General features: G+C 38.9%; 2 protein-coding genes and 1 pseudogene across 2 annotated transcripts; 2 read left to right on the top strand and 1 right to left on the bottom strand.

The window, feature by feature from the left end:
• The first annotated feature begins 23,458 nt into the window (after nucleotides 1-23,458).
• On the top strand, nucleotides 23,459-34,295 carry LOC133785076 (protein DJ-1 homolog D-like). Its single transcript, XM_062224336.1, has 4 exons — nucleotides 23,459-23,567; nucleotides 23,795-23,997; nucleotides 33,838-34,200; nucleotides 34,263-34,295. The coding sequence occupies exons 1-4, from the start codon at nucleotides 23,459-23,461 to the stop codon at nucleotides 34,293-34,295; spliced, it is 708 nt and encodes a 235-aa protein (XP_062080320.1).
• A 167-nt stretch (nucleotides 34,296-34,462) lies between these two features.
• Nucleotides 34,463-36,558, top strand: LOC133785075 (hevein-like preproprotein; annotated as a pseudogene).
• A 3,300-nt stretch (nucleotides 36,559-39,858) lies between these two features.
• On the bottom strand, nucleotides 39,859-41,287 carry LOC133784017 (spermidine hydroxycinnamoyl transferase-like). Its single transcript, XM_062223566.1, has one exon. The coding sequence runs from the start codon at nucleotides 41,285-41,287 to the stop codon at nucleotides 39,911-39,913; it is 1,377 nt and encodes a 458-aa protein (XP_062079550.1). The 3' UTR covers nucleotides 39,859-39,910.
• Nucleotides 41,288-72,089: the final 30,802 nt, after the last annotated feature.

The raw sequence follows: 72,089 nt of genomic DNA, 5'->3' as shown, positions 1-72,089 counted from the left end.
TGCTCGCGCGTGTTCTTCTTGGTTTCGCAAGTATAAAAGTATATCGTCTATAAACACGATAACGAATTGGTCCAGATACTCACCCAGTACCCTATGCATAAGATCCATGAATTTCACGGGCACATTGGTGAGTCCAAAAGACATAACCATGAACTTGTAGTGGCCATTTTGAGTTCAGAATGCGGTCTTGGGAATATCTGATTCCTTGACCTTCAACTGGTTGTATCCGGATCTCAGGTCGATCATCGAGAATATCGATGCTCCCTGCAGTTGATAGAATAGATCTTCAATTATGTGCAATGGGTATCGATTCCCGATTGTCACTTTGTTGAGTTCACGGTAGTTTATACACATTCTCATGGAGTCATCTATCTTTTCACGAATAATATCGAGGCTCCCCATGGAGACTAACTCGGTCGTATAAATCCTTTATCCATGTAGTTTTGTAACTGCGCTTGCAGTTCTTGCTCCACCAGTTCCATCCGGTACGGTGCCTTTGAAATAGGGGCGGTTCCTGGAATTAACTCAATTTCCAACTCAACTTCCCGATCAGGGGGTATCCTTCCTTGGTAGATCCTCAGGAAACACTTCTGGAACTTTGCACACCACTGCTACCCTAGTTGGTTGTTGCTTAGACACCCTATCCTTGCCTATTACGTTCGCCGGGTAGCCGATACATCCATCATCTAGTAATTTCCTAGCCTTCAAGGTGGAGATCATAGAGAAATTCTTCTCTCGGGTTGTGGCTTGGAACACGAACAGTCCATCCCCCGGTGGGTTAAAAGTCACCTTTCTTCGTTGCAATTCACCACTGCCCCATATTTGGTTAGCCAATCCATACCAAAAATAACATCGCACTCATGTTAATCTAAAATTAGCAAATCCACGGTCAACTCTCAACCTTCTACTTAGACTGGTACGACTCTAGCCCAAGACTATACCATCATATCCTCCCCTGAAGGTAAGGATACACCACATACATTTTCCATAGACTCAAGCTTCCTATCTATCTTATGAACATAAGATGCAGTGATTAAAAAAATGGGATGCACCAGTGTCCATCAATACATATGCTGAGTTATTAGCCACAGGAAGTTGACCTGACACCATGTCGGAAGTCCCAACTCCTTTAACACCCTGGGTGAGTGCATAAACTCGCGGTGCTACTCCAATTGTCTTTGGTTTGTCTTTCCCTTCCTTCTTACCAAGATTCAAGCAGTGCCAAGAGAAATGTCTAGGTTTTCCACAAGTAAAGCAATTACTATTGTTACACTCGCCTGGGTGGTGTCAGTTGTATTTATTGCATTGGGGTCAATAGTTGTTTCTCTTCTTGGCTGCTTGTTGAAGTTCAAACTTTGGCTTGGTCGCTCCATTCTTCATTTATTATTTCAACCATTGGAAAACCGAGACTTTCCTAGAGTATTGGTCATCCCAAGACTTCTATTGCCTCTGTATGCAAACTGTAACGCCCTACTTCCTTAGAGCCGTTACTATGTGAGTTTAAAATGTGCTTTCAACTCGCTAATCGAGGTTTTATGTCAAAAGTGTAGTTAAATCATAAACAGATTAATAAACTTCGAAAATAATTTCAATTACTGAAAAACATAATGTCCATGACACTTGGGATCCCAAAATACTGTTTAGAAATATTTACAACATATAAGTACAAACCAAGTTGACTAGACGACAAAATCTAGGTTTTAATACAATCATCTCTCAAAACCACTGGCTGTGGCAGCCATGCAGGCCAAACATGTACGCTCCGCTTCACGCTCTTCGTACTCATGGTTGGTCGACTTTCCCCTTGCCTTTACCTGCACCACAGAGCACCCGTGAGCCGAATCCCAGCAAGAAAACCCTTACAAGCAGAAAACATATGCATAACAAACACTCAGCATATAAATAGGCCATCAATAGGCTAAGCACATACGGCCATGCCATCCCAGGCGCTTTACCAGGCCCTGGGTTCGCGGCCCACACCATGAGGATATCCCAGGTATCCTTTAGGGTCTTGCCCTGGCAACTTGCACTCCACGTGCTCAACGCTGCTCCCGGCCCCTTGCCGCACTCGGCCTTGCACTCCACGTGCCTAACGCTGTTCCCGGCCTGCGCCGTTCCCTGCTCTTGCCGAACATTCACACATTTGCATTCATAGCATAATAAAGCATATACTGAACATGAACAAATTCAATCAAAGGGCTACGCCTTGCAATACAATCATATAGGGCTCTACCCTGCATACAAGCTCTATGGGAACACTAGTTTCCTTACCTGAGTCCCAAACTCTCCAAGCATCGATATCCCAAGCACAGTCCCCTGAACTGAGCCTCGTCGAGACCCTAGTCACAACACATTAACAATATTCATTCATCAAGTTCTAATCCATTACATAGCTTTGAGTTACAATTCTAATCTCCGGGACCTTGAATCCTATCAATCCGGGTGATAAAATCCATCCCGAGCCTTAGCAAATAGGTTCCCAAATCAAAACCCTAAAGTCACCCTGCACTTTGAACTAGGGCCGTGGCCCAACCCCACAAGTGTCGCAGCTAGCCTCAAAACAGAGGCTAACACCTCCCTAAAACACACAAGGGCCACGGCGTGCCTCGAGCACCATGGCCTCCCAAGGCCTCGCATGCACACGGGCCGTGGCATGCCCCTCCTAGGGCCGCGACCCTCGCCTACAAACCCAAAAAGACACTATTTTTCCCTGCATATCCTCCGAGCCAACACCTCCAAAATCACCTCCAACCTCATAATTAAACCCTGAATTCATATTTATGCAACCTGAACATACCAAAAACCTCAAGAACCAATTCCCACACCCATCAAACAATCAAAACCTGTGCTAGATTCCAAACCTTGCATACTCTATGAAAACCAGCAGAAATTCCAAACTTAATCCTTATAATTGAAAGTTTACCCTTGCTGGATTGAATCTCTGAACCAGCTTCCTAAGCTCTAAGCTTCAAGCTCCCCTAAATCCCAGCTGAATTCCTTAGCTTCAAGTTAGCTTCACCAAGTTTTCCCTTGATATGCCTTAGAGAAAGATGAAGAGAGGACAGCTTCAAGAGAGGGAGAAAGAGTCGATTTCTAAGTTTCTAAAAACTTCCTAGGCTTTGTTTTATTTAACTTAAGCTTTAAGGTTACCTCAAGGCTCGGGGTGCCAAAAACGTCCCCGATGGCAAAATGGTAAATTTCCCCAATATTCCCTCTTAGACATTCTAACCTCAAATATATCTCCAAATATTTATTTCCATAACTCGATAACCCCATAATACATCTAACACCCAAAATACCCCTCGACTCGCCCTGAGTCGGATTCTCAACCCCGTTGTGACTTTCTGGCTAACTGCTCCCTAGGACTGTCTCGGATCGTGCTACACAGATATATATCACAAACATATCACATTTATCACATTTATACCCTCAACGGGCTAAAATCACAAACATACCCCTAATATCCAAAAGGGGCCCACATGCATATTTAATTCAACTAAACATGACTCTCTATCACATATTCACATAAATTCACATATTATATCCATAATTCACCTATTGCCCTCCAGGCACGCTAATCAAGGCCCTAAGCCTTATTAGCAAATTTGGGTCATTACACAAACCTTCCAGAAGGTCTGCTTTGATTGTTAGAATATCTTCCTTGGTCATTTGGAACATATGCTCGTTCTTCAACTTTGTAGGTCTCCTTCATTTCTTGTACTAACCAGGATTCTTGGCGGATTGTTCGCTCTACAGCTTCATCATAAGTATCTGGACTGATCTTCCCGGTATCCACAAACTGAGCTATCTCTCTTTTTTAACCCCTTCATGAATTTGCGTACCCGGTTGGCTTCAGTGTTTACCAGATCCGGAGAAAATCTTAAGAGTCGGTTAAACTTGTGCGTGTACTCCTGTATGCTAGATGAACCTTGGACTAGGTTGGCGAACTCAACCACATTCCGTTTTGTCACCGTCTGGTTGTAGTACTTGGCATTGAACAGGGTCAGGAATTTTTCCCATTCCATCTGTGCAACATCACGCCACTTCCTAGGAATATCCCACCAGATGCAGGCGTCCTTCCTCAACATATACACAACACAGATTACATTTTCCTTCTCGGTAGCTGCCACAAAATCAAAGATTCTCTCCAACACACTAGCTCATTCTTCCACCACCAGGGCATCCGAAGTTCCTTCGAATACAGGGGGATTTTCCTTCTAAACCATTCAGAGATCGGTTTTGGCTGTTCCATTCTTGATGCATCAGCTGGTGGATTTTCTCCCACCAATGGGTCTTCTTGTGCCGGGAATTCCTATTGTTCGGGAACGTCTTCCCAGGGTGTTGGGGGTGTGGGGTTATGTGGTGCTTTTGGAAATCTTTGCATCAATGCCTCGCACCCCTCGACCACATTCTGCCCATGCACACTCCTTCTCAGATCCTCTATCTGAGTTACCAGATTTGGTTTAGGTTGTGCTCTTTGTGTGCGGCCTCTCCCTCGGCCACAACCCCTTCTGTAACGCCCTGGATAATCAGGACCGTTACACCGTGTGTTTGGAATAGTGCAAGACTTGCTAATCAAGTCGTTTAATTCAAAATGTGTTCCTAATGACACAAGTAGATTAGGTTTCAAAGAATTTTGGTTATAAACAATTAAACTTTATTAAAAACAGATGTTTAATACATGGGATCCCAAATCAGGGTTTAAATAACGTAAATACAAAATTCTTAATTACAAGTAAATAACCGAGCCACTCTAATGGCAAAATATACGTTTTAGGTTCCCGTTCCTGTACAAATCCTAGACCGTGGTGGCCGAGCTGCTGACAATGTACACCTCTCCCCCAGAGCTCTCCAACCCATGGTCAACTTGTCTTACTTGCACCATGTAGCACCTGTGAGCCGAAGCCCAGCAAGAAAACATAATATCATAACATAACAGTATTAACAGCTAACAGTTCATAGAGCATAGTCCAATAACCACAAAATACTATTCGGTTCCATCAAGCCATAAAATTCATTCAAAGCATCACACTGAACAATAACCATTAATCCAGCTCCAGATTCTCATTAAGTCACAGACAATAATCCACAATAAACACATATCAAGCAATAACTAGGGTTAATGCCCGCAGGACGCACCCTCTGTTTAACTCACTGCCTTTGGCTCGCTTAGGCCAACTCCAGTGACATGCCCACTGACTCTGGCTAGCTTAACCGAGCTCAGTGAATAATAAGCTGTCCTCGGATACCAGTGTCTGAGCTACGCCATATGCGCAAGTGTGGATTTCGGCACCCTTAGGTCGTTACCACATGTCCCCGTGGCATAATACCACCTCATGACATTCATATAATTATAGGGAACTCTTAGTCCCAACATATTCTCATAGTAATTCATATAATTATAGGGAACTCTTAGTCCCAACATACTCTCACAGCAATACAAAAAAATATAGGGAACACTTAGTCCCAACCTATCCACCTACGTAGGTGCAGTTTTCTTACCTTGATTCCAAGTGCTTTAATTAGAGAGGACGACCCCCGAGCACGATCCATTCCCGAGCCCTAGCTTATCACCTAGTCACAACCAAGATAATGGATTCCAATAATATTCACATATGGGTTTTCATGTACAAAACTAGCTTCCGGGAAGTCGAATCCCACCAAGCACGGTGGTGAGATTGATCCCGAGCACCCTAGGCTCGATCCCCGTACTTTAAAACCTTGAACATTCAAGTATGCGTCTAAGGGCTGCGGCCCCTAAAGCTTAGCCGCGGCCCTACCCTTTAACAGAACCAAGGCCCTCCCTAAAAGAAGACACGCGCTGCGGCCCTTGCCTTGGGCGCCGCGACGCTCCCCCTTGGCCGAGCCCTCCTGGCTTATCTTCAACCTAGGGCTGCAGTGCACTAGAACAGAGTCGTGGCCCTTCCCTTCGAGCTCAGAATTTCCACCATTTCCAACCTCTAAACCTTACCCAAAACCATCCCAAAGCTCTCTATTTCATTATCAATCATTACCAACACTCTTAGCATAATTTAAACAGCATAATTCAACAGAATTATGGCCCAACAACCTACTAGAACCCCATCTCCAACTTCTGAAACTCAAGAACCTCAAACACTCAAACTAACCATTCAAACTCAGATTAAAACCACTAAACCATGAATTGAAACTTACCTCTTCTGCTGAACCACTTCACCAAGCCAAAACCAAGCTAACCCAAGCTTTCCTCCTTAATTCTGTCTTTAAACATCAAAACCATGTTTAGCTCAAAACCAAACCAAAACCCAAAATTTATAATCATAGAAAAGAAGATTCAATGCTTACCTTAGTGTTGATTCTATTCCTTGGATGATTCTTGAACTAAGCCCCAAATATCCAGCCTCAATTTCCAGAAATTCCCAGCTTTTTTCCCTTTAGATTTAAGTGTTCCTTTTGCCTTGTTTTTCCTTAAGAGAGAGTAGAGTATAGAGCTGAAAAAGAGTTGGTTTATTTTCCTCTAGGGGTTTCCTTAAGTTTATCTTATTTGCTAAGTTAATTCCCAAGGCTCGGGGTGCCGGAACCGTCCCCGAGACCAAAACAGTAAAATTCCCCAATATTCCCACCTAGACTTTCTAACCTCAAATATATCTCCATATATTTATTTTCATAACCCGATAGTCTAAATAACTACCCGATACCTATAATATCGCTGACTTATCCAAAGCCAACTATTAAGCCGCGTTGTGACTTTTCCCCGCTACCTGCTCCCTAGGATCGCCTCGTGCCGATAGTTACAAATGCACACACCTGTACACACATAAACAATTATCTATCTATCCACATAATAATGTTGTCCCAACGATTTATCACACACATTCACATTTATGCCCTAACAGGCCAAAATTACAATAACACCCTTCCCATCCAAACAGGGCCCGCATTACTTATCCAATACCCATATTCATGCTTTGTTACCATTAATTCTCTTAACCTCCAATTATGCCCTCCCGGCACACTAACCAAGGCCCTTAAGCCTTATTAGTAATTTTGGGTCGTTACACCTTCCTCTGCCTCGACCATGACCTACATCTTGGTCAATGACCGCTCTCTCGGCTGTGTCTGGTCGATTAACAACTCGTCCTCCCCTAGCTCGAGTGTTAGAAGCTATCACGTGCCTTTATACAAAATTGTTTAAAACATTGGAGTATACTAGTTTCCCATACAGAAGGAAAAGATAAGAAAAAGAAAATCATAACGATTCAACTCAAAATAGATAGTCAAAGAAATCAAGGCTATACTCTAGCAATACAAAATGATCATGACAAATCATGCTATACAGTTTTAGTTAGCACAAAAGTAAATACAAAAGAGAATCCTAACTATGCGCGGGCTTTCTACATACGCTTGCTACAATTATACAAAAGTCCTACAACCTAGTAGGTTTTCCAAGTCTTTACCTAAGTATCAACAAGACTTTCATAGGAAAACCTAATCTATCCTATCCATCAGAATATCCAACTCTAAGTCGATATACTTGTCCGACAGCTCGGGATCCTCCTTTGTCTCTACCGCCCTGCCTCGAGGTATGTTATCAACAATGGAGACAGGCTAATTCGTGCCCAAAACACTAGCTTGATCCCAATACAGAAATCATCCCATGTGTTACAAACCAGCTGCCAACGTCTGCGATGAAACCATATCCGTGCCAAGCCTCTCAGATAAGTGCCGGCATATCGCACTCTCTGTCGCTCGGGTATGTTGGCCATATCAAAGAATTTTGTCATGTAATGCGTCCATTGCAAAATGACACATCGATGTCGTTGATCGTACTCGAAGCGTCAAGGATTCTAGTTGTTAAAGAGTCTATAGTAATCGATATGTGTAAGGGTCATCGGTAGGTTCTCTATCACAGGGTCACCTATCTTAGGTTTATCATCCATAACCTACAATTTATAAAATCAAGGTAAATAAAAGAAAGCAAGGGAAACAGATATGAAAAGACAGTACTTACAGTGAGTGCCGGTCTATCTTACAAAATGTACATGTGGGTTTGTCTACAGAATCGGCTCAACTCGAGCTCTGATACCACTTGTGACAACCCTAAACATACAAGACCAAATCATGCGGAAATTTAAAACTTTTTACTTTTAACTCATTATACCGAAAATCCATATAATAAAAAAATTTAAAAGATTGTGTGCACACACTTTTAGCTTAGCAAACAGAATTACAACTACTCTTTTACAGAGTTAAAGCAAATCAAATGTCATAAAAGAAATGACAAGCTCCCAGCGTTTCTTTTCATAATGGTGTTCCATCAAAAACCTCCCAAGGTCGGGCCACATATACATATCAACAAGCAGAATCTGGCGCTCATTGTTCCACTTTGATTTTGCACTTACCTACAACATGAAACAATTAGGTAAGCGAAAATGCTTAGTCAGAATAGCCGTGCACACAAATATACTAAAACCAGTAACGAGTTGTCCTAAGGTAGTTATCACTACTGATCATTAAGGTATTGGATAAATCTCAACCCTATCATACAATTCTCAAACAATAGCCAAATAAGAATAAAATACTTTGATAGTACCTAGCAAACAACGTTACACGTATCATGATAACCAGGCCTAAACCCAGTTCCAACATTTATGTCCTGGCTCCAACCCAGACTATATTACCATTGTCTTGGCTCCAACCAGGACTATATTTTTACCATGTCCTAGCTCCAACCCGGAAAATATTACCATTGTCCTGGCTCTAACCCGGACTATATTACCATTGTCTTGGCTCCAACCCGGACCATATTAACATCGCCATGGCTCCAACCCGGACTATATTACCATTGTCTTGGCTTCAACCCGGACAAAATACTTACCATGTCTTGGATCCAACCTGGACTATATACTTACCATGTCTTGGCTCTAACCCGGACTATTTTACGTTAGGTTTTTGGCTCCAACCCGAACCTACTTACCATTTAGTCGTAGAATGCCAAAGCATTGCAAGAGTAGGCAATAAGCATACCCTGGTCTTAATGACCCAAACAAAACTAGTGTAATCTATTACTACAAGCACACACTAGTATATTCATGTTGTAGCCTAGGAAGAGAAAGACTAACTTACTTGGACTCCTTAGCTCTCAGCTGGATCTTTAACATCGCTATTCATTTTCCCTTTCCCAATTCTTGTAATTAATACAGTGTACTCAGATTAAACTAAGGCATACTCTTATAGCTAATATTCTATGATAGCTACATGCAATAACACTCTCATAGAGGATTTATACTATAGCCTCTAATACACCTTACAGTGTATAAGGCCAGATTTCGTTTCAATCTTTACATTAACATGAGAAAATCAGCCTCACCGCAACACACTCTCCATACCATGCATCTTAATATTCATTAACTAGAGAACTCTCTTATCGGATAACTCGTATTTTGTTTTTGAAAAAATGAGTTCTACTCAACTCCTATCTTAGAAAAATACAAACTTGTCGTCCTCTCACGAAAGTTTATTGTTTTCTATCATTTACCAAAATACTGCTTTTTTCCCCCTTTACAAATAATATATGACAATGTTATCCCGTTCTCTTAAAGATTATACAAAAACCAAACTCTCATTCTTACCATTTTCATCCATAACCTAGGATCTCTTTTTACGTTATTTTTTAAATGAAGGGAAATTGGACCCTTAACTTAAAAATGGTAAAAATCAACTTTTAAAGTAACTCGAGCGGATTTGGGATTGGTTAAGTCTCAAAATCCTTAGTTATCTTTACAAGAGATTATTTCTTCTCATTTCGAAAACTTTACTTCTACTATTTAAACACTACAAGAAAAATTCCCTTTAGTGGCGACAGTATTAGCAGCGACCAAAAGTAGCCGATAATAATGCCAATATCTGCGGCAACAAAGCATGTTCACTGCTAATATCAAAATGGTTTTTTTCTTTAAATTTACAAAATTATAAGCGGTGACTTTTTTTACATTAGCGGCAACTGTGTCGCCACTAATAAATTCAAAAATAAACAAAAGAAATGGGGGAATTTCCCCACCAGATTTTTTTAGATGATTATTAGCGGTGACATGCGTCCCCACTAATAGTCACCACGTTTTTAAAAAATAAAAACATTAGTAACGACTATTGTAACGCCCTGGTTACTCCAAGACTGTTACTGTGATCTTTGAACCGTGCTTAACTTGCTAATCGAGTTCTTTGGTTATAAACGTGCATCTAGGTGTTATTAATAGGGTAAGGTGAAAAACCAATAAAAAAGGAAAGAATATATGTTATTTAAAATATAAAACTATTCATGGGCCCATAAAAACATTTACACGTTATTTACAATACAAAATGGTCATTACAGTGTAAAATTACAACCCACTGACCAAAGCGACAAAAATAGGGTTAACCCCCTAGTTCCTCCGAGAAACTCCTTGGCCGTGGTGGTCAAGCGGCCACATATGTACACATCACCACCTAAGCTCTCCACTCAAGGCTAGGTGAGTTTTTCTTTCCCTTTACCTGCACCACATAGCACCCATGAGCCAAAGCCCAGCAAGAAAACTCATTACTGCATGTAAATAATATCAAATGATGATCATGATAATCATACAAGCTTATAACCCTCAACAGATGAGTGAATAACACTTTAAGGTTCTGTTTAACAATGATGGGGCTTATAGCCCTAATCAGATGAGTAGTCACTAGCTTAAACGGATGAGTGACTGATGAGTAGTCACTAGCTTAAATAGATGAGTGACTGATGAGTAGTCACTAGCTTAAACCAGATGAGTGACTGATGAGTAGTCACTAGCTTAAACAAATGAGTGACTGATGAGTAGTCACTACGGGGCTCAACACCCATAGCCATGTGACAATGCAGTCACCTGGGCTTTCTGGCCCTGGCTCTAAGTGACTAGCCATAGGCTAGACAAGCACTTTTAGTTTTCATCGAACTTGAGGTCGGTCCAGCATTAATGCTCATGATGAGTCATTCAATGCAGATGTCGATTAGATCTAATCTTTGTTAGCTTGCGTTAAACAAGCTAAGACCATTCTTGACTTATTAGTCAATACCATATGACCAGTGCTTAGTACTACTGCCGAACTTGACTAGTGAGTCACGGCTTCACTGTTAATATTGACACCATTGCCAATTCTGACTAATTAGTCAGTGCCATGCACAAGTGAGCAAGATTTTCTAAGCATTTGATATGCAATCAATGTCCACACTTAAACATTCAACATGCCTCAATAATAACCATGCATGTCACATATGGGGTGCATATTTCTAACCTCTAGTTCGAGCAAGAAATAGTAAAAGAACGACCCTTGAGAACGATCGACTTTTTGATTCCTTAGCGGTCACCTAGCCATAACCAATTATAACTTCCATTAATGAAAATCAACAATAAAAAGGGTCATGACCTAAACCTCACTGCCGGGACCTCAAATTGTACCCAAACGGTGAGTAGATTCGATCCCAAGCCTTAGGAATTGAAACCCCAAGCCAAAAACCCTCAAAAATTCCTAAAACAAGAATTTGGAAAAGCAGGGTAGCGCTACCCCCCTAGCGCCCCAACACTATAGGCAGAATGGGAAACCTTCTGGCTAGCGCTGTAGCGCTACAACCAGGGTTTTCAACCCTGGTTTTCTCATCCTTCAACACCTCCATTCCCAACCTAAAATACCAGCTTCCAATCCTCATTTAAAGTCCCAAATGAACCCAAAAACCATCCACACATGTCCTAGGCATCCTAACCCAAGTAACCCTAGCCAAAAACTCCCATCAATTCCCATTATCAACTCTAGAAAACCAAGCTAAAATCCAAAATGAAAATAGAGCAAATCAGAGTTTTAATGGCTAGAACCTCACCTCAAGCTCAGTTTAGAACCCTCTTCATTGGTGGAACACAATCCTAAGCCCTCATGGTCTACTTCCCTAGCTTGAATCCTCAAAAGAAGCTCAAAAATCCAAGAAGAAAATGAAGAGAAAATGATGTACAGGAGAAAGAGAATGGTGCTCTGTTTTGGCTAAACTTCCACAACCTTCAATGGCTTATGCATATCCTAGGGTGAAAAGACTAAATTTCCCCTAAGATATTTAAAATCCTTTAAAGGCTCCCAAGGGTAAAACCATCATTTCTCGCATATTTCGCTAATGATAATTAACACCCTCTAATTCTCGTTATTCCCAAAATTCTCAAATACAAATAATTCATATCTTGTTACCCTTTAATTCCCGGCAACGTTCTAATCACCAAATTACCCCGAGACTCACCCCGAGCCCCGAACTTAATCCCGTTATGACCAAATCGCTAACTTGCACTCAAAGATCGTCTCATGCCAAATGGCTCGAACAAATCCACATTAATATGTGGCCTCAACAATAGTTCACCAACATGCTTACAAATATACAATTATGCCCTCAACTGGCCAAATTACCAAAATGCCCCTATGATGAAATGTGGATCCACATGCATGCATTTATCATCATATTATAATATAATTCACATAAACATGCATATAATCATTTAATGGCGTAATAAATCAATTATGGCACTCTCGGCCTCCAAATCCAACCATTAAACCTCATTAGGGAATTTGGGGCATTACAACTATTACCGGCGATACGTGTCGCCACTAATAGTCACCCCAATAACTCCCCTCAGAACCCTTCCTCTTCATTTCGCATAACTCTCTTTCTCTCATCAGCTGCCACCCGTAGCGCCTCCCCAACCCTGACCCACCCGCAGCGCCTCCTAGCCCCACCTGTAGTGCCTCCCCAGCCCTCAGCCGATGCCCCTTTCTCCCCCTGTCTCTCCCGCAGTGCCTCCAAGCTCCCCACCCACTCGCTGCCCTGCCCCCCCCCCCCCCTCTCTCTATCTCTCTCACAGTGCCTCCTAACCCTTGGCCACCCACCCGTCGCCCCGTCCCCAACCCCCCACCCACAGCGCCTTCCTGCCCCGTCACCTTGTCGCACGCCACCTCGGAGGTAAATATAATTATATATATGTGTTATTTTTTTAAGTTTTTATATACATAAATATATGTTTTTATAAAAATATATATATATATATGTTTATGTGTTTATATATATGTGTGTATAAATAAATATATATATGTGTGGCCGTATGTTTATATGTGTATATATGTGTGTATAAATATATATATGTATATGTTTATATGTGTGTATTTATGTATATATATATTTATATGATTGTGTATGTTTATAAATATATATATATGTATGTGTGTTTATATATGTGTTTATGTGTATGTGTATATATATAAGTATATAAATATGTATGTGCTTGTTTATATAAGTATATAAATATGTATGTGTATATGTTATATGTGTTATAATATTTTTTTTTATTTTACTAACTTTGTTTTCTATTTTGGAGAAAATAAATAGGAGTAAATTTTGGAGCCTTCTCATTTGGAATGTTTTCTTTTGGATGTTTTATTATTTGGTATGTGTCTCTTATTTAATTATTTATTATTATTATTATTATTATTATTATTATTATTATTATTATTATAATTTACTACTTTTAGAGGCGTTTAAATATCCTAAAAATTCATCCATAGTGAAGTAGGTTCTGTGAAATTTTTGTGTGGTGTGGAGATATAAGAAATTATTGTGTGTTGTTTGAATTGTGTTTTTTTAAATATTTACAAATGGCTAGGTCATTAGTATAAAGGAGATGTTGCCCAATTTTTTTTGTAGATTTATAGGGTCAGGATAGGGTCGGGTTCAGGATAAGGTCTTTTATATGGTCGGGGGTCAAGATAGAGTCTTTATAGGGTCAGGAGTCGGGATAGAGTCTTTATATGGTCGGGGTCAGGTCGGGATAGGGTCTTAATAGGGTCGGGGGTCGGGATGATGTCGGGGTCGGGATAGGGTCTTTATAGTGTCGGGATAGTGTCGGGGTCAGCATAGGGTCTTTATAGGGTTGGGATAGGGTCTTTACAGGGTAGGAGGTCGGGATAGGGTCATTATAGGGTCGGGATAGGATCTTTATAGGGTCGGGGGTCGGGATAAGGTGTTTATAGGGTTGGGATAAGGTCTTTGGTTGGTCGGGGGTCGGGATAAGGTCTTTTTAGGGTCTAGGGTCGGGGGTCAGGATAGTGTCTTTACAGGGTTGGGATAGGGTCTTTATAGGGTCGGGGGTCTGGGTAGTGACTTTATAAAAAAAAAGTTGTTATTATTTCTAAGAATAAAGAAAATTGCTTTTATTTCTTATAACAAAAAAAATATTTTTATTTCTAATAACAAAAAAATTGTTATTATTTCTTATAACAATTTTTTTTTTTATTATTTACTGTAGATGGTGATTGATAATAGTTGGACAAAATTGAGAAATCGTGCATGTGATGCTTTTTGGATTGGTCTCCAAACTCTCATGAATAAGGTGTCACAACACAAAGATTGTGATGGGAGAATAAGATGTCCATGCGTTAGATGAATGAATCTTAGACTGCATACTTTGGATGTCGTTCAACCACATATATTCGATCGGGGTTTCCAACAGAGTTATGTATAGTGGATTTACCATGGGGAAGTAGAAGAAGATATTGATGAAGAAGGGGTGGATGAGAATGAGCCCGTAGATAAGATGCAAGACATCATTGACGATTTTTTTATCGAACAATTCTGAAGAAGCTAACAGTGGAATGGGTCATTACTATGATGAGTTATTCGAAGAGATTTAGGTTGAGTTGTATCCGGATTGTGATTGGATATCATCGCTGAACTTTTTAAGCTAAGTTGATGCAATTGAAAGTGAGGGGGAAGATACCGAACAACACATTTGATGAATTTTTAAGTTATTAATGTTTGCATTTCTGAAGGAAAACAAAATTCCAGCATCAAACTACGAGGCGAAAAAAATTGAGTAAATTAGGGTTGGGATACCAATCAATACATGTGTGTAGATATGATTGCTGCTTATTTTATAATGAGCATGCAACTAAAGATTCATATCCAGTGTACGGGAGTAGCAGGTGGATAAATGAGAAGAATAAAGGGAAAAGGTTCTGCATAAGGTGATGCGTTATTTTCTGTTAATTCCCCGATTAAACAAATTGTGCAGTTCAAGGAAAACAGTGGAAGAGATGCTAGCATCATACTGGGAGATCGAAAGAAGAGCGGATGAGGTCATCCGATTGATGGGTTAGCATGGAAGGATTTTGACACCAAACATCCTGATTTTGCAAGAGATCCTAGAAATGATTGTCTGGGCTTGGCTGCCGATGGGTTTAATCCATTCGGCAACATGAGTTTATCGTACAACATGTGGCTTGTTGTCTTGACGAACTATAATTTGCCACCTTGGCTTTGTATGAAGGACCATTATTTCATGCTCACTCTTCTTATTTCTGGGCCAAAATCACCAGGTAAGGACATGGATGTATTTTTGAGGCCATTGGTGGAGGAGTTGAAAGAGCTGTGGATTAATGGGGTGGAAACTAGGGATGGTAGAAACAACAACATATTAAAGATGTGTACGACCCTTTTGTGGACAGTGAACGATTTTCCTGCTCGAAGTAGTTTGTCTGGATAGAGTGGTTAGGGTTGCAAGGCTTGTCCTACATGCAACAAAGACACATCCACTATCTGAGTGATTGGTAAGACATCTTATGTTGGTCATAGACGATTCTTGGCCAATAATCATCGGTGGAGAAAGGATACTCAATTCGTCAGAAAAGTTGAGAGAAGACGTCCTCCAAGAAAGTTTACTTATCAAGATATCTTCGATCAAGTTCATGCCCTACCACCTCAAGTCTCAAGGAAAAATGAGAAGCTTGGAGGTTTGAAACGAAAAAGCGGTGTGGAGGATAGGAAATGGAGGAAAAAAAAAACATCTTTTATGAACTTGACTACTGAAGTACGAACGAGTTCAAACACAACATAGATGTTATGCATGTTGAGAATAATTTATGTGTCAGTGTCCTCGGTACTATCTTGGATAACGATAAGTCTAAAGACACTACTAATGCAAGACATGATCTGAAGAATATGGGAGTTAGGGACGCATTGTGTATATATAAAGAACAGAATAAAAAGTTAATGAAATCACATGCTCCTTATGTGTTGACTTCTGAAGATAGGCGAGAATTTCTTCTATTTCTAAAAGGTCTTAAACTGCCAGATAGTTTTTGTTCAAACTTGAAGAAGAAAGTGACTGATAATGACTCAAATATCATTCGGTTGAAGTCACACGACTCTCATATGATAATGCAACGATTACTTCTTGTGGGTATCTGCCATTTTCTTCTAGAATCTATATCACGCACCATAATGGAACTATGCTTCTTCAGACAATTACGTTCGTGGACCTTGAATGTAAATGATATGGAGAAAGCTCAAAGGGAGGTCATTCACATCTTATGCAAAATAGAGTTGATTTTTCCTCCAGCTTTTTTTGACATAATCATACACTTGGTCTTGCATTTGCCAGAAGAGTCTTTATTGGGTGGGGCGGTATTTATGAGATGGATGTATCATTTTGAAAGATACATGAAAAAAATTAAAAAACTACATCAGGAATAAAGCTCATTCTGAAGGGTCCATAGCTGAAGGATATGTGGCAGATGAGGCTTTAACATTTTGTTCCATGTATTTCAAAGGCGTGGAAACCAAATTTAATCGTCCGGATCGAAATGCGGATATAGTTTATGTTCCACGCTACCTTTCTTTATTTCAATCTCAATGTCATCCATTGAGTAAGGGATTTCAAGTGCCTCTAGACGAAAAGACTCGGAATATAGCTGAGTGGTTCATATTGGAGAATTCTTATGAACTTGAAGTCTATATGGAGTAGGTTAATTTAATTATCTTTTTTTTTATGTTGTTTTTAATGTAACTTCTTTGAACTGTAACACTATATTAATCAATAGCGAACACCTTCATGAGATCAAACAGAGGGATCCATTGGGCGATCATAACATTTTGAACAAAAAAGAGTTTCATTCCTGGTTTCACGAGAAGGTAATTTATACCTATGACATTCTTTGTTGTTATATGGAAATATAAGTTTCTTATTATCATATGTTTTTGTATATTTAGATATATGACTTGCACCAGATCGGGTCATTAGAGAATGGGGATGAGTTGCTAGCTTTAGCATCTGGGTCTGACCTTTTGGCGTACTCCTATCAAGCATGTATAGTTAATGCGGTTCAATATATTACACACGATCGAGATCAAAATCGTATTACACAAAATAGTGGAGTGTGTGTTGCTGGGATAGAAGGTTTTAATTATTATGGACAACTTGAAGAGATATTGGAGGTATCTTATACTGGTGTATATTCCGTGGTATTGTTTCGATGTAAATGGTTCAACGTGGACCCGAAAAAAAATTACTGAAAATAATGTCACCAGTAGAAATGTGAGCGGTTAATGGTATAAAGGTGAACCGTACATACTTTCTAGCCAAGCTAAACATGTTTATTATCTCGATGATCTACTTAGAGGTCGAGCTTGGAAAGTTGTTGAAGAAGTGAATCATAAGCAAGTTTGGGATATTCCAGACAGTTCTGATCAGATTGCTGATATTGATGTTGTACATGACACAAACTCATTCAATTTCATATTGACTGTTGAGCTCGGGGAGTTGGTTGTTCAACAATCTAATCAACCATCAACATTCATAGGCATTGTCCCTCGACCTTATTCGACTGCTCAAGATACCGATGATTTTAATAATGATGATGAAGAAGAAGTCAAAGACATAGAAGAAGCCGAAGCCGAGGATGATTTACTTGTTGACCTTAGTGATGATGATAACACCAATCATGTTTCACTAATAGATGTTAATTTGATAAGTGATGATAATGTCTATTGTACTTAGTTTTTGTATCTGTGTAAGAAAAACTTTATATTTAAATAATAATATATCAAAAATGTTTATCGATTTATGGATTTGTTATGTTGTGGATTTGTAATAATAAATGTTAAATAATAATTATGTGGTCATTACAACTATATATTCATAAATAATATATATATATGATATTCATACTAACAAACAAATTTGGTCATATTTAGTTTAAAGATGTCAGCAGATGTAGCTTCATACCATGGCGGAGATGGTGGTGGTCAAGATCCACCAGATCCTACTACGATCCCATCCAGTTGTGAGTCAGGTATTTTAAATTTTATTCTTTATTTATTTTTTATTAGACCTTATTATACAACATACTAAATTATATGATGCACTTATTTGAAATAATACAGTAGCTCTACTAAAGAGAAAAGGTCGTGGGCCTGCCACTGGAAAAAATTTAGACGACAGAAGGCGAGAAGCTGGACATCCACTCCCCATAGTGGTTGACCCTATCACGTACAAGGTGGTGGGAACAGAACATGCTACTTTTGTCCATCTTTTTGGCACCCAAGTCACATCAGCGGTTCCAAGATATTAACAGGATTGGACTAGTGTCCCAAAACGGTATAAGGACAATGTCAATATTAAAGTGAAGGTAAAATTTTTAGAATTCACTTTAATAATAATTGTATTATAATTCCAGCATGATTAACATGTTTTCTCTTGATTGTAGCACATCTATCAAATAGGTGGGCAGCAAAATTATACCACCCTCATTGATAGTATCGATGGTGAGATGACTTAGAGATACCAAGATAGGAAAACTAAGTGACACGCCCACTTCAAAAAGTTCTACAAAGAACCAGATGATTAGGACGAGGGCCTAAAGAATCCACCCAAAGATGTCAACTCCGATGAGTGGATGCAAATTTGTGAGCTTTTAGGAGTCCAGAGTTTATTGCGCGCTTCATGAAGAAGAAAATAAACCAAGACCAAATGAAGTACTCTACAACACAAGGAACGAAATCATTAGCGAACACTCGTCATGAAAAAGTAAATGGAAATATTAACTTAATTAAGTTGTATGACTTTATAAGTTCTCTAACATTCTCATTTTCTTTATTAGTTGAACCCGAACCTAATTGAGGAATGGAAGGAGTATCATTGGACAAAAAAGAACAAGAATTTTGTCAACGAGGATGTAACGACCCAAAATTACTAATAAGGCTTAAGGGCCTTGATTAGTGTGCTGGGAGGGCGTGATTGGAGGTTAAGAGAAGTAATGGTAAAAGAGTATGTATATGGTTACTGGATAAGCAGGCGGGCCCTGTTTGGATGGTAAGGGCTTAGTTGTAATTTTGGCCCGTTAGGGCATAAATGTGAATGTGTGTGATAAATTGTTGAGACCACATTATTATGTGGATAAATAGATAAATATATATATATATATATATATATATGCGTGTACATGTGTGTGCATTTGAAACTATCGGCACGAGGCGATCCCAGGGAGCAGGTAGCGGGAAAAGTCACAACGGGGCTTAATAGTTGACTTTGCATAATTCAGGGGTATTATAGGTATCGGGTAGTTATTTAGACTTTCAGGTTATGAAAATAAATATATGGAGATATATTTGAGGTTAGAAAGTCTAGGCAGGAATATTGGGGAATTTTACCATTTTTCCCTCGGGGACGTTTCCGGTACCCCGAGGCTCGGGATTGACTTAACGGGATAAAGGATAGACTTAGTTAAAACATAAGCTAGTGGAAAATAAGATTAGACTGACTCTTTCTCTCTCTCCCTCCTCTCTCTCAAGGAAACTAGGAAGAACACAAGGAAAGCAGAGGGAATTTGGAGGATTCAAGCTGGGATTTCAGAGGATTTCAGTGGGGATTCAAAAGCTTAGCTCAAGGATTATCCAAGGAACATTTAATCAAAGCCAAGGTGAGAATCAAACTATGTTTTTGAGGTTAGAAACTCTGAGTTTTTCTGAGTAGTAAGATAATTATAATTTTGATGTTTAAGGTTGAATTGAAGCTAGAAACTTGGGAACTAGCTGGGATTCTGCTTAGAGAAGGGGTTCAGCTGAAGAGGTAAACTTTAATTTATGATTTAGAAGCTTAAATTTGAGTTCTGTATGGTTGGTTTTAGTGTTTGATGTTCTTGAGTTTCAAAGATTGAAACATGGATTGCAATGAGTTTTAGGTTAGGTTTCCTGTTGAATTATGATGTTAAAGTGGTCTTAAAAGTGTTGGGAATGATTGATATTGAAATAGGGAGATTTGGGATGATTTTGGGTAAGGTTTGGAGGTTGGAAATGGTGGAAATTTTGGGCTTGAAGGGAAGGGTCGCGACTCTGTTCTAGAGCGCTGCGGCCCTAGGATGAAGATGAACTAGGAGGGCTCAGCCAAGGGTGAGTGCCGCAGTGCCTAAGGCAAGGGCCACGGCGCATGTCTTCTTTCAGGGAGGGCCTTGGTTCTGTTTTGAGGGCAGGGCCGCGGCTAAGCTTTAGGGGCCGCAGCCCTTAGACGCATACTTGGACATTCAAGGTTTTTAAGTACGGGGATCTAGCCTAGGGTGCTCGGGATCAATCTCACCACCGTGCTTGGTGGGATTTAACTTCCCGGAAGCTAGTTTTGTACACGAAAGCATATATTTGAATATTAATGGAATCCATTATCTTGGTTGTGACTAGGTGATAAGCTAGGGCTCGGGAAGTGGATTGTGCTCGGGTGTCGTCCTTTCTAATTAAAGCACTTGGAATCAAGGTAAGAAAACTGCACCTGTGTAGGTGGATAGGTTGGGACTATGTGCTCCCTATATCTGAGTGTATTGTTATGTGATTGTAATAAACCATGTGAACATGTTGGGACTAAGAGTTCCCTATAATTGTATAAATGTCATGAGGTGGTATTATGCCACGGGGACATGTGATAAACGACCTAGGGGTGCCGAAATCAATACTTGCGCACAGGGCGCGGCTCAGACACTGGTATTCGAGGACAGCTTATTAATCACCGAGCTCGGTTAAGCTGGCTGGAGTCAATGGGTATGTCACTGGGCTTGGCCTGAGTGATCCAAAGGCAGTGAATTAAATAGAGGGTACGGTTTGCAGGCATTAACCCTAGTTACTGCTTGATATATGTCTATTGTGGATTATTGCCTATAATTTGATGAGTATTTGGAGCTGAATTATTGGTTATTGACCAGTGTGCTGCCTTGAATGTATTTTGTGGCTTGATGGAACTGATTAATACTTTGTGATTATTGGATAATGCTCTACGAACTGTTTAGCTGCTAATATCGTTATGTTATGATATTATGTTTTCTTGCTGGGCTTCGGCTCACGGGTGCTACATGGTGCAGGTAAGACAAGTTGACCATGGGTTGGAGAGCTTTGGGGGCGAGGTGTACATTGTCAGCTGCTCGGCCACCACGGTCGAGGAATTGTACAGGAACGGGGACCTAAAACGTATATTTTGCCATTAGAGTGGCTTGGTTATTTATTTGTAATTAAGAATTTTGTATTTACGTTATTTAAACCCTTATTTGGGATCCCATGTATTAAGCATCTGTTTTTAATAAAGTTTAATCATTTATAACCAAAATTATTTTTAACCTAATCTGATTGTGTCATTAGAAACACATTTTGAATTAAATGACTTGATTAGCAAGTCTTGCACTATTCTAAACACACAGTGTAACGGTCTTGGTTATCCAGGGCGTTACAACTTGGTATCAGAGCGTCCTAGGTTTAAGGGTTCCTGGAGATAGGCTGGACATGTACACTTGCCGCTAAAGACAAGCTCGACTCAGGGTTCTATAATTGAATATATGAGATGGTATGCTTAAGTTTTTGATCGAAGTATGAATGTATTATGTTGTATGACCATAGGGAGCAGGAGAACTGATAGGGCCTGGCCCTTGACTATTATTGTATGATGAGATGGAGGCGTGATGATCAGCATTGCTGTTGCATGTGAATGATTATTTGAACAATGGTTTGTATATTGATTGCTTGTGGGTGATTGCCCAAGCTGAATTTATATGTTATGCTTGTCTATTGATTTATAGGAAGCATGAGAAGGTGTGAGTAAATGTGGCCGCAATAAATTTGGTAGCTAAGTGCATAGAAATGTGAATTAATATCTATTATGTTCTATGTGTGTATGAATATTGTGATTACTTAGACCTGGATGTGGTTTGGTTCGGAGTGTGAACCTCAGGGTTAAGAAGTTTATTCAGCAGTGGCGGATGAACTCAGATTGTTTGCATTCAGGATGGTTTAGTAGACCTGGCATCGTAATACAGGAGGGTTGCAGATGATGACTGGGGTTGGAAACCTCCATCTACCCTGAAGGTCGCAGAGATGTTTGTTAGCGTATGAGTAATGGTGTTGGTTCAGTATAAGGATACAGACGGATAAAGGATATTAAATGGAAGGCCTAAAAGGCGTTATCCTCTGGTTTGAAGAGGAAGGTTCAGGTTTGCTTAAGAATTATTAGTGGATGGGCAAAGCTAATTCCATTTTTGGTTATATAAAGGTGAAAGGTCATAACTAAGGGATTGCGCTAAGTACTTGTGGCAGGAGGATGCTAGGAAATGGTATTCAGATTGAGATATTGGCATGATGGGTTAGAAAGAACTCAAGTGGGGATTTGATAAAAGAAGTTATAAGGATACAGTCTGAGCTGCGGAGATTAATAAATCTATGAGCTTGATTTGAAATGATAAGACAACGATAACACGTGTTAAATGAGTGTTAGGAGTTGGATACTTCATTTTAGAAATTTATACAAGCGATGGTAGTTGGGAATAATGACCCGTGTAAAGGTTAAATTCTGGAAGGGTCCAGGGTGATAGGGCCGCTCCAATGTATTAGATCTTCAGTTGCATCTGAGTAGCAGAGAGGGCCATGTTATTTCAGATATGTGGAATGAGGTATAGAGCATGAATGCTGCAGAGCAAGGGATGCAGAAGATTGTACTCCTATTGGTAGAATTCAGTAAGGACAGATTCTCAATTATTGAGGTAGGAGGACCCCAGATGGTGCTTGGGCACCTAGTTTGTGATAGGAAAGGGGTCTGGCTGAAAAGATAGTTGTTAAGATGGTGGCGGGAACCAGGGAGGTTATTTGGTATGCACCTGAGGTAGAGGACGCCACCTGAGAGGATGTCAGGTGAGGGCATGACCTCTACACGAAATAATTTAATATGTTAGGATGGATTTTCCATGGTGAGGGAAACAGAAGACTGGAATGTCTGGTTACATCTGAAGCCCAAGGCTAGCTTCTCGAAATCAATTAGTTGGTTAGATAGTTTGTGATTTTGGTTACATAACAAGTTGGAAGAGTTCAGTGTTGAGTATCTTTCAAGAAAGATTAAGACATAGAGAGAGTATGCCTCAAGGGTACTACACGAGAGGCTAAAGAAAGTAGTATTTACTGAGGAGGAATTAGAAACTTCTGGCGGAGGATTTGGGTTACAAGTAATCAAGAGATTTGCAGTGAGAACAATAGAACTTGTTGTATGGAAGCTTCAACATGAGTCAGAGTGAGAGAGTTAATCTGTTAAGAGATAACCATGGATTGTAGGGGATATCATTGGAAGAAAAAATACATTAATTTGACTAAATGGAAACTAAGCCGACCAGTAGGCATTCAGATGGGTACAAAGAAGGAATGGGTACACTTCAGGACTGGACTACGAATGAGTTTGATATTGGAAACGTTATGGAAGATGGTAATAACTTGATAGGAAGACTTACTTAAGCAATCGAAGAAGTTTGATTTTGAATTAGATGGAGCATTGTATTGCGGGAATTGTTAGTATCATCGGTTAAGAATGAAAATTTTTAATGTTGGGTACAAGACGGGACAATGTCTCCAGGAATTGATCTATGATCTGGTTATTACCAGCTGGTGGTCAAGGAGAGAGACATTTAAGGAATTACTACTTATACTAAGTAGGATGTGAGGAAATTGGTAAAAAGGGTTCTAAACTGGTTCAACCTTCAGCAACACAGGTAAGTTCTTCAAGTAGAGAATACAAGAATGGTGTGGACAAGCCCCCTTCAAGGTCACGAGCGATATATTGGACTACTTCCAGACAGAAGTGGAAAGAAAACGACTGTTATGCTGGTGGTGTTAGTACTAAGCAAGCAGGGTTACAGGTAAGGTTCCAGGAAGTATTAGATTGGTTTCGCCAGGGGTATTCAGAATAGAAGCAACAAGAAAAAGGGACAGGTGTGAGGAGATTTAATTTGAACCCATAAGGAAGCTGTTGGAGAACGTCTGAAGAACAGGAGGTACAACAAGACTGACAAGTGCATCATCTATCACATAAGCATCTTCGCAGATAGCTACATCAAAGGTTGGAGGAGCAGTAAAACTTGAAGTTAAACTGAATAGATAGTGTCAAATCAGAGTGCAGAAGACAGGGTAAGAATTGATTAGCCATTGGTGATACAGGAATACATGTGTTATGGTTGGATGTGAAAGAGTAGCATAAAGAAGCGAACTTCTGATAAGGATATAAAACTGTGAGGGTACACCTTGGGTTAGGGCACACCCAGGCTCAGACTGACGCAAGGATGGATCGAGCCTCGTGGGAGGTAAAAGAATGGGAACATGGTGGATACACACGGAATGTTAAATTGACAGTTTATGCATAGTGTAAGGTACTTGAGTGTTCGGTCATCGGTAAGAAAGATAATCTTAAGACTAAAATTCAATGGAACATAGGAGATGGATGGTTAATGTTAGAAGTTCTCGATTGTATGAGGAGGGGATTTAATTGGAGGTGGATCTCCTACCTGAAAGGTATGTGTCAGTTAAAAGGCCGCCACAGATTACAATGGAATGGGCAAGGTAACGACTGAGATGGGTATAGTATTAGTGTGTGGTGATGAACATATACGTATTCTTTGGATAATGGAATCCGGAGTGATGGTTTTGTGGGAACGGGGAAGAACCCTGTCAAGGTGTTACGTGTTAGGGTACCAGGATTGGATGAGTAATCCGATGAGAATTTGGTGAGTAGGAGGGAATCTTAAATGGATATCGTTTCATTCCCTAAGTTATGTCCTACCAGAACAATTGGATTGGGGACAGAATTCTGTGTACTTAGAAAATGAGAGATAAATTGATAAGGAGGCGGATTATAGAAATGGACCATATTGAATTGTAAATGAGGAGATTAAACAGAGAAGAAGTTGTAACTCAACTGAATGAATTAGCATAATTTGGTTTGTACAAATTGGTAATGAAGTAGAGCATTGGTAATGTTGAGTTGAGACTTTATAGCTTCTAAGCTGTGGAAAGGGACCAGAGAGTGAAGGAAACAGAGTGGGAATCTAGAATTACCAATTGATTGCAGGTAGGATAGCAATCTGAGGGCTTAACAGTTATGTTAAAGGATTAGGTGCTAAGTGTGTGAACACTTGAGACGCTAGGGACAGTGTAATTCCTGAAAAGATATAAGAACTTGCAAATTGATAACTTTGAGGTACAGAGTTCCAGGATGAGAGATTCATATCTCTCCAAGTTATGCAGCAAGGAAGAGTATGATAGTTTGAAAAAAAAGAGTTCTGACTTCCGATTCGACAGGAATTCTAAGGTCGTAATAAGGATTCGGCCGAGGGCCTATAAGCTGGTCTCACCTTGGTAAGGGTGATGACTCATAAGTATTTCTGGCATTGAGAATAAATCAATGAAGTAATTGTTGTGAACTAGCAGACTCGGAAGTTTCAGCAGATCTGATGTGCGAGTAAAAGTGAAAGAGAGTAAAGTTATCAGACAAGATCTTGTGGAACAAGATTGTACTCATGTATGGGTATTAGTGAAAATTAAGAATAAAGGCGTTGGACAATTATAGTCAGAGGTATGAGGTATACATTCTGATGTGCTCAAGTAAATTTTGAGGACGAAATTATTATAAGGAGGGGATAGTTATAACGACCCAAAATTACTAATAAGGCTTAAGGGCCCTGATTAGTGTGCCGGGAGGGCGTGATTGGAGGTTAAGAGAAGTAATGGTAAGAGAGTATGTATATGGTTACTGGATAAGTAGGCGAGCCCTGTTTGGCTGGTAAGGGCTTAGTCGTAATTTTGGCCCGTTAGGGCATAAATGTGAATGTGTGTGATAAATGTTGAGACCACATTATTATGTGGATAGATAGATAAATATATATATGCGTGTACATGTGTGTGCATTTGAAACTATCGACACGAGGCGATCCCAGGGAGCAGGTAGTGGGAAAAGTCACAACGGGGCTTAATAGTTGACTTTGGATAAGTCAGGGGTATTATAGGTATCGGGTAGTTATTTAGACTATCGGGTTATGAAAATAAATATATGGAGATATATTTTAGGTTAGAAAGTCCAGGCGGGAATATTGGGGAATTTTACCATTTTGCCCTCGGGGACGTTTCCGGCACCCCGAGGCTCGGGATTGACTTAACAAGATAAAGGATAGACTTAGTTAAAACAGAAGCTAGTGGAAAAGAAGATTAGACCGATTCTTTTGCTCTCTCCCTCCTCTCTCTCAAGGAAACTAGGAAGAACACAAGGAAAGCAGAGGAAATTTGGAGGATTTAGGCTGGGATTATAGAGGATTTTAGTGGGGATTCAAAAGCTTAGCTCAAGGATTATCCAAGGAACATTTAATCAAAGCCAAGGTGAGAATCAAACTGTGTTTTTGAGGTTAGAAACTCTGAGTTTCTCTGAGTAGTAAGATAATTATAATTTTGATGTTTAAGGTTGAATTGAAGCTAGAAACTTGGGAACTAGCTGGAATTCTGCTTAGAGAAGGGGTTCAGTTGAAGAGGTAAACTTTAATTTATGATTTAGAAGTTCTGTATGGTTGGTTTTAGTGTTTGATGTTCTTGAGTTTCAGAGATTGAAACATGGATTGCAATGAGTTTTAGGTTGGGTTTCCTGTTGAATTATGATGTTAAAGTGGTCTTAAAAGTGTTGGGAATGATTGATATTGAAATAGGGAGCTTTGGGATGATTTTGGGTAAGGTTTGAAGGTTGGAAATGGTGGAAATTCTGGGTTCGAAGGGAAGGGCCGCGGCTATGTTCTAGAGCGCTGTGGCCCTAGGATGAAGATGAGCCAGGAGGGCTCGACCAAGGGTGAGCGCCGCGGCGCCCAAGGCAAGGGCCGCGGCGCGTGTCTTCTTTCAGGGAGGGCCTCGGTTCTGTTTTGAGGGCAGGGCCGCGGCTAGGCTTTAGGGGCCGCAGCCCTTAGACGTATACTTGGACGTTCAAGGTTTTTAAGTACGGGGATCGAGCCTAGGGTGCTCGGGATCAATCTCACCACCGTGCTTGGTGGGATTCGACTTCCTGGAATCTAGTTTTGTACACGAAAACCTATATTTGAATATTAATGGAATCCATTATCTTGGTTGTGACTAGGTGATAAGCTAGGGCTCAGGAAGTGGATCGTGCTCGGGGGTCGTCCTTTCTAATTAAAGCACTTGGAATCAAGGTAAGAAAACTGCACCTGTGTAGGTGGATAGGTTGGGACTATGTGCTCCATATATCTGAGTGTATTGTTATGTGATTGTAATAAACCATGTGAACATGTTGGGACTAAGAGTTCCCTATAATTGTATAAATGTCATGAGGTGGTATTATGCCACGGGGACATGTGATAAATGACCTAGGGGTGCCGAAATCAATACTTGCGCACAGGGCGCAGCTCGGACACTGGTATTCGAGGACAACTTATTAATCACTGAGCTCGGTTAAGCTGGCCGGAGTTAATGGGTATGTCACTGGGCTTGGTCTGAGTGATCCAAAGGCAGTGAATTAAATAGAGGGTACGACCTGCAGGCATTAACCCTAGTTATTGCTTGATATATGTCTATTGTGGATTATTGCCTATGATTTGATGAGTATTTGGAGCTGAATTATTGGTTATTGACCAGTGTGCTGCCTTGAGTGTATTTTGTGGCTTGATGGAACTGATTAATGCTTTGTGATTATTGGATAATGCCCTACGAACTGTTTAGCTGCTAATATCGTTATGTTGTGATATTATGTTTTCTTGCTGGGCTTCGGCTCACGGGTGCTACATAGTGCAGGTAAGACAAGTTGACAATGTGTTGGAGAGCTCTGGGGGTTAGGTGTACATTGTCAGCTGCTCGGCCACCACAGTCGAGGAATTGTACAGGAATGGGGACCTAAAACGTATATTTTGCCATTAGAGTGGCTTGGTTATTTATTTGTAATTAAGAATTTTGTATTTACGTTATTTAAACCCTGATTAGGGATCCCATGTATTAAGCATCTGTTTTTAATAAAGTTTAATCGTTTATAACCAAAATTCTTTTTAACCTAATCTGCTTGTGTCATTAGAAACACATTTTGAATTAAATGACTTGATTAGCAAGTCTTGCACTATTCTAAACACACATTGTAACAGTCTTGGTTATCCAGGGCGTTACAGAGGATGTTGAACGAGATTATGTAAGTTTAACTTTATTATCAATTCAAATAATTATATTTTTCTTTTGTATTATAATTTTTTTTTTAAAAAAAAGGTTAAGTTGAAGTCAAATCTTGAAGCTGAGACTTAGCAGACAGTTGAATATGGTACCGATGATTCTTCCTCAGTCGATCAAATGAAGATACTAAGTCAGGTTCTTAGTGAAAGGCGGGGCCACTAGCGAGGAGTTGGCCGCAAATTAAAGGGAAAAGCGTTAATCCGTCCCTCTCAAAACACTCAGTCTCAGGCACCACCTCAACCGTCGACTGAGGAAATACGTGAATTGGATGACATTGTGAAGGTCATGAATAAACAACTTCAGTACGTGTATCAGCAGCTTCCACCTGAAAAACATCCGACAACAAATGTGGAGATGCAGAATACATATCAGCGGTTTTTCAAGAAATATATAGGCTCGTCTTCTGAAACTCAGACACAACACACGTCTCAAGCGTCAGCTTATTAGCCTTCACTAGGCCACCCCGACACACCAGCACCAACTTTTCCATCTCAACCTTTGGCCCAACCATATATGTATCAATGGTCGATGCCTCCGTACCCTTAGGCTTATCATCCTCATATGAGCCGACCTTCATCCCAACCCCCGCCTCCTCATATGAGTGGGTCATTGTCTCAACCTTCTCCCTATCCGTATCCATACATGTATGGACCTGGAGGATCATCGTTACCTCCACAGTATCCATGAGTGATGCCTCCGCACACACCACAGGCACTGGAAGGCACTGAGGGTTAAGATGTTTTATATATTCTTATATTAAACAATAACTTGTAATTAACAAATTATTGTATGAATATTTAATTTGGATAGTATTGTATTATTGGATTATTTTTGGAATAAATTATTAATTTTATGCATATTTAATTTTAGTATTATTATTTGTATGCATATTTAATTTTGATATTATAAATTAAAAAATATTATTTTATTATTTTTGTAATTATATAAAAGTATTAGGGGCGATTTTTGTCGCCCCTAATAATATAAGTCGTTGCTAATATTAAATTATTAGTGGCGACTTTTTATTATCAGGGGCAAAATATGATATGGGAATCATGATTATTAGGGGCGACATTCAATATATTAAGGGCAAAATTGTCGACGCTAATACTAATTATTAGGGGGGACAGTTTTTTCGCCACTAATAATCAATATTAGCGTCGAAATAATAGCTGCGACACGTTAGCGGCAACTTCGGGTATTATTTGGGGCGACATTCATCGCCCCTAAAGAGCCTTTTTGTTGTAGTGAATTTAAGGGGTAAAATCTCCTTTTTAAACTTTTGCCCTAAGTTGAGTTTTGGGAAAAAAAATCCTTAAACTATCATTCGCGTATTCTGTATCATAAGGATGAGAACTAGGGGAAAGGCTTGCGTCAAAACTTGTTTTAGGTTAAGAGAACTAACCTCCCAAAATTCATTTTTCGTTGAGGTTCGAAATTAATACCTTTTAGTTTTAGGGCAAAATTAGAAAACTTATTTCTCTTAAACTGTGAAACATTTTTGTCTAAAAATTTACATAAGTCCTTATAAAAATCATAACTAATTCCTCTCAAAATTTCATAATTTTTGGGATGAAAAAACTCATTCAAATTTGTAAAGCAATCTGGGCAGTGCCTGCTGCCCATAAGTTTTTCCTAGATTTTAAGGTAAATTTGTAAATTCACTTCTCCTATACTGTAGCCTAGTTCTTTCTAAACTTTTACAGAGATATTTACACATGTCTATATTAGCTTCCTTCAAAATTTCAAAAAATTTGGAATAATAAAGCTCATAAAAAAGTTTAAAGAAATCTGGGCAGTGCTTGCTGCCAAGAAGTCTTGTTTCCAGATTCTAGGGCAAACTTTGAAAAATTACATCTCTTATACCTTAACATATTTTCATCTAAAATTTTACAGTGGCCCTTATAAATGTTTAAAATAACACCCTACCAAATTTCATACCTTTTAGATTAGAAATACTCGTTCAAAAGTCAAAACAATTCGGGTAGTGCATGCTGCCCATAAATTTTTCAGATTTACATCAAAATGCCAAAACGTTGATAACTTGGGTTTAAAAATACCTTTTCACGATTTACCAAAGCCTATTATCAAGTGCTCACAAATAAATATGCAACTACACAAATATTTTTCATAGACAGAGGAAGTAGTGTGCGATCTGACCCGTTGGAAGCCAAACCACGAAATTTTTGCAAGATGCATTTTTACACAACCTAACATCAATAAGTACTTCTAGCATAACCCTAGCCACATGCATGCATGAAAATCATCATACCACACATAAATCTCAACCTTACACGTAAAATAATCTCAAAAACTATTGAAATGTCCTATACAACCAGATCTACAAGAATCACCACAAAACATAATTTTTCCCTTGTTTATTTTACCTCACATTTAAGGGATCCAAGGGCCCTTTGGGAATTTGGTGCTCTAATTTTGCCTTAAATTTTAACATATAGTTTTAAATATCTCCAAGCTTAAATAATTAAATTAAATGTGACAAAAAAAAATTGTCACATATCACATAATTTTGGTAATTTCATCAAATTGACCAAAATGCCCTTGGTGGCCTGAGCAAGAAATTCTCATTCTTAAGCCCAGTTTATTGGAATTCAATCCTCAATTATTTTTTCTTAAACTTATTGGCTTGACTATAAACACTACAAGAAATCTGATCTTTACCTACCAATATATATTGGTAGGTAAAGGGAACCTTTACCCACCAATAATTATTCGTAAGATTTATGAGTAGGTAAATATTGCCAATATTATAATATTTTAGAAGGATGATTATCTACTAATAATATGGGTAAGTAAAGAGTGTTACCCTACACATATACTGGAGGGAATTTTTTTTGCATTTGGCGCCAATGTTTCCCTCTTATTATTTTAATTTTTAATAAAAATGATGCTGAGTTGTGTGATGATGTGTTAAAAATATCCTACATGTCATCTTACTTATTTTTAACATGTCATATTATTTTTAACAAATGGTACAAATCTTAAAAACAAATAAACATTACAAATACAAAAATTAAAATTAAATTAATTCTAACTATGTAAAAACAAAATCATAATAATATATATTTTATCATTTAACCCTTTCAGACAAATAAAAATACTCTGGTCTGGTCTCTCTCCCTCTTAGAAAACCAGTCGAAGAAGAAGCGCCCATCGAGAAGAAGCGCTCATCCTCAGCGAGAGTACCCCGGAGGCCCCAACGCTGACCATCGCCTGAGAAGAAGCGCCCATCCTTAGCAAGAGTACCCCTGAGGCCCCGACGTTGACCATCGCCTGAGAAGAAGCGCCCATCCTCGCCTGAGAGAAGAACCCATACTCGTCGATCGCCACCTGAGAAGAAAAACCCAGATGTGCATGAGCGGGGTGCCTCTTTCGTCCTCCCCTTCAGCCTAGAAATCCTTAGAAGGTTTATGAGAAGAAACGCCCAAAAAAATACTCTGGTCTGGTCTCTCTCCCATACTCGTATCAGATTGCATTTTAAGTTTATTAGAACTATATATATATATGCTCTCCAATGCTCTCTCTCTTTTGTCAAACCCCCTTAGCCACTAGCAATATTAGAACTATGTATATATATATAGTAGTACTAGTACTAGTGCTCTTGAGAAATGTTTGTACTTGATGATTGGAAACTGTGGTGATCATCAAATCGAGATTCTTATTATTATTATTGTTGTTGTTTTTGTTATATATGCTAAACATTATTTAAGGCATTAATTTATTGGTCAATCGTATCATCATTTCTGTGCCTTGTTGAATTTTGATCTTTGTCACGTTTTATAATTCCTACTCTCACCATTTACAATAGGGAGCTGACTACTTAGGTAGTGATGGCATGAATTTTGGCTCAATGAATATTATCAGAGGTTTTTAATCAAGTAAGGTTTATAGGAATCTTATCAATGGAAGTTGTTGAGATTTTTATTTATATATTTTTATTTTAAAGATTTGTGCTTTTTTATTTTTCTTTATTATTTTGTGTATTTTTGTCATTGCCAATGAATATGAGAGTTAGGGACTTTTGAAGATACACCATTTTGAAGACTTTCCCAGCTTCCCTTTTCTTGGTTTGGTGTCTGTTTAATTTGAATGCATCTCTGAAGACTCACTACTCTGTTTCTATGAAGCATGTATGACTCAATAAGCCCAAGCCCAACCAAAATGTCATTGGCCTCTCTTTGACAAGAGCAATTCTCTCTGTCTCTACCATTATTGATTGATCGTACAATGGGAGATCCGCTACTACTCCGTTGATCTGTGAACTTGCTACGGCGATTCGCTCCGTCGATCCGTGGACTTTCTCCGGCAACTTGCTCAATCAACTTGCTTTGGTCAGTTTGTTTTTCCATTAGATTTTCTCTGTCAATTGCTCAATCAATTTCACATTTGCTCTCTTATAGCCTCTTTTTCTAATATTGTGAATATTAAATCTCTATACCTCTCTCTTATAATCTCCATCACTTTCAAATTTGTTTGGATGTAAGTCTTTTAGTGTATAAATAGATAAATGTTAGGGTTTATATTATGAATTTCTTCAAATTAGTGTTTTAGGATTTTCTTATTGGTATTTAAGGACTAGCTTTAGCTTTGAAATAGTTCTGTATGTTCAAATGTAAGGCTGGAATTTATGTATCTTCATAGTATTATATATATACTTAGTCTTGTACATAGTAGTCCGTAGTGAGCTTTACAGTGATCCTCTTTTTATCTTTCAAATTTTTAAATGAAGTTTTTCACATTGTTGGATGCACGCACAAAAATGGTCTCTTATTTATACTGTTGTAACATCATAATGTACTTAGCATAAATGCCCTTGCTGAAGTCATTTACTACAACTTGTTTGTTCTCATTTTTCTTGTATAATGTTTTGTTCAGTGTGTCAATTCTTGTTATTTTTTTGTACCGCAGGTGTGGTTAAATATGAGAAATGAATGTTTGTTCTTCTAGTTATATTAGTTCATGTGTGTTTTATCTGCTTACAACTAGTTAAATATATATATTTGGATTCCTATGCTCTTTATTAATTTTCTTTGGTTTTCAGACTTTCTATGGCCACTGCTGAGGCAGGAAGCATGAAAATGGGCATCATAACTCAGCTATTCATTTGTTTTCTCTGTACATTTGTTTTCTTTTGAAGAGGAAGATTAAGTCCTGATATATAAGTCATCTAGGTATGTTTATTTCTCATCTCTAGGTTTTTTTTATGCCTATTCAATTCAAAAATTATTTCTAAATGATTTTTTCTACTGCTATCCTTATTTATTTATTTATTTTCAGATTCCATTGTTATTCATAATTAATATGGTGTTCTTTCATTTGATCGAAGTCATATCCTTATTCTATTTATAGTCTATCTATTAAATGGTTAAGCTATTCCTTGTCTAGATATAGCAAGTGTGCTTTTCATTCCAGTCAAACTTGAAATTTCAATTTGCCACGGTTACTGACCATGGCCTGTTTTCTTCCATTCTTACTGTCAGGATTACATGGAAGATTATGAGATTAAAGTTCCTTTCCAGTCTCTTGAAGCTCTAGGGTGCCATGTTGATGCAGTTTGCCCCAAAAAGAAGGTTGGTGATACCTGTCCAACTGCTGTGCATGATTTTGAAGGTGATCAAACATACAGTGAAAAGCCAGGCCATGATTTCGTGTTGACTGCTAATTTCGAAGGTTTAGACGCATCAAGTTATGATGCTCTTGTTATCCCCGGAGGACGAGCTCCAGAGTATCTAGCACTAGATAAGGAAGTCATTGCCATAGTGAAGCACTTTATGGAAGCCAATAAGCCTGTTGCATCTATCTGCCATGGCCAACAGATTTTATCTGCTGCTGGGGTCCTACAAGTATACATAATCATCTAACAATGAAATCACTTGTTAACTTGTTAATAGTTATATGTATCTAGTGCCCTGGTGTTATAACTCTTAAAGAATCATAGACTCTGCCCACAATCACAGCATATACTTTCAGAACCATTACATTCTATATGAACTGAAGTCAGAACCATTTGTATTTTTTGTTTATCTATTTGAGGAAGGAGTGATTTCCATATAAATATTCTAAATTGGAAGGAATATAAGTGCAAAAATATTTAGATTATAAAGCATGTTTTGTCATTTTGTAGACTTACTGAGTGAGCCTAAATGGGGACATCTAAAGGATCTGCATGCTGCTATAAAGCTCTGTGAACCTTCTCTGGTTGCTGCTGATTCACCCCAGTATATTAAATTAGGACCAAAGCAGGAGGTTTGTGTGACCCTTTTATTACTGTTTTTTATGCTTAACTTTTAATTATGTGAGCACATGATAACTTATAATGGAATAGAAAAGGAAACCAAATATAAAGAAACAAGAAAAAACACTATCATGTATCCCTACTTCCTTACATGGAATTTAGCACTTACCTTTCCCGATCACTAAGATACAAGTTCCAAGCCAATGTTTTAATTTCTTTCTGAATCTTTTTCATAGTTTTCCTATCAGTTTTAATGGTACATTATGTATAAGTTATTGTTATCATCATTATTATTATTATTATTAATTTTTATGTGAAACAAATTTGTATTAATAATGGATGATATGCTGTGTATTACTGTAGACAGCCTCTGAAAGACTACTTCAATCTAAAACATCCAGTAAGACGTAAAACATAAAAACTCTCACAAAAACTAACTCATTACAACCACAAATACCAATGATCGAGAAGCATTGAGAACGATTATGCCTTAAAATGCTTACAGTTGAAAATCCATACAACCAACCAAGGCTTAACTTTTTCCCAGATAACTCCCGTGTCCTCTTCTCCGTCATTGAAAAATTTATTTCTTTCTAATCATATACTGCCTAATGGTACTCTTTATAGAAGTTCCAAGTACATAAGACATTTTATTGTCACTTGTTATCTTATATTTATATGGTGCATCTAATCTATGATACAGAATTATGGTGCATTCTTGGAGAAAGACGGAGCAGGGTTTAGAGGGCAAGCTAAACTTACTGGATTTCAAAATGGGGATATAAACCTCTCAAAGTCTTTATGGACCTACCAGGTGTGTTCAATTTCAAGGATTCATTTCCTTTGTGTTGGCTGTGAAAGTAAAAGTTGTTGGCTCCCTTTAATATATTTTTGTTTTCTCCCTTTTGCATGATTTTCTAGTTAGTTAAATGGTGTTGCACCTAAATTCACTTTTTATCCAGGTAGATAATGTTATCTAGTAGACATCTCTCAATAAAAGTCGATGTTTTGTTTCAAAAAAGACGAAAAAAAATTGTATTTGAATTTTTTAGGCAAAAATTCTAGACACCCTTTAATAAGTTATCATTATTTGATATATTTAAGGTCGGGATTTTAAAGTGGATTTCGTATTGTTTAACATGGTTCTAGGTTGGGCTCAAGGGAGAATTCTTGAAGATATATGCTGCAGAAGAAACTGAAAAGGCAGGGTGGACTGATTTAACTCCACTGGTGGAGCAACGGCTGAGCAATGCGGACGCCAAGCGGGCGGCGCTAAATGCCCGAACAGGCTATGCTGCAACCAATACGGGTGGTGTGGCACCACCAACGATTACTGCTCGCCACAATCTGGCTGCTAGAGCAATTGTAAGGGTAGCTCAACACCAACAAATCCACCGACCAACGGTGAAACTGTTGTGAGATCCACATACCATTACTACAATCCACAACAGAACAATTGGGACTTAAGGGCTGTTAGTGCTTATTGCTCCACTTGGGATGCCGATAAGGCTTACTCATGGCGTAGCAAATATGGCTGGACTGCCTTCTGTGGACCATCCGGACCTAGGGACCGTGACTCTTGTGGAAAGTGTTTGAGGGTATGATCATACGCTCTATACCGTTTTTCTTCTTTGCTTTTTGGTAACTTTCATTTGATTGATTTGGTATATACTTGAATATATATTTGCAGCTTAGGAATACAAGAACTGAGGCAACCATAACAGCAAGGATTGTGGATCAGTGCAATAATGGGGGCTTAGATTTGGACTTTAACACTATATTTAAGGCATTAGACACTGATGGAATTGGATATCAACAGGGTTCTCTCCAAGTGGGCTACACATTTGTCAATTGTGGGGATTAGTGATGATGATCGATTCAGCAGTACCATTCTCGAAGATATAAATCTCTTGGGATGTAACTAATAACAATATATACCAAAAACATTCTGCTTATATATAAATATATATATAAAGCTGATATATGGCTTAGTTAAGCTTAAAGTCAAGAGACTTAATACAACTTTTGGGAAGTTTGTTCCAAAGGGTATATCCTCAGCACTTGTGAAATGTTCTTCTTGAGAACATAATAAAATTTGTACCATGTTGTATGCTTCTGTTTTTATCCAATATTTACAGGAGGGTTGTCATGGCTCAATTTGTGGTTATATACATATGTGTGTGTTATTAAAAAATTGTTATTATCTTTTACCTACACATAACCATTAAATTTGAACAAAATATAAATTGTGTAACAGACCAATAAAATAATGCTATGTGGACTAATAAAATGACACCACGTAGGATGCCACATATGATGCCACGTAGGATGCCACATATGATACCACGTCATCAGACACGTAAAACTACAAAAACCATGTCATCAAACACATCATTTGATGACTCATCAATTGATTTATAACTTAGTGGGGTCCACTGATTCTTTTACCTACCAGTGTTAATAAGTGTAGGTAAAGACTCTTTCCCCACTAACCTTTACCTACCAATCTCTACCAATTCAATATTGGTAGGTAAACCATATTACCCACCATTAGGCTAGTTTTACCTACACTTACAATTGGTAGGTAAAGACCTCATTTTCTTGTAGTGAAAGTCCCAGGTTCTAGACAAAATTAATATTTTTATGCCATAGTATTTCCTATTTTATTTAATCTGAAATTTTTCTCCCATTAAGGTTTTTTCTTTGGTCCGATACCAATCTTTCTTTGCATAAAGCTGGATCCTTAATTGGATCATCACAACGGCTATAAAAATTCAGGAATCATCACAAATTCATATAATCTCTTTTATCAAATAATATTTCACATAATTCTTCACTGGCTTCAACTGGCTACTAATTGGTGTTCAAAACCCGAGATGTTACAAAGATGATGAACTAAATGCATTTTCTAGGGCTTTAATGGAGCTCTATGTTTATAAATAAGTTTTTTTTAATCTTTATTCTAATGTACATATTAATTGTTTATATTGATTTGTGATTAATGCTTTTCAACGAGTGATCAACTTTGAATTTGAATTTGTAATTTAGGTAGAACTTAGAAGAGAAAATCTAAATTAGACCTAATTAATATAGCTTAGGATTGACATATTATATTGATTTGTGTTAAGATGGTTGGCTCGTGGACATAGGCTCTCCAGATTCAGGCGTGGTGTGTTTGCCACTACCTTGGCTGCTGTGACTTATCATATTTGGAGAATACGCAATGAGGCATTGTGGGAGTCCAAAGTAAGGCATATTGATTGTACAGTTTTGCTTATTAAGCACGATATTATAATGAGAGTGAGTAATTTTCTCACTGATAGAATTAATTCTTTAGATAGAGATTGGTTTGATCACTTACTTGTATATGTTGTTTTTGGAGTTTGTTTGTTCTAGCTCCTTTTGAGGAGTTTGCTGGTTGTAAAGTCATTTTGCTGCAATGAAATTGATTTACTTACCAAAAAAAATTAAGGTTAAATTGAATACTATTGATAGATTTAAATTCTTTATAGGAATATTGGAATTAATCTTTTGGTAAGTTCACTTGTGATTTGAGAAAATCTTGTAAATACTTAGGAACCCTAGACTAGCAATTAGAACATTAAATTAAAGATGATTAAATATCCTTTTGGAAGAACATAGGGGGAAATAATGACGTACATATTTTAATCTCTTAAATTCTTGTTTTGTGTTGGACTTATTTTCTTGAATATTTATTTACTTTTTTTTTCATGAATTATGTAATATTGAGGTAGATTTCAATATACTACTTGTTTCAATACATGCTCTTGGGTAAGGTTACAAAATTAATAACACATATTGGCTTTTCAAGCTGAAGTTCTTGCGCTAGTTGTGAGAAGCCTTTCTGTTTAGTCTTTTTTTTTACTGATATTAAAGCTTTATGTGAAGATTGTGACTTCTTTCCTCAACCAATCAAAAGATTAGAAAAATGGAAGCTCATAGTTTTCTGGTGTTTTCGGTTGCATCTACGTTTTCTCTAGTTGCATCTGCGTGGACATAGTAAGTTGTAACAGACTAACTAATTGTTGTTAGTTAGAGTTAGTTTCTGTTTGTCTCTTTAGTCCTTGTATCTCGACCCTATATATAGTTTTAGGCATGAACAACCTAAGTATATTCAATTTCTGAGAGTTTTGGCTGAGAGCAAGAACTGTGTTGTAATACTCTAGTGAGAGAGTGTTTCAAGAGAAGTTGGATGAGTGTTATTGTAATCTTGAGAGCTTGGAGGGTGTAATCTAGTTTCAGATATAGTGAATTTGACTTAGGCATTGCCGCCTAGCCTTGGATGTAGGATCAACCAAACTGGTTGTATCTGAACCAAGTATTCTTGGTGTTCTTTCTTTTGTGTTTTACTTTTGATTACTTTTGAGTTTGTTTAATTGTCTATTCCTTGTTCTTCTTTGTTGCTATTCTTTGTGCACTGTATTGGCTGTGTTGTGCAGGTCCTAATCAACCCCAACACTTTATTATCTAACCCTGCATTTCTATTTTATGTTGGTCACATTTCTATTTCTATGAATTTATTAAATATATCATTTGGCTAGACACAAAGCTCTTTGTTAGATAAAATCTATCCTTCAGTTTGTAATATTTTTCAATGAGATAATAATACAGTATATTACAATAAAAAAAACGAGAGAGAAAGAGTAGTTAGTATTTATGATTTCTCGGTTAGTAATTCTAATTAGATGAATGAATTAACTAAGAGATTTATTGTAAAGAATGAATTGAAATATCATAAGTTATAATTTTTTGGTTGATTGAATTGGGAAGAGAGTTTAATAAATTGAATTGAAATATTAAGTCATGATTTTGTGGTTAGTGATTCTTATTGGTTTATTTGATTAAATTATAAGGGTCAATTGCAGTTTTAAGTTTTCTAAAATTGGTTAATTCAATTAATTATAGTACTCTACTTGCTTTTTGTTATATTTAATTATTTTTAAGTCTTAACTCTCAATTAAGTTTTCTATACTTCATGATCCATTCTTGAATTAATCAAAATAACTACAGGAAATAATTTCGTACGAAATTACGCGTAATCCATAAATTCAGTAACAACTCTTTGCAGGACCATAATAACTTCTCATTATAATATTAATTGTATCCATAATATACCATTCACTTGTAAAATACACAAGAGTTTCCATACGATCGATGAGTAAAATAGATTAATAAGAAGAAGAAGAAGAAAAAAACAATACAAAACGCAGAGTACAAATAGGAATTAATACATGCAACGGGCAATTGTAAAAATTCCATAGATGAGTCAACTTAGAATATCATAATAACAGTCAAAACTAATCCCAAACAGGCCCTATATCACCATAAAAGTGCTTCTTGAAGGAATCCATATGTTGCACTTGCAAAGACATTGCCACAACCAAGGACCCATCATCCCTGCTACTAGGATCCGAGAGAAGCACTACGTCTCCATCGAAGTCATCACAGCCATGAGTTCCTAAAGTCATACACAGCTCCTCTCCCCATCCAAAATCAAGGCCGTACAAAGGTAGCCTCAACCAGCTCACAACGCTAATGTTAGGGTTCCCATAGAAAGGCTCTTTGTCAAAGGTAGAAATTTGAAGATCTCTAAACTTAGTCAAGTCCTCTTGATTCTTAAGATACTCTATATTTGACCATATATACTCACTTGTTACGCTTTCAACGGTTTCCCTTATTCTGCTCGCTGCAAAACTTAGTGGTTTGGACACCAACTCTCCCGAACTACTCTTGGCCAAAACACTGAACGACGCATTGCCGAAGTAAGAGCTTGGTATCGGCGGTTCTATTCGGCTCCGCACGTCGACAGAAACAGCTAAAGCGGTTTCCTGCTCCTTATTATGTTTCCTGGCCTTGCAGGCGCATCTCCAAACGTGCCCAGCTAACATCTCGTACCGAGTAAAGGGACGAGTAGTCTTGCTATCTCGACCCTCGTTTGCTATCCTCTTCAGTTTTTTCAGCTGTTCTTTCGTGACTCTTAGCATGGCCACAGAGGTTTCCTTTTCACTCTCTTCCTTACTGTCCAATTCCCCGACCAAGATTGGTAAGCTATTGTGTTCTAAATGGTTGAAAATTGGAGATCCGAGTGGGAGATCTCCCGCTCTGAGACACTTCCGATCCAGAAGCGGCGTTGTTTCCAATTTCTCGCCTCTAGCAAGACCAGCCCACTCAGAGAAAAAATGCAATGCACTCGGGCCATCAACAACTGCGTGAGAAATCGTCACGCCGAGGCTAATGCCGCCACATGAGAATCTAGTGAGCTGGATTACTAGAAAAGGCAGTTCATCAATGGGGCGGGTATAATCTACAGCTGGGGTGAGATGATGATAATACTTTGATGAGAAATCACCCAACTCCTCAAGTTGGGAGTCGGACTCGGCTTCAGTGAACTGAACCCCTTCGGCGTTGCAGTTGAGCTCGAGAAGGCCTCCTGGGAGGAACCGCAGCCGGCCAGCGAGTGGGTAGAATGGGACAAGAGCCCTACTCAACGATTCTCTGAGGGTGGCGGAGACCTTATCGGTGGGCCTACTCCATTCATCGGAGGGTCGATAAAAGTAGATAGTTGGTACATGAGTAATGAGACCGGTTTGATCCCATTCCGAAAGAGCTTGGAAACCTTTCCATGTTGGCTCTGCTGGCTTCACCATATAGGAGCCCATAATTCTGATCGCCATCTTCTTTGTTATTACTATTCTCGTCTCTCCCTCTTAGATATTATTATGTTTTGGAATGACGATATAAGAATTGTTTTTATAGGGGAATTGTTATACGTGATGCTATAATTTAATACAGGCCGTCTTGGCCATTATTATTACTTTAACCTTTATATCAAAGGATTAAGTTTGTTCTATTTTTAATGAAAACTACCTAAGACGCTGAATGAGGCAATTGGAATAAAAAAAACGCGATCTTTATAGTAGATTGACATAGACAACAATACATTATGCCAACAACCCCACGTTTTATATTAATTAATAATGGAAAAGAAAATGAATTAATTAAGTTTCAGAAAACAAAGAAAGAAATTATTTATGTGAAGCATGCATGATCATTGATCACCACACCAGCAGCATCAGTATATATATATATATATATGCCTGGTCAAGGTTTCATATTATGGAAGCAGATATATAGATACTAGTATTATGTTTGTGTAATTTATTGTGCTTTTAGATTATTAACCGATTACTTCTACGACACTTGCATTATAATATACTAGGTAAAAATCTTAGTTTCAAAATTATAAACATATTTGATATAAATTTTAAATAAATAAACAATATGATAAAAATAAATAAAATATGTTTAATATAATGTAGGACATAAATGTATTAAAAATTTAGGGCAAAATATTGTGTATAATTTTAATAAACCGGTTCACTTTTTTTCTTCTTCAATATATAATAAAATGAATTGTAGTTCTATAGTATATATAAATATTTATATCAATAATATCTATATATATGACATCCAAACACAACATTGACATAGATATATATTTACATGATTATATGACATATATATAAATTATAATAATATTTAATAATTAATTAATAATAGTATAAAATAAAAATAGAAAAAAGTCATAGTGTAGAGTAGTATACATGCATAAACTATTTTTAGTTTATAATCTATCTCGCAATGTCCCTTGATAAATTTGATGAAGAAAAAGAGCTCCAATCACTTGATAGAAAATAAACTATCATACAAATGTATAAGATAAAAAAATGATATGTATGGTTTTATTATTTTTAAATAAATATGATTTAATTATTTAAATTATCATAAACTTTCTTTAAAATATTCTATTTTCATTAATTAATTAATTAATTTTTATTTAAGTTTATGTTTGCTCCTAGATTTTTTTAAATAAGTTTATTTTTAGTTGATAGTAGATTATATTATGTTATATATTTAATATGATATTATTCTAATACGTGAAGTTTAAGTTAAATTAAATTTTATTTAAGTTATAAATGTATAGTTTTATTATTTTTAAATAATTGTTGTACGCCCTAGTTTTCACGCGGGCTGATTAGCAAGCCGAGCTGCTGACTAATTGTAGTTATCTCATGAACTCCCCTAAGACCGGAGCTTCTGTCGTTAGCTCGAGGAAGCCCAAAGGGCTCGCCTCCATTGTCCAAGACTGGAGCAGGCCCCCTGAAGGCCGAAGGTCGGGTCCAGTATGCAGCTCATGTTACGAGCTGGATATGAAGCTATGACCCCCTTGAGAAGTAAACACACGCATGGTAAACGTGCACATATCAGGCATCACGTATCTGATATCCCCCTGACTTCTCGGACACGCAGCAGGAACGTGCATGTTCAGACACCCACGACTGGGTTGGGCCGTGCGGCCCATTACTTCCTTACCTATTGATTTGACGACACTTATGTTTCAGGTTTAGGAATTAATCATGAATGTCACAGAATTGATACGACAAGTAAGAAGGTCACGGGATGACCTCCCTACCAACTTCCAGGTGCCTTCTCCTATTAATATGGAGACCCTGGGAGTTGATAGGAGTTGGAAAAATAATCTCTTGTAAGAAATACTTTCTAACCAAATACTCAGTATAGATCAATAATATTGACTAGTGGAGTAGAAGGATTTTAACCTTCGAACCACTTAAAAACCGTGTCTTGAGTCACCCCTTTTGTCCTCTAAGATCATATATCTATTTCGGTTCACATTTAGCACTAATCTTTTTCTCTCCTTCTCTTAATTACCCGTTGGCGAAGAACCGCGTCAACAGTTGTCATTATAAAATATCTCAAAAATATCATATTTTAAATTGTTTATTTATTTATTTTAATTTAAGTTTAAATCATGTTTACAATCTACCGATAAATATAAAAATATTCTGTTATATATAAGAATATTCCGTTGAAGTTAACGAAAAAAATAAAAACCATTAAAACCAAGAATTTTCCTTTTCTACACACTTATTATTATACTAGATATAAGTAACGTGCAATGCACGTTTGCTTAGTTTTATTTACAGAATTTATTAATTATTTTTATTAAATCTGTATCATTGTCAGATAAATAAACAATATTATATAAAAAAGAATGACATAAACATAGCAAAAGAAAAATTAAACCAAAATATTATTTATGATTTTTAAAATATATATAATATGATGAACTTTTTAAATATAAATGATAATTTTTTTATAAAAAATAAGATTATGTATTATATATTATTGTTATAATGATATTTTATAATATTTAAATTTATATTAAAATAAATATTAAATATGTTGACGCCGTTTTTCGTCAACTTAAATTATAGAGCAATTAAAGAATTAAACAATGAAGCAAATGAATGAGGAAGAAAAACAAAAGGATTTTTACGTAGTTCAGCAGTTAATTCTGCCTAGTCCACTAGTCTATATTATTAGGACTTGGAGTTTTCTGGAAATTTTTAAGAGATGAATTTTCCAGAGCTTTTTCCCAGAAATCAGAAATCGGTCCCTTACAAGTGGTGATTCCTTCTCTATTTATAGAGAAAGGCTGTAGAATTCATTCCCACATATTTCGGGAAGATATTCTGTATATCAATTGAAATAATTATATTAAATGCATTATCTCCTATATACACAGAAACGTCCCATGAAGATCGGGAACGGATAACAGATTAAATGATATCCCTTACATATTGGGATTACACAACAATAAATATGATCACACGTAATGGGCTATCCCGGGTGATTCATCAGGTCTTCGAGATCAGCAATCAGCATTGAGTCTGTCAAGACTCATGAGTCAATCACGAACTTGCCGCCCAACTTCACACTATGCTAGGGATAGGTAGGTACTGTCGAGGCTGTCACATCCGAACTCGCACTTTCCGAGCTCGGGCTATCCTGCCTGAAGGAAATTGGTGAAAAATATATTGTCATGCCATTGTCCATCACGAGCTCAGAGAATATTTGAGGTTATACATCCTCGAGATCTTTGTTTTACTTCAGAGGTTTTACGGCTGGACCATATGATGTTTTCATACATTTCGAGCTCACACCTGACGAGCCCAGTTTTCGGGGTCATAACCTCTTATCTCGAAATCTGGGCGTAATATTTTTCCCCCTCAAAAGTATCAGTTCGAATCCTATGAGAATGAAACTTTTGAACTGCCCCTCTTGGAAACTGTACCATCAATTGCGCTCGAGTGTGGACACGCGTCAACCAGGTACTGACTAATCAGAGTACTTAAGTGCCTTGGTACCACGCCCACGTTCGTTCGCCTGCCAACTTTATGGTATCATCATTTCATTTGTCCCTGACCGTCAGATCGGATACGGAATCTGGCCAATGGCTCAGATCAGCCCGACCTTTGGTCTCCTTGTGGGACATACGCCTATATATAACTTGTCATCTTCTTCATCTTCTCCTTCAAGCTATTAGAGAGAAAAAAGAAGAGAAACCAGAACCCAAAGTCTATTCCACTTTTGCATGTTCTCCAAACCAAGAAAACAAAACAACATTGGCTTGTTCGACTCCGTGAAATCGTTCTTGCAACCTCTCCTTCGGTCTTCGATTTCTCTGTATCCGCCATCTACATTGTGTAAGTATCAGCTCTTGACCCCTTATATCCGTGTTTATGCTTTGTTTTCATGCACTTTTGTATTGTTGTTAACTTTTTCTGTCTTGGAATGTCTTATAATGTGGTGCAATTGTGCAGGTGTTATGGACTCCGATCTCGACACTGTGCTCGTCAGTGGTGAGGGGGCTAAGAGGAGTAAGTGCCTGAGAGGCTCACGAAAGTTAGATCAGCCCGCCAAGGTCCTTAAGAGGACAGAGAAGACTCCTCCTCTAGCTTCCACTACTACGAGCCCAGCCGTGGGTCCTGTCTCCCAGGTCGAAGCTTCCACCATAGATGTCCCCCTGTGCCTCCGATCATCATGGTCCACCCAACGCTTGGCCCTCCTCCAAAGAAACCAGTGTCCAAAGGGCGTTTGTTGTCGATTTCTACTCATGTTGATGAGTATGTCGTTGAAACTGCTGTTGGGACTCATGGAGCTACACTTGGCTCGGATGTCCTGACTCGGGTAGGCCAAAGCATCAGCAGCTTCGAGGCTCCCCAGTGGCAGTTTTTGAATAATGCTCGGGACTACAACACCCTTTATGACAAGAGTGTCAAGCTCGCTGCTGCGATAACTTCTCTCACCTTACCATTTGTTGTAATTGCTTAGCATGTGTTCTAACTGGATTTGTTTGTGTTTCAGTCCCCTGCTGTCGTTGCTCAGCTTAAATATAGGTTGAACAACGAGGTCCACTCGAGCATGTCCTATGCCCAAGAGTCGAAGAATCTTCAACATAGGCTCACTGACGAGTTCAAGGCCGCAAAGGCAAAGATGGAGGCTGAAGCCGAGCAGATGAAGGCCAGGAGAGCCGAGCTTGAGAAGATCAATGCCAAGCTTGAGGAGGAGAAAATGGCCACCTTCGAGGTAATGGAGGGAGAAAAGGCTCGCCTTCTCGAAGAGTTCAAGGAAAAGAAGGATCGGGCGGTCAATCTGGCCATGTACAGGATCTGGGCCAATAACGCTGATCTTGATACCAGCTTCCTAGGCTCTTTTGAGGAAAAGCTCATGGCCAAATGGCAGGCTCGGCTCGATGTGGAGGAGGCTGCTCGGGAGGAGGCAGAAAGGGCCAAGGAGCATGTTGAGAAGGCTAAGGAGGGCGCTCCTTCCTCCTAAATCTCGACCCGGGGCTGCGTCCCTTTGAATCCCTTGTAATAGTTTTTATCTTCTGTTTTTTATGCCCTTGGGGCTAAGACAATTTATAGCTTGTAAAAGAGCTATTTTCTTACGATATCTACAATACTGTATTTGAATTTACTTTAATATTTTTTATTTACATTTCTTAAGTTGAAATATTTCAAGCAATTTATATTAGAAGTGTCCTTATGTTTGTTTATTCATACAAACATGTGGTGGATTTTAAGCTCGAGCTTCAATGCATTCATGCACAGTTTACTCGATGTATCCGTGTCCGATCTCATTACTTTGTCAAGGTCGAAACTTACTTTTACCATGCACTTGAAAGTACTTATATGGTGTGTAATGTAGGTGGTTTAGTTATATCCTGCTTTTCTAGTTACTTTTCCTCGTCTTCGGGTAACTCCCCAAAGTTATGAGGTCGAAACTATCTTTTTGCAAGATATTCCAGCCTCGATCTCAACTTAACTTGAAGTAGGTTTATTTATATTCCAACTTTCTGTCGATTATTTTTAGCTGGTTTGTTCCAAACCTATTTAGGTCGTGTTTTTGGTTCGTAATCCACACAAATATTTTTTTATCTAATTATGTCTAGATCGCGCATTTGGTTTTATCCAAATTAATTTTTTTTTAATAATTTGGTTATGTCCAAACTATCTTAGCTCGTGTATTTGGTTATACCCAAACACTTTTAGTTTTTAATAATTTGGTTATGTCCAAACTATCTTAGCTTGCGCATTTGGTTATATCCAAACACTTTTAGTTTTTAATAATTTGGTTATGTCTAAACTATCTTAGCTCGCGTATTTGGTTATATCCAAACACTTTTTATTCTTTTCGTGTATGCTATTTTATTTTTTCAAGTTGACAGTATATATAGCACTAATGCCCCCTTTATATCCTATGAGTGTGACCATAGGTTATTAAATTAAGAGAGTTTGCAAAAAATACAGCATATTGAAACGAAAATGAACTTTATTCGGAATTGAACATTTTATTAACAGAAGCATAGTAAAGATGAACAAGCACTGTTACAGGTTACATCGTTCCTACACTATTGATAGTAAGGTCGTAGATGTTCTCCATTCCATGCTCGTGGTACCAAATCCCCGTTCAATCTTGCCAATTTGTAGATGCCAGGTCAAATAACCAATTCGATCTGATAAGGTCCTTCCCAATTAGGCCCGAGCACGCCAGTGGATCTAGAAATTCATTTCGGACAATTGCAGCGGGGTCCCGTGAAGCTAAGAACACACGCCTTAGCACCAAATCTCCCAAACCAAAATTTATGTCCCGAACCTTTTTATTGAAATACCGGGTAGCTCGCTGCTGATATGCTGCATTTTTAGTCGAGCCTCTTCCCATCTTTCTTCAATCAGGTCCATACTTACTTCGAGTTGGGATTGGTTTGAGGCTTGATCATAGGCATGGGTTCGAATGGTGGGTATTTCGACCTCGATTGGCAGCATAGCCTTGCATCCATATGCTAGAGAAAAAGGGGTATGTCCTGTTGAAGTACGAGCTGTGGTTCGATATGCCCATAAGACTTGGGGCAACTCTTTGGGCCATTTTCCCTTAGATTCTTCCAATTTCTTCTTCATAGAACTCTTCAGGGTTTTATTCACAGCCTCCACTTGGCCATTTGCTTAGGGATGGGCACAGAGGAGAAGCTTTTTATTATCCCATTTTTCTCACAAATTTTGGTAAACAAGTCGCTATCGGATTGAGTACCGTTATCGGACAATATCTTCCTTGGCATCCCATATCGGCAGATGATGTTCTTTACCACGAAGTCCAAGACTTTCTTCAAGGTAATTGTGGCCAGAGGTTCGGCCTCGGTCCACTTCATAAAGTAATATACCGCGACTACTGCGTACTTAACTCTGCCTTTGCCAGTTGGCAACGAGCCTATGAGGTCAATTCCCCAGACCGCAAATGGCCATAGGGAGGTCATCATAGTTAGCTCGGAAGGTGGAGCTCGAGGGATTGTGATGAACCGTTGACACTTATCGCATCTCTTGACATAATCGAATGAGTCTGCTTTGATGGTGGGCCAGAAGTACCTCTGGCGTATAATTTTCTTAGATAGGCTATGCCCCCCAGTGTGGTCCCCACAGAGTCCTTCATGAATCTCTTCTGTGATCTTCTTAGCCTCGGGTGGAGTCACACACCGGAGTAATGGCATAGAGTATCCTCTTCGATATAGCCTTCCTTCCACAATAGTGTACTTGGGAATCTGATACATCAGTTTCTGAGCCTTGGTCTGTTTTATTGGGAGAATGCTAGTTTCAAGGTACTCAACTATCGGGGTCATCCAAGTTGGCTCGGAGTTAATCATGCAGCCATCATCCTATTCAGGCTTGCTTATACTGGGTGTCGATAGATGTTCGATTGGCACAATATTCAGCTCGTCGACCTCGGTGGATGTGGCGAGCCTGGCTAGGGCGTCTACATTTGAATTTTGCTCTCGGGGAACCTGCTCTATCGTGTAAAATTTGAAATGTTCGAGTGTTGCTTTTGCTTTTTCTAGATATGCAGCCATTCTTGTCCCACGAGCCTGGTATTCCCCTAAGATTTTGTTGACCACCAACCGAGAGTCACTGTAGCAATGTATCGCCTTAGCCTTAAGTTCCTTGGCTATTCAAAGTCCTGCCAGTAGAGCTTCGTATTCAACCTCGTTGTTTGACGCTTTGAAGTCAAATCTCAAGGCAGAGTGAAATCGACTCCCACTTGGGGTGATCAGTATTATTCCTGCCCCCGATCCTTTTACATTGGAAGATCCATCGACATAAAGTTTCCACAGCTCGCGGGCTAGGGTTATAACTTTGTCGTCAGTCATTCTAGTGCATTCCACTATAAAGTCTGTCAGGGCCTGTCCTCTTATGGTGGTCCTCGGATGATAAGTGATCTCAAATTTCCTGAGCTCAACAACCCATTTTAGTAATCGACCCGAGGCTTCTGGCTTGGATAAGACTTGTCGAAGTGGTTGGTCCGTCAGCACATGGATGGGGTGCACTTGGAAGTAAGGTCGGAGTTTTCGAGATGAGTGGATCAGGCTGAGAGCCAACTTCTCCATTAAAGGGTATCTCGATTCTGCCCCCAGTAACCTTTTGCTGACATAGTATACTGGCTTTTGCACCTTTTGTTCTTCTCGGACGAGCACGACGCTAATGGTGTGTTCGGTTGTAGCGAGATATAGGTAGAAAATTTCTCCTGTGGTAGCTTTCGACAAGATATGAGGTTCTGCAAGGTGCATTTTGAGCTCCTAAAATGCTAACTCGCATTCCTCTGTCCATTCAAATTTTTTGCCCCCTCTTAAAAGGTTGAAAAATGGAAGACAGCGGTCTGTAGATTTCGAGATAAACCTACTCTGCTGCCATCCGTCCAGTCAAACTCTGGACATCCTTATGCTTTCGAGGTGAGGGCATGTCAATTAATGCTTGGATCTTGTCAGGATTAGCCTCTATTCCTCGAGCATTCACAATGAAACCTAGGAACTTCCGCGACGATACTCCAAAAGAGCATTTCTGGGGGTTGAGCTTCATGTTGTACTTCCGTAACACGACAAAGAACTCTTCAAGGTCGTCCACATGGTTATTTTTATGTTTAGATTTAACTAACATATCATCAACATAAACTCCCATGTTATTACCTATCTGTTTGGAGAACATTATGTTTACGAGCCATTGGTATGTGGCTCCAGCATTCTTGAGCCCGAACAGCATGACATTGTAGCAATATAGTCCTTTATCTGTCACAAAACTCGTATGCTCTTGGTTTGGGGCATGCATGGTCATTTGGTTATATCCAGAATAAGCGTCCATGAATGACATAAGTCCATGCCCAGTTGTGGCATCTACAAGCTGGTCAATCCGACGTAGGGGGAAGCAGTCCTTAGGACATGCTTTATTGAGGTCTGAGTAATCAATACAGGTTCGCCATGTTCTGTTAGGTTTCGGAACTAGCACCGGGTTAACGGCTCAATCTGGGTAGAAGGCATCTCGTATGAATCGATTTTCCTTTAACCTGTCGATCTCTTCCTTCAGGGCCTTCTTCCTGTCGTTGTCTAGGAGTCTTCGCTTTTGCTACTTCGGGGGGAAGCTCTTGTCAATATTAAGAATGTGGCTTATCACATTCGGACTTATCCCTACCATGTTCGAATGTGACCACGCGAAAACATCCTGATTTTTTTTCAAAAAGAAAATTAATTGCTATTTAGTTTCTTCCGGAAGGTTTTTCCCTACCTTCATAATTTTCAGGGGGTCTACTTCTTCGAGCTTGAACTCTTCGAGATCTTCTAATGGCTTGAGATCAGCTCTTTCTTCTATTCTCGGATCAATTTCTTCATCTATCTCGAAGACTGTCCCATCCTTATTCTAAATTATGACAAGTGTTTGTGCACTTGTCTGTTTTTTTCCTCTAACGGAGATGCTATAGCATTCCCTCCCTAGTAGCTGGTCTCCTTTTAGCGTCACGATGCCACTAGAAGTCAGGAACTTGTTGGCCAAATGCCTTACAGATAAAACTGCCCCTAACCCTACTAGGGCGGGTCTCCCGAGCAGTACGTTGTAGGCCGATGGTAGATCCACTACTACGAATTCCATCATCTTGGTTGTCGAGACCGGGAAGTCTCCCAAGGTTACGAGGAGTTCGATGGATCCCATACAGGCAATCCCTTCTCCTGAAAAGCCATACAATGTCGTTGCACAAGCCTTTAGGTCACGAAGCATGAGTCCCATCTTTTCTAAGGTGGCCTTGTAGAGGATATTTACTGAGCTCCCGTTATCCACCAGGACTCGGTGTACCCTCTTGTTCATGAGCTGAACGGTGATGACCAGCGGGTCGTTGTGAGGGAATTGTACATGAGATGCGTCATCCTTAGTAAAAGTTATGGGTTGAGATTCAACCCTTTGTTGTTTTGGAGCTCTGGGTTCGGGTTCGTAGGGAGACCCGTCACCAGTTTTCAGCTCATTCACATATCATTTCTGGGCGCTCCTGCCCGATCCTACAATATGTGGTCCCCCAGAGATGGTTATGACATCTTCTCCATCAATAGGAGGGGTTCGTTCATCCTCCCTTGCTCGATAGTTGTTATTCTAGGCAAGCAGTGCTGCAGCTGCCCTCTGGTTGGTGGAAGACTGGTTGGAGTTTTGGATCTGACATATTGTCTGAAATATCCTCTCGAGATCAATCCTTCGATCTCGTCTTTTAATTGTCGACACTCATCGGTTGTATGTCTGATATCTCTATGAAATCTGCAGTACTTGTTGGAGTCTCTTTTAGCCTTTTGGTTCCTCATGGGGTCAGGTCGTCTGAAATGGACCTGGTTTTCATTAGCCACGTAATTATTCTCCTGAGACTCATTGAGCTTGGTATACACTTTGTATACGGCGAAATATTTTTCCCCTTTTTTCTTCTTTCCCCCTTCCTCCTCGAGGTTATTCCCTTCATTCTTCTTCCTTTTAGAAGGGTTGTCCCCAGGGGTTTTGAGGTCGTAGGATCTGCCGAGGTCGAGGCAGAGTTTTTGTTTGTTGTTGTAGTTATGGGATGAGAGGTCATATTTAATGTTGACCTCACCTCTTCTACATTAACAAACCTCTAAGCTCAACGATTGAACTCGGTTGAGGACCTTACGGGCTTCCTCTGCATATCCTCCCTGAGAGGACTTCCAGGCATTACTCCAGCTCGGACAGCCATTAAATGGCCACTATCGTCCACGTCCCGAGCATGGGGGACTTCCAAATTAAACCTTGTGAGGTAACTTTTCAATGTTTCATTCGGCTGTTGTCGGACATTGGTCAAGGCAGATGCCTTGGGCCTAATTCCGACCATGGCTTTGAATTGCTTCTTGAAATCTTTAGACAATTGATCCCAAGAAGTGATTGAATGTCTCTTATACTTCTCAAACCAATATTTTGGTGGTCCTATGAGTGAGGCTGGAAATAGCATGCATCTAAACTCGTAGCCCACATTACTCGCTCGCATAATTGTGTTGAATGTACTTAAATGTCTGTATGGATTTGAATTCCCATCAAATGGTGGGACATGAGGAATTTGGAATCCTTGAGGAAACAGAGTGTTGTAAATATGAGGGGCAAAGGGTTCGAGTTCTTCGTCGAACTCTTCATCCCGATCCTGACCTCGTTCATTTTGTAAGAGCCTGAATGCTCTTTCCAGTTGTTCAATTCTTTCTTGGACTGGATCCACGGGGATCTGACTTGGAGCAGTGGGAACTGGTTATCGTTGATCACAACCCCAATTTTGCACCTCGGCACAGGGTTCTTGCGTCCATTGAGATGATCCCTCAGATCTGGATTTGATGGATTATCATTCCCCCGATTATGGTTCAGGTGTTCTCCTAAATCTGGGTGATCCCTTCGGTTCCCAGTATTTCTACGTCACTGGTCATACATACTGACCGATCTAGTATCTCCTGAGCCTTCACTGACATGGCTCGTTGCGCTATTGTTTCGAGATGGGTTCCTTGCCGATTGCCTCGTCTCAATAATGTAAGACTGAGACATTTGGCTTCTCGTGGGTTGGGTACCTCTATGCTCCCTAGTAGTCTCCCCATTTCCACGTCTTTGCCCAGCTTGCCTTTCCCTATCACCCTGAGTCGGTTGTGTGTTTCTTCGAGTTGGTGAGGGATACCTTATTGGCAATGGTGGCTGCCATCCATTACGGGGCCTAGAAGGCCTCGAGTTTGCTCAAACTGGTTCAGGAACGTTCTGCGCGTCACCAGGATTTTGGGTCCGAGCCTCCGTGGGAGATCGGTTATTCCCTACCCCGGCCAACACCTCCGCAGCTGCGTTGGCAGGAGCTCCGACCCGGTTACTTCTCCGGGGCCTCGACGGAGCAAGCTCTTCTGCTAGCGGCGGAGGTTGATCCGTCCTTCGGGTGGCAACATTTTTGCGCGGTCACCCACGAGGCCTACGTGGTGGAACATGAACGTCCCATGGAGGCGGAGCTTGGGCCCGTGGTAGAGGTGGGGCCTGAGCCATCTGTGCCTCAACAGCCAATCTGGCTAGCTCCTCGTTACATTTCTTGGGCTCTGCCAACTGCTTCCGCAGTTGACAATTTTCGAGCTCCACTATCGGGACATATCGTTCAGGATTGTAATACATGTCCTCGTCGTCCCTGGGGGCTGGTGGTCCCCGAGAGTCGGATGAACCACTCCTCTCATCAGGGTCCGAATTCACCATAGGCTGCTTTCCAGGGCGTTGGGGGTAGTCAGTTTCATCTAAAATTTCCTCCTCAAGAATATTGGGATCATTCACTGCCATTGTTGATTCAGGGAGGCTTTTTCGACTGAATAGACTCATGTACATTTTGCTTAATGCTCTCAATGAAAGCACCAAACTGTTGACGCCGTTTTTCGTCAACTTAAATTGTAGAGCAATTAAACAATGAAGCGAATGAATGATGAAGAAAAAAAAAAGGATTTTTACATGGTTCAGCAGTTAATTCTGCCTAGTCCACGAGTCTATATTATTAGGACTTGGAGTTTTCTGGAAATTCTTCAGAGATGAATTTCCCAGAGCTTTTTTCCCAGAAATCAGAAATCAGTCCCTTACAAGTGGTGATTCCTTCTCTATTTATAGAGAAGGCTGTAGAATTCATTCCCACATATTTCGGGAAGATATTCAATATATCAATTGAAATAATGATATTAAATGCATTATCTCCTATATACACGGAAACGTCCCATGAAGATTGGGAACGGATAACAGATTAAATGATATCCCTTAAATATTGGGATTACACAACAATAAATATGATCACATGTAATGGGCTATCCCAGGTGATTCACTAGGTCTTCGAGAACAGCAATCGGCATTGAGTCTGTCAAGACTCATGAGTCAATCATGAACTTGCCGCCCAACTTCACACTATGCTAGGGATAAGTAGGTACTGCCGAGGCTATCACACCCGAACTCGCACTTCCCGAGTTCGGGCTATCTTGCCTGAAGACAATTGATGAAAAATATATTTTCATGCCATTGCCCATCGCGAGCTCAGAGAATATTGGAGGATATACATCCTCGAAGTCGTTGTTTTACTTCAGAGGTTTTACGGCTGGACCATATGATGTTTCCATACATTTCGAGCTCACACCTGACGAGTCCAATTTTCAGGGTCATAACCTCTTATCTCGAAATCTAGGCGTAACAAAATATTATTATAATAATATTTTATAATATTTAAATTCTTATTAATATAATTGGTTAAAAATTAAAATTATATATTATATATTATTATCATAACTACATTTTATACCATTTGAATTTGAATGTATATTAATATAATTATTAAATATGTAGTCTCATATTAAATATTATTATAGTAATGATATTTTATAATATTTGAATTTATATTAATATAATTAATAAATATCTATTTTTAATTAGTTTTAAAGATATATTTTGTTAAATATTTAGAATATTCTGTTAAATATTTAAAATATTCTGTTAAAGTTAACAAAAAAAATCGTTTAAATCAATAATTTCCGTTATCTTCACACTTTTTATATAGAAGAGATATATGTATTTATTATATGCAACACACTTGAGTAATTTCTAAATATATTTTCTTTTACCTTTATATATAATAACTTCAAATATATAAAATTGATTTTTGTTTCTAAATTTATCCATCATTATTACCTACATTTTTTTTCTAATTTTTATATGATTTATAGGTGATTTTTAAATTTTCATAATTTTCATAATTTTCTTTTAACTAGGACATTACATATATGGTCAAAAATAGTTTTAGCCGCATTTGGAAGTTTATAATATGAATTAAAAATATAGTATATGATTTTGGTATATCTTGTGAGTTTTAAACTAAAATATACCATATGATTTTACTAAAAATACTATATAAATATATATATATATAGGGAGCGATTACAACGTATCTACTTTTTTTACAATATTGGTGCATCTTTTTTAAATTTTCGGCACCTGGATAGATATAATCCCAAAAAAATTTATATGACAGTATACATTGTAGCTATCTAGCACATCCAAAAAAATTTCAAGAAATTCCAAATAAATTATTGTACCGAACACAGGGTTCAAATAGCTTCTTGCGCGTGTGCTTATTTTTTTGTATACATGTAAAAGTTAAGTGTTTAAACCTTATTTTCGGCATTGTAAATTATTCGGGATTTTTTCAAAATGTGCAGGGTGTCTTAAATGATTACAATGTACACTGTCATATAAAAAAATTGAAAAAAAAAAATTACCGAGATGTAGAAAAGACAAACTTGCTACACCAGTGTTGTCACAAATGTAATGTACTGTAGTCTCTCCCTATATATATACATGTGCTTTTTGATGTGAATCGTATATCTTATTTGAAAATTTTATTTCAAATTTATGATGATGTTTTGTTTGTTAGCTTGATATATTAATTTTAAGATGTAATAAATTTGTTCGGTTAATCTTCATTAAATATATATTCAGTAATATAACAATTGAAGAATTTACCACAACGGAAGAACATCTTCTTCCTTTCCCTCTCTTTCATTTACGAATGACCACCGCCTCTTTTTGCCTCCATCCTACATGCACTGCTAAGATTTGCCTGCTAAAACTTCAACCCTTAAGATCTATCGCATTAGATGTTGTCACGACTTGAGCCATATGCCTTGACAAATATGTAATATCCATAAACTTAGGTGGTCAAACGTCAAACATTGACCTTTGTTGAAAGTAACCCTTATAAATGATCCTTTAATTTATACTAAATAGTACTATAGTTATAAGTTCAAAGATAATAAAATAACTTCTATAATTATATATAAAAATATTAGTCATAAAAACATGGTTATCTATCATTATACATAGAACAAGCATCCATCATTTCTCATTCCTAACTATTACATAAATAATTAAGATATGCAGACCATAAGGTTCCAAATCAAATACATAAACCGTATTTAAAAGATATGACTATAACTATAAAAAGAACTAGACTAAAATTACATTAGCTTATAAAGCCCAGTAGAAAAACAACTAATATCAAATGATCAATAGTTTAATAAAACCCCTACATGATTAGATTTGAAAAAAAAAAATATGTCATCATGTGTATAAACCAAAAATAGTGAGAAACCACAAATAATCACAAGAGACAAACTACATGTGCACATTACACCGTCCACTAGATCCCTAGTTCCCGATACCATCATAGAAAAATTACATCCTAAATGGGGTAATCATGCTTGACAACTACCTCAAGGGGTGGCTCAGATCACATCATGTATACAGATGCTAGGTCTTTACACCAACTGGTGAATGAACACCTGACCTACCTATGTCACTACAAGAAATATTGGTTTTAGAGGCGACTCTATCAGGGGCGACTACATGTCGCCTCTAATATTCCAGAAATCAGGGGTGACACGTCATTAGTCACCCCTGATATTGTAAAAAAATATTAGGGGCAACGTATCGCCCCTAATATTGGTATAATCGCCCCTGATGTTGAGATAGTTTGACTATAATATAGAGCGAAGTTTTGGCGGGGACTGAAATTTATTAGAAAGATGACGTGCTGCCCCTAATACAGGTGTCAATATAAGTTATGATATAGAGGGAAATTTTGGCAGGGACTGAAATTTATTAGGGGCGACGATGTGTCGCCCCTAATACAAGTGTCAGTATAAGTTATATCCCCAAATGTATCCCTAGTCCCTCCTTTTCATTTTCTTCCCTCTTTAGCCTCTACAGACCTCGCCGACTCCCTTTCTTCTCTCCCAAACGCCGAGCTGCTCTCCGGTCTCTCTCCCAAATGCCGAGCTACTCTGACTCCCTCCGACTCCTTGCCAAGTTGCTCCATCTCTCTCGGACGCCGAAGCCTAGTTAACGTCGAAACCCAACTCAGTATATATATATTTTACTTTTATATATATGTATAATATATAAATATGCATAACCTAGATTCCCTGATTTTATATATATATGTATTTGGTCCGAAAGTTTGGGTTGTTGGAACTGGGTGTTAATTTTGTTTGTGGAATCTGTGTGATGCTATAAATATATGTATAATATTTGGGTTGTTGGAATTTGACAAAATTTTGTCTGGGTAATCTTTGGTTGGTTCGAAGGTTTTTTTTTTATTTCTTTCATTTTTCTGAGATGTAATTTTGTTATCACATTTTGATTTCTTTCATTTTCCTGATATGCTAACCAGGGACAAATTGACACAGCACAACCGAAGCATTTGAGGTTTGTTTATGGTGACAAATTAAGCCAAAACACTCATAGCTAGCTTATAATTATGCATTTATATATATATATATATTTGTTTACCCAAAAATGACTCCTGATGATGTGGCAAGAAGTTATTACAGGTGGTTGGCACGTGGCAGTATCAAAGTAAAGGGGTGCTGTTCACCTATCGACCATATGTTTATTACTTCATGAGATCTTGCGTTTAGGCGCGACAAGTATGGCCGCATGCTTCAGTTTATTTCTTTTAAGATACGCAATCTTGTAATAACTACATTTATTATCTTTTCTCTTTATTGCCTTGATACGCTGATATTAAGGATAATTAAGGCCCATTGACCCATGTAACCCCCCTTAGCCTATAAATATAAGTGAGATGGCTCAAGGAAGGGACTTTTGATTTTGGAACTTGAATACTCATAGAGAGAGCATAGTGTGATTATCCACCGAAAAGTTGTAATTCTCCTAAGGCTTGTGAAACTCAAGAACCCTAGTTCTTTGATCACGGCATTGGGATTCAACATCAATAAGAACACTAAGTGGACGTAGGTTATTACCACATGGTTGGGGCTGAACCACTATAAAATACTTGTGCCACTTTCTTCCTGTTTGATTCTCTTCTTGATCTTCCTTTTATTCTTTGTCATTATTTTGACTCCGTGTCGTTGGCCAAAACGAGGGTCAACATTCTGGTGCTTTCATTGAGAGATCAGTCAAAAGGCTTAAAGAAAATCAAATGGCTCAGACATCCAAGAGAGCTGGACAAGCTACTGGTGCTGCGACATCTCAACCTTCTCCTCCATATGTGGCTGAAAATGAACCACACTTGGATTTTGAAGAGGAGGAAATAGATTCTGAGACGCTGAGGGCAACACTAGGCGTGTTGCAGGATGAGTTGGCCAGTCTAAGGGCCAATTAGGAAAATGCGGCAGAGACCTTGGCGCTGCAACAAAGGGAGATTGAGCGTCAGCACCAAGAGCTAAGCAGCAGGCAGAAATGGACCGTTGGCAGAGAGATGCCACAACCGCTCTTGAAGCAACCATTTAGTTGGCCAGAGGACATGTTGCACCGACCTCTCAACCAGATCAGCCACCAAATGCACCACCGCAACAGGTCCCTAACCCAAGTCCTCCAATCCAGCCAACAAGCCCACAAAGGCCGGAGCAGCCACCTGTTACTCAGGATGATGTCCTAATTCAGGATCCTGAGCAACAGCCACCTTCTCAAGCTGGTCGTGACAATCCTCAGCGCTAGAGGCAGAATAGGGTTGGGCAGACGCCCAGGGGACGATGAGCCAAATCCATCGAGCAGGGGGCAACGTCCTTCTACCCACAGAAGGCATAACGAGTCATACTCTGTGGTTAGGGGCCGCCCACGGCACAATAATGCACAGAGACCCACCGACCAGCGCAGGCCTCCCCCTGACACTAGGGAAATGCCAGCTAGAGGAGGAAACTCATGACAAGCCGGTCGCGCCAAAGTCGGCCGCAATTTAGAGACGACCATGACTACAATGAGGCCGATTCTGGCAGGGGTAATGCTGGTTGAAGGCATGAAGAAAGAGGTGGAGACAGGAACCCCCCACCAAGAGACAATAGACCCGTAAGCCATAACGTTGGAGGGCAGCCCAGACAAGATAACGTCTTTGATCGGCTAGGAGTTAGCGAGCAAAGGCACAGGGATGATGACTTGAGAGACATACTCAACGACAGGCGCGAGAGGTAAGATGAGTACACTCCTCCAACACCAGTTGCCCCAACGATCCCAGACGCAGTTCAAGCTCAAATTGATGCTCTGAACTAGGTGGTACAGCAGCTGGTCGGGAACCGAACATCCCACATAGAGTACGACTGGAGGAGAGGCACTCCGTTTGTGCAGAAGATTGCTGTGGCAGAAACCCCCAGCAAATTCAAGATGCCAGTGCTACCAAACTTTGATGGGTACGGGGACCCAGTATCTCATGTGAACACATTTAAGATACAAATGGATATTCAGAAGGTGTCAGATGATGCCCGCTGCAGGATCTTCCCCGCCACACTATCTGACACATCCCAGGAGTGGTTCTTTAAATTCCCACCTGCTAGTATAGTATCCTAGGAAATGTTCGTGAAGGAATTTTATGGAAAATTCTATGTAGGTCGCGTACACCCAACTGAGGCCAACCAGCTGGTCGAGATACTCCGAAAGGAGGGAGAACCTTTGAAGGAATACGTCCAACGTTTCATGCGAGCAGCTGCTGGGGCCAAAACAGTGGGCGACGAGGGAAAGATGATGGCCCTAACTGCTGGGGTTAGATGACATCCCCCCCTTTGGAGCAGCCTGAGAAAGAATGGGGTAAGGAGTACCCAAGAATTCCTGGATCGAGCTGATCGATACATCAAGCTCGAGGATGCAACCGCCAACAAAGGGAAGTCACCAACAAAAGACAAGGGACCAAAAGAAGATCCCGCCAAGGCTGCCAATGGGTCGGATAAACCCAATGGCAACAACAAAGGAAACGGGAACAGGAACGGCAAAAATGGTGGAAAAAGGACAGGCAATGAGACGTCAACATCTAAAAAATAAATGCCCCAAAGGCAATAGATATGAGCCAAGATTCACCAACTATATGGCCCTTGTCGAGAATAGAGTAGAGGTCTACCAGGCAACCAACTCCAATGTCCCATATAAGCGACTCGCACCTATAAGGAAAGATATCTTCAAGAGAGATACAACAAAATTCTGTCATTTTCATAACGACTACGGACATGACACCAATGAGTGTAACCAATTGAAGGACGAGATCGAGTTCCTGATCAGGCAAGGACACCTATGGAGATATGTACGAGCCACAGAAGGGTCTCAGTGAGAGGCTCAAGGTGGCAACGAGCAGGCGCATGCACGCCAACACTCGCCACCTTTACAGCCAGCTCCTGTGGCAGGTACATTACTCACCAACTGTGGCGGCCTACACCTTGCAGGGGATAGTGGGAAAGCAACGGAGCGATACACTAGGACTTTACGCCACGACCAGGACATCAAGATGATGAGTGTGGAGGATCGAGCACCAAATAAAGCTCGAATAGAGGAGGAGTTGATAACCTTCTCTGAATATGATGCTCAGCACGTCCGATTCCCACACTCTGATCTGTTGGTCGCTGACGTCCAAATCGCCAACATGATGGTTAAAAGGGTGTTGGTTGACACAGGAAGCTCAGTCAACATCTTGTACAAGTCTTCACTGGAAAGGATGAAGTTTTTTGTCAAGGACTTGGAGCCATGCAACCAAACCATATATGGTTTTTTTGGCGAAGGGCTCGCCCCGACAGGATCGATTAGGCTCCCAGTTACAACAGGAACTGCGCCTGCAAACAGGACATTACTCGCTACTGTCATAGTAGTTAATTGTCCTTCAGCGTATAATGTTGTAATTAGGAGGCCAATTTTGGTCGACCTACGAGCCGTTACCTCGATTTGGCACCTTGCCATGAAATTCCCAATCGACGCAGGGGTAGGGTGCGTGTTGGGAAATCAGCGTGAAGCGAAGGAGTGTTACAACGCCTCGATATCTAAGGCGAAGAAAGGCGGATCGAGGGAAGCTTTCGGAAAAGAATTGTAAACGACTAGTGATGTACAAGCCCAATCGGGTGATTGTGTCACCAAATAGGGTGTTTCCAAAAGTGAGGACAGGGATTTGGATCCTCGCTTTGGGGATTTTGATGAAGAGATAGGACCCATCGAGGACCTTGAAGAGGTCCAACTCGAAGAAACAGATCCGACCAGGGTTGTGAAAGTCAGTAAAAACTTAGAGACAACAACGAAACAAGCACTGGTGGAATATTCAAAGAAAAACTAGGAAGTCTTTGCCTGGTCGCATAAAGACATGGTCGGAATAAACCCTGTGGTCATTAGCCATCTCCTGAACATAGACAAGAGTTTTCCACCAGTACAACAGAAAAGGAGGCTCCTCGACAAAGACAGATCAAAAGCTCTAAAAGAAGAAGTCGAGAAGCTAAAGGAGAACGGGTTCATCAGGGTGGCGTTTTATCCATCATGGGTCTCTAATCCCGTACTGGTTCCCAAGCCGAATGGAAAGTGGAGAACGTTCATGGATTTCACAGACCTTAATAAAGCCTGCCCTAAATACTGTTTCCCACTCCCTAGAATCGACCAGCTGGTCGATGCCACTGCAGGGCACGAGATCCTCTCATTTATGGATGCCTACTCCGGATACAATCAGATCAGCATGCATCCCCCTGATGAGGATCACACTAGCTTTCGGATCAATACAGAGCTCTACTGTTACAAAGTAATGCCCTTCGGTTTGAAAAATGCTGGTGCGACTTACCAGCGACTAGTCAATCACATGTTCAAGGAGCTGATCGAAACAAACATTGAGGTATACGTCAACGACATGGTGGTTAAGTAGAAGAAGGCAGAAGGACATATAGGGGACTCACAAGAGTGCTTCAACATCTTGAACAAATATCAGATGAAGCTGAATCCCCTCAAGTGTTCATTCAGAGTTGGATCAGGGAAATTCCTGGGATTTATAGTAAATCTCACGAGGAATCGAGGCTAATCCCGAGAAGATCAAAGCCCTGGTCGATATGAAATCGCCAACAAAAATCAAAGATGTTCAAATCTTGACCGGAAGAATCGCTACTCTCAGTAGATTTATTTCCAAATTGACAGACAAATGCATCCCATTTTTTAATCTACTCAGAGGCAACAAGAAATTCGAATGGACGGAGGAGTGTGAGCAAGCTTTTCAAGCTTTAAAGACTCACATGTCGCAGCCACCAATTCTATCAAAGCTGGTCGATAGGGAAACTTTGTTCATCTATTTGGCGATCATGGAATATGCTGCTAGTGTTGTTCTAGTAAGAGAGGAAGAGGGCGAGCAGAAGGTCGTCTATTATGTAAGAAAAAGGCTAATAGGAGCGGAACTGCGATATCCCCCTATTGAGAAATTAGCCTCCAGAAAGTTGCGGCCATACTTCCAAGCTCACCCAATCACAGTTTTGACCGACCAACCTCTACGGAAAGTTTTGCAAAAGCCAGAAGCTGCGGGTCAATTATTGAAGTGGGTAGTCGAACTTGGGCAGTTTGATATCTCTTACTTGCCATGAGCAGCGATAAAAGGGCAGGCTCTAGCAAATTTTGTCGCAGAATTCATTGGGCTTCTAGACAGCGAGCAGCCAGAAAGGACTGAAGAGCCTGAGTCTCAAAGCCAAACTCCTTGGAAGTTGTTTATAGATGGTTCTTCTAATGAGCATCACGCGGGAGCAAGAGTGATTTTGATAACGCCTGAGGGGCATCGATTTCACTGGGCAATCATATTTGACTTCACTGCTTCTAACAATGAAGCCGAGTATGAAGCACTGCTCGCAGGATTATGGTTAGCGAGAAGCATGCACATAAAGTCACTTGATATCTACAGTGACTCTCAGTTAGTGTTCATTCAAATCCTTGGAGAATACCAGGCCCGAGGTTTAAAAATGGTCACTTACTTGAATAAAGCGAAGGATCTATTGGCGCAGTTTGATAAGTACACTCTCCAACAAGTACCTCGCGACCAAAATTCAAACGTTGATGCTTTGGCCAAGTTGGTGAGTGCCAAGGATGCTGGCATCCTAAACATAGTGCTAGTTGAACGACTATCTACACCAAGCATCCAAGCAGAAGGGGCCTCTTTGGTGATTCAAGTGGCGGATACATGGATGGCACCTTACATAGAGTACCTGACGAAGGGTGTGTTGCCAATGGACAAAAACAAAGCCAGGACCCTTCAGCGGTAGGCTGCTAGGTATATCATGGTCGATGGAATCTTGTACCGAAGGGGATACTCAATGCCACTCCTCAGGTGTATTTCTAAAGAGAAGGCCAAAGAATTTATGAGAGAGGTCCACGAAGGCTTTTGTGGGGACCATGATGGGGGCAGAGTTTATCAAAAAAGATCCTAAGGCAAGGATACTTCTGGCCAACAATGAATGAAGACTCGATGGAATTTGTACGGAGGTGCGACAAATGCCAGAGGTTCTCCAAAATTCCACGAGCAACCCCTAATGAGCTAAAATAGATGCAAAGTCCGTGGCCGTTCGCAGTCTGGGGTATAAATCTAATTGGATCTTTGCCCACAAGAAAGGGCGGCGTCAAGTACGTCGTAGTGGCCGTTGATTACTTCACAAAATGGGCCGAAGCTGAACCACTTGCAACCATAACGACCAAGAAAGTGTTGGATTTTGTGGTAAAAAACATCGTGTGTCGCTATGGATTGCCAAGAAAAATTTTCTCAGACAACGACACACAGTTTGATAGTGATATGTTCACAGATTTTTGCGAGCGGTATAGAATTATCAATAGCTTTTCTTCAGTTGCTCACTCTCAAGAAAATGGACAAGTCGAAGCAGTCAATAAAATGCTAAAAGATACTCTGAAGAAAAGGCTTGAGGAAGCAAAGGGGGCATGGCCAAAGCAATTTCCTAAAGTCCTCTGGTCGTACCGGACGTCTCATCACACGGCAACAAGCCATACTCCATTTTCCTTGGCTTACGGATATGAGGCTATGTTGCCTGTCGAGTTAGATTCGCCATCGCATCGGAGAATGACGTACGATCAAGGCTCTAATAGTCAGCTATTGATGGAATCTCTAGATTTGGTCAATGAAAGGCGCGAGCAAGCCCAACTTCGAGTAGCGACTTACCAGCAAAAGGTCGCCCAATATTTTAATTCTAAAGTACGTGAAAAGGAAATTCAATGTAGGAGATCTAGTACTTAGAAGGGTTTTCCTCAACATCCACGACCAGGCCGCTGGAGTACTCGGACCTAACTAGGAAGGACCTAACTACCAAATTGAAGAAGTCTTCCATCCAAGCACTTATAAACTTGCTCGCTTAAATGGATATCTCATTCCTCGCTATTGGAATGGAGAACACTTGCACAAGTACTATCAATAAACAATTCTTCTTATAGAATTGGCTTGTATTAATTTTACTTTTTACAAGTTATGAAAAAGGGTTGGTCATTTTATGTGACTGATCGCTTATAAGTGTAAGATTTTATGGGTGATCACTTGTACAGACACATTTTGTCCATTTACTATGAGAAATAAAAGGGATTGTGCGCAGCCAGTCAATCTTGCCAACTATTGTATTTATTACAAGTATTTTCTCATTACGTGTGTTGTTTTGCTATATTATCGTTTTAAAGTCTCTACTACGAGCAGTAATGTTCGAACAGGTCCTAGTCAAGGCAAGTGACCGAGGACCTAAAGCTCCTCAATCACTTGGGGGCATATAAGGTATCTAATAAGCAAAGCATATCGAAAGGTATGTAAACACATGAGCAAAATAAGTGAAAGCATGCTAGGGTACTTAGAGTATTTTTCAATATTTTGTTATTTTGTTAAATCAATCTAAAGTACTATGCTAAGTTTGGTCATGCGAACAGATGTTATAATAAAGTGCAAACATATTATAATATAAAAAAAGAATCATTTTACACCGCGAGCAATCATTGCTCGGATGTAATTGTTTGATTAAAAGGGAAAAAGCTGCCCGTGCAGCAATAAAAGTTAAAAAAGAAATTGTCTTTACATCACGACCCGTAGGTCGCATATTTAAAAGACAATAAAATAAAGAGAAAAATAAGACTACGAGGCTGGAGGATCTTGAGGAGTGTCCTAGTCGACAGCAGTTCCAGCTTCATTGTTTGCGCCATCAAATCTCGTCGCTGAGGAAATTTCTGGGGAAGCAGGAATTTTGGCTTTTTCCTCTTCCTCCAGGCGAATAGTGCACCGGGTTATTTGAGTTCGTCTCAAGCGCTCAGACAGATAGCTGAAGTCGGCCTCACGATTATGCTTCCAAAACTCGTAGAAGCAAAGGTGGGTGGCTTTCCTATACTTCTCCAAGTTTCTGGCATTCGTCTCCTAAAGCTCCTTGACGCGCCTTTTCAGCTCCTCAGTCTCTTTTCTGCTCGCGATCAGATCATCCTCAAGTTGTTTGGCCTCTTGGTAGTTAAGTTTAGCACACTCCCTAAACTTCTCTTTATCGGCATTGGTGTTGGCCAAGGCAGTCCGGAACTGCAGCAATTCTTCGGTCAGCTGTGAGTTTTGTCGATCAATTTTGTGTTCTTGCCGAGCAATTCGGTGTTTTTCTCGAGCAGTTCAGCGTTCTTCCCCTCGAGCACCTTCATCGCGTCAATATGCTTGGTGTGATGTCTTTAGTCTGAGTGACCAAAGGCCCCGTACGGCGCCAACCAGTAGTAATAGTCAGCAATCCTATGATTAGATATAAGAGGTAAGATGATGGCAGAAATTAACAAAGTAAAATGACTCAACAAAAGAAAACAACATACACTGGGTATCTCGTTTAGCCCTCGGTTTATTATTTGGTCGGCCTCCATGGAGCTGGTGCCGACGATGGCCTCTTGGCTGCGTTTATGCTTGGAGAGTTTGTATATTCTCTCCTTCGCCGAACTGACCATGGTGCTAGTCAGGGTATCTTCGGGTTGAGTATGGCGTGGCTGATCGGTAGGCGCTGGAGGGGTAGAGTGTTGGTCGACCGATGCAGTTGGAGACGGCTGGTCGAGTGGAGAAGAAGGTAGTGTTTCCTTTGTGGGAGGTGGCATGTTTTCCTTCGAAGGAGCAGCCGCCGAAAGACCCTTAGTCCGGGCCTTCTTTGAAGCAGCATTGCTACTTTCTCCGCAAACCCTCTTGCTGTCTTTCTTCCTGCTTGAGGGAGTTGTGGCAACGGTGTAGTGATCGAACATATCTTCAGACGACATACCTGCAAGTGAGGAAGTATCACAAGCAGTTAGGCAATAAGCATAAATGGAGCTGAAAGTAAAGACAAGGAAATTATAAGTAAAGTACCTATGCTATAACTACTGGTCGCTATATTACTTACTGAACTACTGCTACACTCACTCACTGCCTAGAAGAAATCTGAATTTAATTTTGGAGTATACTTAAAGTTGCCGTCCCCGTCAAATAAATGACAAAGAATAGGTAAGCTGTCCAAGAATAAGAAGACAGTACCATTCTCATCTGAAGACTCATCGATGGGTGCAGAGGGTTCGGAAGCTTTCTTTTTTCTCTTTCCCAAAGGGGCAGGGGGAGCAGTTGCTCGTAGGGTGCTGGAGGGTTCCTTGATTGTCACTCCAATTGTCCTCCTCCTTGGAGGTTGCGAAACGTCTGGGTGCTACTCGGGAAGTTCTCCACCAGTCGCACTCCTCACTGTTGACTCCCTCACGTCCTGGTGAGGTGCTAGAAGCCCGACCAGCCTTAGGTTGGCTTCAGTGACCAGCTGTTTAACGCTTTTATCTACGTCACTCATGCTGGCTAGTAGTGCCGCTCGAACCTCCATTTCTGGACTGGGAGCCGGTGACAGCCATGGACCTGAAATGTGCTAATTTTCTAAGGAAAATGTCGATAAAAAACAAGGGAAATAAACAACCAGAAAAGCGAAGAAGTTACCTCCTTGGGTGAAGGCCAGGTTGTTGGCGACCAAGTCAGTGGTTAAAAAGTACTCCTGGTAGCACTTACCTACGTTGGACTTGTAGGTAGTCCCACTCAGGGAGGTGTGGGTCGATTCCTGGTGGAAAAAATGAAAGAACCCCGTATTGTCCATGTTGTGGTTAGATTTGAGATCGAACATGTAGTTGATCTCATGAGACGAAGCGACATGCCATTTTTTATGGCTGTAGAGGATATAGAGTGCGAAAAGCATTCTGTACCCGTTCAGAGTTATTTGGAATGGAGCGACCCCGAAATAATTGGCCACTCCTCGAAAGAAAGGATGGAGAGGCAGGATTGCTTCTTCCTCAATGTGATACCTCGACCAGGCACTGAAGGCGCCAACAGGTAGGTTTGCCCATTGGTTGGTAGTAGGAAGGAACAAAGAACCCCAGAAAGTCTGTATTTTCTGAGGAAATTGTTTACTATCCTAGCAGTGATTGTGCTAGGAGGAGCAAGATACCATTCGGCGTCTGGTCGAATGGCGTCGCGGGGGCTGACCTGTCTTTGAATTTTGGAATCAGTGGTTTCGGCTCTACCACTAGTCGAAGGAATTTCAGCCTGAGGAGCGGGCTGGTTTTTAGAAGGTTTTGAAGATTTCTTTTTCTGGGCAGTGGATTTTACTCTACCCATTTTGGATGGACTGGAAGGAGGTCTGTTGAGTGGAATTCGAGAAAAAAGGATTTCTGGGATGAGTAGCGACGGATGTTCTTCGTCCACGAGGTGTTGTGCAAGCAGGTCGTCGTCAATTGGCCTATCACCTCCCCACAGATCTTGCATGAAAATATGCAAACAAAGAAGGGGAGATGAGAATCTGCGGTCTAAAAAACTTGTGTTAAGAGTTGGAATAACGTTGCTCGCGTATAAAAGTTAAGTTTTTATACGACCAGCAGCATTCTAACAAAAACACTAAATTATATACGAGCAGTTTGGAAAACGGATCAAAAAGCAGAAGTAAAAAGTTTTTCAAGAAAAACTTTTTCGACTCTGAAAGGGCGGGAAAAACCCAGTTTTCTACAAGCTTAAAAATTGAATTTTCACTTCGATTTTACGCCCTAGATTCATGATCCTAACTACCAAACTAATTCTAAACCCCAGCAAGTTGTTATTTTCCTACAATACTTAGCACAGATCAACATACCCATTTACCCAAAGACCATTTTGCAAGAACTGACAGAGATATTCAAGAACTCAGAAATTGAAAATGAAGGGAAAACAAGCATTACACAGCGCAACGTGACATAAAAGAATCGATTAGAAGACTTACTTGGATGAAGGATTGAGAAGATTTCAGAAAATTGGACAAACGCACCGTGGATCAGCAAACTTTTCTGGGTTTGGTTGTGCTTGGTTGTTCAGAGTTCTTGAAGACAAAGGGTTCGGTAAAAGATAAAAAGTGAAAAGGGTGGGTTATTTATATTGATCGTGGCACTGTAAAAGAGGTAATCATAAAATTTATTTTTCAAGGCATGGGGAAATGCAATAGCCGTCAAACAACTTTTGGGAAACTCAAAAGACATGATTGGTTGCCTTTTTCGAGAAGGCATGGGCGGCTCTGACAGATTTGGTGGGGTATGCGAAGGGTCAGTTTCTTAAGTTTACTTTATGCTGGTCGTAGTAAAATAAACTTGGGGGGCAAATGTTTACCCAAAAATGACTCCTGATGACGTGGCAAGAAGTTATTACACGTGGTTGGCACGTGGCAGTATCAAAGTAAATGGGTGTTGTTCGCCTATCAACCAGATGTTTATTACTTCATCAGATCTTGCGTTTAGGCATGACCAGTATGGTCACATGCTTCAGTTTATTTCCTTTAAGATACGCAATCTTGTAATAACTACATTTATTATCTTTTCTCTTTATTGCCTTGATACGCTGATATTAATGATAATTAAGGCACATTGGCCCATGTAACCCCCCTTAGCCTATAAATATACGTGAGAGGGCTCAAACAAGGGACTTTTGATTTCGGAACTTGAATACTCATAGAGAGAGCATAGTGTGATTATCCACGAAAAAGTTGTAATTCTCCTAAGGCTTGTGAAACTCAAGAACCCTAATTCTTTGATCACGACATTGGGATTCAACATCAATAAGAACACTAAGTAAACGTAGGTTATTACCACACGGTTGGGGCCGAACCACTATAAAATACTTGTGCCACTTTCTTCCCGTTTGATTCTCTTCTTGATCTTCCTTTTATTCTTTGTCATTATTTTGACTCCATGTCGTTGGCCAAAATGAGGGTCAACAATATTAAGTTGATTTATTTTGTTTAAATTTAATTATTTGGGTTGATTTTGTGTAGAAATTGAAGGAGTATCTCTTGGAAATTCGGTCACTAGGGTATATATAATTTTGTGGCATCAAGGTATTTATATTTTAATTATGTTATTGGTTTAATTAATTTAATTAATATATAAATGTGTGTAGAAAGTAAGGTGTGTTTAATGATATATTTATATATGTGTATAAAATTGTATCATATGTTAATATTTGAATTTGATTAATAATATGTATATTGTGAATGTTCTGAGAATTTTCTAAGTATTTTTTGCAGGGTTTTAAATTTTTGGGATATGTTAGAATATAGATGTTATGCTGCCGAAATTTTGGTTGAGTTAGATGACTAAATAAATAAATAATAATATAATAAATAAAACATTGAATAATTAGAATTAAAAAAATAAATTAAATAATAAATTAAAACATTAGATAAATAATTTAATTTAATATTAAAAAATTTAATAAATTAAAAATAAAGTAAAAAATTATAATTTAATATTAACAAATTTAGTAATTTAACAATAAATTAAATAATTAGATATATAATTTAAAAAAATTAAAAATTAAAAATATTATAATTTATTTTAATATTAATAAATTTAGTAATTTAAATTATAATGAAAAATTTAGAAAAATACTTTAAAAATAAATTAAAAAATTATAATTTAATTTAAGAAATTTAGTAATTTAAAAATAAATTAAAAAATTAGATAAATAATTTCATAATAAATTAAAAAGTTATAATTTCATTTTTTATTGGCAAATTTTGTAATTTAAAAATAAATTAAAAAGTTAAATAAGTAATTTAAAAATAAATAAAAAAATTATAATTTAATTTAATAATGAGAAATTTAGTAATTTAAAAATAAATTAAAAAATTAGATAAATAATTTCAAAATAAATTAAAAAATTATAATTTAATTTAATATTAGCAAATTTTTCAATTTAAAAATAAATTATAAAATTAGATAAATAATTCATAATAAATTAAAAAATTATAATTTAATTTAATATTAGCAAATTTTGTAATTTCAAAATAAATTAAAAAGTTAAATAAGTAATTTCAAAATAAATAAAAAAATTATAGTTTAATTTAATAATAAGAAATTTAGTAATTTAAAAATAAATTAAAAAATTAGATAAATAATTTCAAAATAAATTAAAAAAAATTATAATTTAATTCAAGAAATTTTTTAATTTGAAAAAATTAAAAAATTTGATAAATAATTTCAAAATAAATTAAAAATTATAATTTAATTTAATATTAACAAATTTAGTAATTTAAAAATAAATTAAAAATTTAGATAAATGAATTAAAAAATTATAATTTTATTTAATATTAACAAATTTAGTAATTTAAAAATAAATTAAAAGTTAGATAAATAATTTCAAAATAAATTACAAATTATAATTTAATTTAATATTAACAAATTTAGTAATTTAAAAATAAATTAAAAATTTAGATAAATGAATTAAAAAATTATAATTTTATTTAATATTAACAAATTTAGTTATTTAAAAATAAATTAAAAGCTAGATAAATAATTTCAAAATATATTACAAAATTATAATTTAATATCATAAGATTTTATAAGACATCATAAAACAACTAGTGTTAAAAAATATTTCATTTTTTGTTGGTTTTCTTTGGTGATAAAATTTGATCACCAAAGATAGGATAGAATTTTTATATATTATCACCTAGTGATAATGTTTTCTTAATTATTTTTAATCACGAAAAGCCTTAGACCCGTTCGGAGAGGCTAAGTCAGTAAGAACTCTTAAATATGCTTCCCCGAATTATCCAGGACGGTATGTGTCCGCTTGGAGAGTTTGGATTTTTTGTGTACCTATAATTTGATCTATTACTCATTTTATTGTTTCGTTAATAAAGATTTCAATATGTGTCTCCTTATTTGTTCTCCTAAGTGGGCAAACTTAATTTTAGTCTGCCCACTTATGAGAACCATAGGGAGGTGCTGCTTAATTTTTTACATAAACGAAACAATTTTAAGAGTATAGATTAAATTATATGTATACTACAAATCTGAATGGGATAGGTTATTTACCCTTATAGAAGTGGAGTGAAAAAGGTGGATTAGGGCACACACGCACATAGTCAATAATTTTTAATTGTTGTTTATTCTTGTATCATAGATGCCGATCGATAAGAGTTGGACGACATTAAGGAATCGTAACTATGATGCTCATTGGAATGGTCTCCAAGCCTTCTTGAAAAATGGCAAAAGAATATGTAGACTGCGATGGGAGAGTTTTATGCCCGTGCGTGAGGTGCCTGTATGTTAACTACAAACTATAGATACGGTGGAGGCTTATGTCTTTGACAAGGGCTTTCAACAGAATTATCAAAAGTGGGTTTACCACGATGAGGTGGAAGCTGGTGTCGCCAATGAGGTAGTTGAGGAGAATGAAGATGTAGATGAGATGGTTGAGGTCGTTGACGATTTCATCTTACCGACAAATGCAGAGGAAGCAAATGGTGTGTCTAGCAGTCGAATGGGACCGTATTATGACGAGTTGTTCGGCAAGATTGAAGCTGAGTTGTATTCAGGTTGTGATTGGATATCATCCTTAAACTTTTTGGCAAAGTTGATGCATTTGAAAGTTAGGGGGATGTGGCCAAATAACTCTTTCGATGAATTGTTGAAGTTACTAAAATTTGCATTTTCGAAAGATAATAAAATTCCCCCAACACACTACGAGGCAAAAAAG

The sequence above is a fragment of the Humulus lupulus genome, chromosome 6 (assembly GCF_963169125.1).
Source record: "Humulus lupulus chromosome 6, drHumLupu1.1, whole genome shotgun sequence".
In the NCBI taxonomy this organism is placed as follows: domain Eukaryota; kingdom Viridiplantae; phylum Streptophyta; class Magnoliopsida; order Rosales; family Cannabaceae; genus Humulus; species Humulus lupulus.
Note: the sequence above shows the minus strand (reverse complement) of the source record. Positions and strands in the feature narration are given on the sequence as shown.

Bases quoted from the DNA above. Each gene is read 5' to 3' on its own strand.
- LOC133785076 (XM_062224336.1), top strand. From the start codon at position 23,459: ATGGAAACTAAGCCGACCAGTAGGCATTCAGATGGGTACAAAGAAGGA. The intron at 23,998-33,837 runs GTAAGGTTCCAG...TCTTACTGTCAG, and splicing joins CTAAGCAAGCAGGGTTACAG to GATTACATGGAAGATTATGA. The intron at 34,201-34,262 runs GTATACATAATC...ATATGTATCTAG, and splicing joins CTGCTGCTGGGGTCCTACAA to TGCCCTGGTGTTATAACTCT.
- LOC133784017 (XM_062223566.1), bottom strand. From the start codon at position 41,287: ATGGCGATCAGAATTATGGGCTCCTATATGGTGAAGCCAGCAGAGCCA.